Consider the following 72,089-nt stretch of genomic DNA (forward strand, 5'->3'; position numbering starts at 1 on the left):
AGAGGGTTACCACACTCTTTGTTCTCACCGCCGGTGGTCACGTGGTTCATGTGGGGCGTGAGTAGTTTCAAGTACAAGCAGCACTGTAGTGGTTTGCAATGGAACTGACAGCGGTAATTGCAAAAAAATTGGATAAAATCACGTATCTAAGTACTTGTTTGATTATGTCATTGCATTATGACATATATGTACAGTGGGGCAAATAAGTATTTAGTCAAACACCAATTGTGCAAGTTCTCCTATTTGAAAAGATTAGAGAGGCCTGTAATTGTCAACATGGGTAAACCTCAACCATGAGAGACAGAATGTGGGAAAAAAACAGAAAATCACATTGTTTGATTTTTAAAGAATTTATTTCCAAATTACAGTGGAAAATAAGTGTTTGGTCACCTACAAACAAGCAAGATTTCTGGCTGTCAAAGAGGTCTAACTTCTCCTAACGAGGTCTAATGAGGCTCCACTCGTCACCTGTATTAATGGCACCTGTTTTAACTCATTATCGGTATAAAAGACACCTGTCCACAAACTCAGTCAGTCACACTCCAAACTCAACTATGGCCAAGACCAAAGAGCTGTCGAAGGACACTAGAGACAAAATTGTAGACCTGCACCAGGCTGGGAAGACTGAATCTGCAATAGGTAAAACGCTTGGTGTAAAGAAATCTACTGTGGGAGCAATTATTCGAAAATAATGATAATCCACTGATAATCTCCCTCGATCTGGGGCTCCATGCAAAATCTCACCCCGTGGCGTCAAAATGATAACAAGAACGGTGATCAAAAATCCCAGAACTACACGGAGGGACCTAGTGAATGACTTACAGAGAGCTGGGACCACAGTAACAAAGGCTACTATCGCTGCTTTGGGAAACAGGAAAATGCGTAATCCGAGGCAAGATTATCTCATATCCATCATATAAAAAAAAAACAAGAACAGAAGTTGGAAAACAAGTTAGAAATAAAAATCAAACAACTGACAGAGGAATTCGCCAATAATCCCACGGACAATACCACAAAAGAACTTTTCAGCGCCAAAGAACAACTCAATAGTATTCTGTCTAAAAAAACTCAGTTTCTGTTACAACAACTACGATATACCAACTTTGAGCATAATAACAAATCCGGGAAATATTTAGCAAACCAACTCGAACGTAACAAAGAAAAAACATTAATTACAACAATACAAGATTCAGCCGGCATAATAACACAATCACCAGAAAAAATTAACGAAACTTTCTACAGCTACTACAAAAACTTATACTCGGTGACAAACGATCATAATGAAGACATTGACCTATTCATTAATAATCTTGACATCCCCCAAATAACTTTAGAAAGCCAACAATTGCTAGATACCCCACTTACCCTCGCTGAATTATGGAATGCCGTAAAGGACATGCCAACAGGTCGCGCACCGGGGCCCGACGGGTTCTCGACATCATATTTTAAACACTTTTGGAATATGCTGGCACCACTTTTCTATAGAATGGTTCAAGAAATCAGTGCCAAGGGTCAAATTAGAGACAATATGAACACTGCAGTAATCAAACTACTGCCAAAAGAAGGGAAAGACCTAACCCAACCAGCAAACTATAGACCAATATCCTTAATGAATACAGATATTAAAATTATTGCAAAGGCTTTAGCTACTAGATTAGAACAATCTCTTCCCACTATAATTCATAAAGACCAGACCGGCTTTATTAAAGGACGTAACTCTACAAACAATATAAGACGCTTGTTAAATCTTATTAATATTGCACAGAATTATAAACAGAAAGCAATTATCCTCTCTTTGGACGCAGAAAAAGCATTTGACAAAGTCAACTGGATTTTTCTCTTCAAAGTTTTGGAAAAATTTGGCTTCGGTGAGCCATTTATCCGCTGGATAAAAATATTCTACAACGCCCCAAAAGCCACTGTAAACACAAACGGGGTCATTTCACAAAGTTTCTGTCTTCAAAGGGGAACTCGACAAGGCTGTCCACTCTCACCCCTATTATTCGCTCTATTTATTGAACCATTAGCAATTGCAATAAGACAAAACGCTAATATCAAAGGGATTTGCTCGCACACATCAGAACACAAAATTAACTTATACGCAGACGATATACTATTATATCTAGAAAAACCAGAATCCTCCCTACATGAGACTTTTGAACTAATAAAGACATTTTCACAAATATCAGATTATGCTATAAATTGGTCAAAATCAATTATAATGCCCTTATCAACAAACTCATGGAATCCTGCAAATCAAAATCACAATATTCCAATAGGGAATATAAAGTATCTTGGAATCAACATTTCACCAAAACTTACAGAATTAACTAAACTAAACCATACACCTCTCTTAGCAAAAATATGTAAAGATTTGACACACTGGAATAATCTACCCATCTCACTTTTGGTCAGTCAAAATGAAAGTATTACCACAAATAAACTATTTGTTCTCAATGATCCCCTTTAAACCCACTCAAAAATGGTTTCAAGACCTAGACTCAGCCGTCACAAAATTCTACTTTAAAAACAAGAAAAACAGAATTAGCCTTGCCAAATTGCAAAGAAATAAACCAGAGGGGGGTCTAGAGGCCCCTAATTTCCAACACTATTATATAGCAAATCAAATACAATATCTTATTAGGTGGTTATATCTTAACACTGAACAACAGTCATGGCTAGAATTAGAGCAAACAGACTGCAATGCAACCAAATACAATTGGCAAACCTCCCCTTTATTAGCTCTAGTATTAAGCACCATAGCTGCTTCAAAAACCCAATGATAGCATGTACCTTGAAAGCCTGGTGGAGAGGTATGGAAATTACGCAATCACAACAAGCCCCGTGTAAATTCTCACCAATCTGGCACAACCCAGACTTTGGAGTTAATAAAATTCCTATTTATTTCAGCGCATGGGATGATACGGGAATAAACCAGTTACAGCATTTGTTTAAAGATAATACATTCATGTCATATGAAAAAATAATGCAAGATTTCCAGATCAAAGGGGTCAATTTCCTGCAATACAATAAAATCAGGGCAGCCATCAGAAGCAAATTTCCATCACTAACGGGTACGTTAGACCCACCACCTTTCGTAAATAAAATAATAAATATACATCCTCAACAAAAAAAAATACTTTCAAAAGTATATAAAGCCCTCTCATGTAACAACTCTACTTGCCTACCAATCGAAAAATGGAATAACGAACTTTCGGTAACATTAGATAATAACTATTGGTCCAACATCTGTAAAAATACATTTATAATGACAAAGAATAAGAACCTTCAGCTTATACAGTTCAAAATACTGCACAGATGGCATATTACTCAATCTAAAATGCACAAAATGGGGTTCTCCCAATCCGATAAATGTACAAACTGCAACGAAGATACTTCAGATACATACTTTCATGCTCTTTGGCAATGTAAACCAATACAAGATTTCTGGGCACAGGTAACGAAGAAACTCTCTTTCCTATTGAACTGCAGGATTCCATTGTCTCCAACTCTTTGTCTGCTTGGCGATCTGAATACAGTGAATATCTCTATCCATCAAACCCGTCCACTACTAGCAAGTCTAACGATAGCCAAAAAAACAATATTGTTGAATTGGAAAAACAAACAAAACATTAGCATTAACCAATGGCTAAATCTAATCATTGAATATATAACATTAGAGAAAATATCTGCCAAACAGACAAATAAAATGGACAAATACGAACAACAGTGGGAAACGGTCGCAAGAATGATGAACATAGAATAAGGATTCTCTCTCACCTGCGAAGGAATGCCACAAAAATAATAAAAATGTACACATAAATGCGGGGTGTCCAGGGAAGTTGTATGCATCCTTCTGCAGCTGGAAACAGGACATGTTTAAATCCAAACTGTTTTGTACACTCCCAACAGCATGTAATAAATACACTTTCTTCCTTCACAGTTTAGTCGGTCAATGGGCTTATTTTACAAGGATACTCATAGACAATTTGGTTTCCAGCTGCTGGGGAACATATGCAACTTTTTTTTGGAACACCCTATATATTATCAGACTTGGAACAATTAAGGGACTATGCGTAAATAATACACTTCACCGGTCCTTGGCATACATCTAATGGTGTTTGATAAACCTCTTCTTCTGTCAGCTTTACAGGTGGAGTTTGTTGGCGTCCTGCCCTGGGCCGTCCCGTCGCCGGTCTTGGCCCCCGGGATTTTCGGCCGGGGCTTGTTTGGTTGCGTCTGGCTGTGCGGGGGTCCCGTCGGGCGTGCGCTGGTGTCGTGGGCGGGTGGGGGGGCCGCGCGGGTGCCGGTCCGGGGCCGCGGCCCTTCCCCGGCCGGCCGGGGTGGGGTGGGGTGGAGTTGGGGTGGGGTGGGGGCCGGGGGGTGCATGCGGCAGCCATGGTTCCCTCCCAGGTCCGCCCGGCCGGAGCCGCGTCTCCCTGTACCGGGTGCCGGAGAGGTGCCCCTGGTGTCATGCAGCGCGCCCCTCCTGGCCCGGGGGTGGGTTGTGGGGGGCGCGCTTCCGTCCCCTTGGTCTGCTTCCGGCCCTGTCCGCCTCCCTGGGCCGCGGCGGCCGCTGCTGCCCCCCGGCCGGCGGGGTCGTTGGCGGGGCCTCTTGGGGCCCGCGGGGCCTTGGGTGAGGCTTGCTGTCCCTTGCCGGTGGGGTGGACGTCCCCTGGTCGCCGGCGCTTGGTGTGGCGCCTGCTCGGAGTGCGGGGTGGGTGCTCGGTGGGTGGGGGGGGGGGGCGGTCGCGGAGGCGCCCTGGGTGGTCTGGGGCGGAGATTGATCGGGGCCCTGACGCCTCTTCTGCCCTGCGGCCGGTGGTTCTGGTGGACGGGGCCACGCCCGCGGGAGCCTGCCTCTTAACTCACGCACTTCTCACTTCGGCACTGTAAATATTTTTCACCTTGGCACTTACATGCTCATACATTTCTCCGGGGAGAGTTGGGACGGGGCTTTACAGTCCCGGCCCGGCTCCCCCCTGTTTTTAATGCACCACACACCAAGGTTGTGGGATGGTTGGGACCTGTTGGGGGTGGGGGTACCTCACGGCTGCCTCCTCACCACAGGCCCCGCCATCTCTGCACCTTTTTTAAATGCACCACACATCATACTCCACAGGAGAGCTCTGGCAAAGGGCGGTGGGACGGGCGGCTGGGCAGAAGCTCCATGCTGCGGTCCCACTGCCCCAAGCCAAGCTCTCCTATTTTAATGCATACATTGCACTACCCTCCCCTCACACCCCCATCACGGTGCTGGGTGATGGCTGCCAGTCGGGAACCTGGCAGCCACAGTAATAGGGTGGTAGGTGGGTCCCACACTTTTTTATATGGCGTGGCTCCTGGGGTGTGGCCTCCCCTCTGCCTCGGCTGCCGGCCGCGGGAGTAGGTTGGGGGGTCGGGTTTCCGATCTTGCATCGCCCCGTGGCAGTTCCTGGGCGTTCTCCTGCCTCCGCCTTCCCCTCTCTTCTCTGGCTGGGCATCCGCCCTGCGCTCCGTCGCGGGTCGCTGACTGGGCGCCGGTGTATCAGCGGGGTGTCGCCTGCGCCGGCGGGGGACCCTTTCAAGTCACCTGAGTGTTTTCCGCCATATAGTTTTTTAAGTTTATAATAGTTTATTTTTATTGTCTTAAGTCTATTCTTCCAAGTCTTGATCTTGTCTTGGTGAAGTCCAGTCTTGCTCAAGTCTTGGTATTGGATACTGTGGTCTTGAGCACAAGACTATGAGAGACAAAGAGGATTGATTGAAGTATATGTAGGTAAATCTGTTGGAACTTTGTTTTTGGACTGGAAGGAAGTAGGTATGAAATGTGGAATTGTGAAATGGAAATCTAAGTTAGTTCTTTCCACAAGCCCTATTGTGTTATCCATGAGTGACACACCAAAACCCTGACTGCTTGGGCCTTACATTTCTATTTACATTCCTCTGAGGTAACTGTAGCAGCATATTTTAGATTAGAGAGAAAGTTAGAAGGTCCTGAGCTGCAGTTTTGTTCTGGATAATCCTTTAAGATTTTGTTCCTGCTCTCCCTGCTACATAGATCAATGAGAAACAGATGTACAGAATATAGAGACAGTCGCATCCTGATACAAAAAGAAACAGAGTGCATGGAGTCTTATGATGACTTTTCCAATGCGAGGTATAAAAATTTACTATTTGCCCCAAGACATGTTGCACTGTGAATGCATTTTCACGGCAACCTGCCGAGACAGCGGACCACACCTGGATACATCTGGACCCGAGAGGGTTACTTTGTTCTTGGCCCGTAACATCTGCAGCTATAGGACACACAAGGAGACCTATAAATAAAACTTAAGGTCTATGATAAGGCGCTCACAATCAACCCCATGTCTTGTGTTTACAGTGAAAGGCTCACCAAAAGTCAGCTGCTTGTGATCTGCACGGGTTGAAGCCTGGCGTTTTTTTGTTTGTTTAGTTCAGATGACAAATTGGTCTACTAAGATTGTGTCAACATGAAAGGTCAGTTTCCTGCTATTACTCAACACACACACGCACATTTGCATTTACAAAGATGTTATTTACAGGAAAGGGAACATACAAACTGATACAGTGGGGAAAAATAGGGTGAAAGGCATGTTCTCACGAGTCAGAATTCATACTGTAATAAGCAGAGAACTAGCATTAGTGCTTACGTTTTGGCACAGTTTCCTTTATCTTTTTGTTTTAAGTGTGTGGTTAGCTTGACTGTTTCACAGCTTGTTGGTTCTGGGTTCAAGTCTATCGTTTAGCTTCCCTGTTTTTATCTGCCTTTGGCTTTCTACATAATTTTAGAATTAATTTAGAATAGTACCGGAACAGTATGTTAGATTAATTGAAAATTCTTAATTCTCCACTACTCTGAATGTGAATGTGCTGTATAAAAAGTACATAAAAACTGAACACAATGATTTACAAATCCTTTTAAACTTACATATACACGCCATCACAGAAGCTGACTTTTTAACTTTGCGCCAATAACAATCCAGATGGTCCCTTTCCTCTTTGGCCCAGATGATACAACATCCATGAATTCCAACAACAATTAGAAAAAATATATATATAGGCTATATTGTATTTTTTTAAATTAGTTTATTACACAACATCTTAACTTTATTGGAATTAATGATGGCTGTTCCAATTGGCGTTAAAGGGATCCACAGATAGAAAGACTTGTAGCTCTTAAAAGATAAACATTATTATGATTTAACATAATTATATTAAATATATTATGTATAATAATATATTTATATACAATAATATTAAATATTTACACCCCTTTTGATGTTTTCGTTTTTATACAATTTTTAAAATTTGTTTGACTAGTAGGTCGCCATTGTTGTTGATATCGCAGGGCGGTGGCGTCAAATGATTACGCTGCCGGGCTTCCAGAGTATGACTCTAGCGATATAAATATGTCAGCCCTTTCAATTTGAACCCGAGAGGAACATTTTTGAGCATGACAGCACTGTCGATATTTCACAAAACGAGCAGCAAAAGCAAAATGAACAGGAAAGACGGGATGAGACGTGACGAGAGTAGGAAAAAAAATGGTGATCTGCCTAAATGTGCTACATCGGCGAAACGTCCGACAAGAGGCGAATTTGAAATCAAGAGTACTACCGTGCGCTTTCAGCTTGTTTTGTTTATATACATACAGACAGAACATACTAAAGTTGCCTTAAAAATACTTAAATGTAGTCATATCAAATAAGGATGGTTTAAATATGCTATGTGACTAATGTGGTCAACAATCTGCTTTAACACTAGAAAACCCAGCAGAGGCCGACTCGGCCTTTCTCAAGACAAATACCCCCAATACTCCCAAGCAATGGCCGCTTTGGCCTCTCCTCCGGAAAAACCCAGAGGTGGCCAAAATGACCCAAGTGCTTTTGAATTAGCAAGTCGTTGTCCGACAGACAGCAACCATTCATATGTAAATGCAACCACTACACATAAATTGTGCTAGTACGCGGTTCAAATGGAAGGGAACACACCACGGTTGCACTATTCATGTGATAGTTTTTGTAAGTTCAAGTGAAGCCACATTTATTCATGGAGTTGTACACTTTTTACACATTTTTAACTCACTTCTCCTATACTCCACGCACACAAAAAAACTTGAAAAAAAAAATGGCCCAAATGTGTACATTGTTTTGAAAAAAAATAAAAAGTGTTTTAGAACTGCAATTTGAATGTAAAGCAGGAGTTGTGTCTATAGTTTAGAAGGACTGAATCAAGGGCATGGATCATGAATTTAAGATACACATTTGGGCCAATTTTTTCTGTTTTTGTGTGCGGAGTATAAGAGAAGTGAGTTTAAAAAATGTGTAAAAAGTGTAAAACTCCATAAATAAATATAGCCTGACTTGAACTGACACAAACTATCACATGTATAGTTCAACCGTGGTGTGTTCCCCTCCGTTTGGGCCGCATACCAACACAATGTATGTCTAGTGGTTGCATTTCTATATCAACGGCTGTTGTCTGTTGGACAACGATGCACCAATTCAAAAGCACTTGGTTGATTTTGACCACCTCTAGGCTTTTCTGGAGGAGAGGCCATAGAATTCTCCAGGACTTCTAGTGTTAAAGCTACCACAATAAAACACTATGCTTAAAAGTATGAATGGGAAACACATGCAAACAGTATTTTGAGGCAATGAAAAGGTAATAAAAGACTTAGTAAAACCACAAATAGTAAGTATTCGCATCTTTTAACCGGATGAGCGCATGTGTTGGGTGTCTTGCCGCGTAGAAGGAAATACAGTAACCCGGTAGTATTTGTCGAGTGACAGTGACAATCTGCGTCACCGCCCCGAGCGTCCATAAAACATGGTGCCCTCCGTAGGTCAAAACATGAGCTAAATAGTATAGATTTTTAAATCAACGGCAGTGTTTTATGTGTTTCTAATAACATATTATAGTAAAAGAGAACAATTTTGGCTTATTAGTGTTGTTCCCTTTGAAGAGAATGATAATACTAAGGGGCTGTGAGATATCAATAGAACCGTTATGTGGCAAGATAACAAATATTAATAAAGTTAACAAAAAAATAAATCACATTCATGAGCAATTATCGAAAATAGAAAATTACGAACATTTCCGAAAGTATTCCGGAAACAGCCGAATGGGGCTTTGACGTCACAGCCAGGAAACAAAAGGTCAAGGCAGGTGCCCTCGTTGTTTATTGACGAGAGAGTTGCGTTCGTATTTTATCAAAAAATCGCTAAAATGGTTCAAACCTGTCATGCTATGTGGTGTACAAATAGCCATTTGTCGCAATGTAGTACCCATGAGTTCCCGAACGCGAGAAAAAGAGCTAGACTACGCAGACAATGAGTAAAGTTCATCCGTGCAAAGAGGGCTAATTTTGTAGACCCAGCATCCAGCACGGTTTTGTGTGGTGCGCATTTTATACCTGAAAGCTATTCGAACTATGGACAAATGAAATCAGGTTTTGCTAAGAAATTGCTGCTGAAAGCAGATGCGGTGCCCACCATACACGCGCAGCCACATATTTGTCCCGAGATATCAAGAAAGAGGACGATGACTGGCAATGATGAGACCATCCCACCACCCCAGGCAAAGCAAAGGAGGGGAGCAGCCAAGCTCGAAATGGCCAGAGTGAGTACTCTTTTATAATAGAAAACATTGTATATAGGACTGAACACATGTACGTATATATTATCGTTCGTAAAATATATGCGACAAATCCTCTAATCCCATTCATATTTGTGTCTGTTGGCAGAGAGAAAACCTATGATAGCACAATAAATGATAATTATTCTATACATTACTTGATTTTGCGGTCACGGTGTATCAGCTTCACAAAAACAAATGCAAAACAAACCATTCGGTGTTTCCCACACGATCTGTTGCCGGTGTTTCATGAGTGTGATTGCTCCCCTCAATGATCGTTTCATTAGGCTGCATTGGCTTTCGTTTGGGCTCAAATTGATAACCCAAAACACCAAAGAAAGGTTCATAACTCTCCTCGTCACCATTAGAAGAATGTTCGTTACGATTCGTCGCTGCAACTAGAAACAAATTGTCCACCATCATCGCCGCCATTCAGTACTAAGCACTGAGCCGGGTGTTTCCTAGTTGTGACGTCACGCGCAAAATATGCTAGAGTTCCGGGATCTCAGGCACCGGTCGTTTTAGCTTGACAATCGATCCAAATTTCTAGCATTTTCTTGGTGTTGCGATGTGTGTAATTACACGATGTGGCATGATATGAATCCAAAAGGCATGCGTTTATGGATAACTGATGGAATATTAGCATTTCCCCAGGTGTTTTCATACTCTTTAAAGGAGCTCAAATTGAAAGAGAAACCATTAAGTGTTTGTTCTCTATTTTACTAAGCATCTAAATATAGGTAGTAATTCTAATGAATTTAACCATCTCTGTGGTAAATTATAATTCAAGTTCAGCTTCCTGCACAGAATTAAATTGGCTTCCATTGATGCTGATATACGTTAGCGAATGATCACGATCACTGACAGTCAGTCAAATGAATTAGACGTTTATCACTGTCAGCTGCTGAAAAATGATCATTTGCTGCTGATGTGCATTTTTCTATAATGGTCTTTATCATTATTTCTTTCAAAATCCACTTTACTTTGACATATTTTGTAATATACTGGTAACGTGTTTGATATTTTTTCCCAAAATGCATTTGTGTAAGTAAATGCAGTTTTCCGCAAATATGGTTTTTGATCCCTGATTATGCTAACCATTACCACCACTTATCCTTGTCTACAGACATTAAGTTCAGGACAAAGATATGGCGTCTTTTCAGCATAAAAACTCACTCTGGAGTTTGTCAGTAGTGAATGAAAAAAAACGTCAGACTTTGTTTATGTGCGTGTATGTCTGCCTTTGTACATAATTCCACCGGAGCACATCCCTGTATGTGAACATTAATACAATTTTGTCTTTGTCTCCTTCTCTACTTTCAGACATCCATTTGTCCTTCCTGGCCAAAACCCTCACAAATCATCCACTTCAATTATTATTATTTTGTTGCAAAGTCATTCCTAAAATGTAGGCTTTGAAATATTCTCTAAAAATAGTGGAAAACATGAAGTATTTACTGGAAGTAGCGAAAAAACGAAAACAGACACCTTATCTATAATCACGGTATTAATGTATATTCGGGACCGTCTGCCTGTATTTACAAACATTTTGTGTACCATGTAGTTTGGAATTTTGGTGAGTGCATTTGTGCATTCAAGTCAATCATTTTGTCCTGTTTTGACAAGAAGATATACGCAGAAACAATAGTTAGCAATGTTAGGTTCTTGCGCTAGCTGCTAACTCTTTAATTATATCATTGTCATGTTATAAAAAATATGGCGGAAAACACAGACAAGACTGAAAAAGCAGTTTTTGCTCTTGCACCCCTCTTTAAAATAAACTGGTGTATTTTAAGCCAAAAGAACTGTTGTGTTTGATAGAACAATATGTCTATATGCTGCCATAGCTGATTCATGGCGCATTAATCCCCCAAACTATTTTTAATTTGTCCGTCTTACCCCGGAAACCCACGTTTACAGACATCGCACAACCGCTTTTGTTTCAACCCAGCCATAAAAAGAAGGGAAGTAATTATATTTATTTTTCGAAATATCTGTCATTTTTAGCTTAGAATCATAAATTGATGTCTAATATTTCGTGAAAAAAAAAAAAAAAACTTCAAAAAAATTATTCACTCACATATTTTAAACTTTTAAACAAATGACGTCATAATGAAAAAAATGGCGTCTGTAAAAAAGTCACGGATATCTACCTCATAACTATCGATTAATTGTATTTTTTTTGTTATTGTCGCATTTCCCCCAATATGTTAGATGATAAATAATCGATCCAAACAAAGAAAATTTGAAGAAAAAAAAACTTTTAAAAGGGTAAATATATGAAAAAGAACATCTCGACCACTCCTTGATGTCTGCAATTTCTGCATCTTGTTATATTACCATGTTTCACACATAAAATCCCCCAAAAATCCGGCTGTGGCCATTCACATCTGTGTTTTGAAACTCGACGGTACATGCTACATGGAGTTTTTGGATCGAAACGAGGTAACTACGCAATAATATCTTGTGAAAATCATGGCGTCTTTAATTCTGCTCTCACGTGCTCTCGTCTCCAGTTAGGGTTTTGCTGTTTAAAATTTGTTTTCAAATGTTTTCTTCCCCCAGAAAATAGAGATTTTAAGCCTTCCAATGATGTATCACATATATACATCGCCATATATACATAATAATAGCTAAATGACCAAAAATTCAAATTCGCAGAGGTTACCCAACAGGCTTTGTTATTCCTACAATAATATCGCAAAAAAACACTGGAATTAAATAGTGATATTTAAAAAATGCCTCTTCTGTATTGGCGACTCCTTGAACAAAATAATATCTGTCTTTTCAATTCTTATTGTAAAAATAAATAATCTGAAACTGTTCTAAATAATATCTCTTCTCTAGAAAATCCAGCTTTAACAAAAAGCTCATTTCTCTTTCTTTCCTTAAAATAATGAAAATTAAACCGTAGCCTCAAGACTACCACGACACTTGTCATTGACAAATTGTTATTCCCACTCAATTATTATTCTCATTCAATGTTCTAGATTACATGCAAACAATAACCAAAATAAACAGAAAATCAATTCAACCAGCATGTTTCCAAACACTGCTCTTCAAAACCACATATCCCATAATACCTAGCACGGCTTACCTCATTGACAGCTACCACCAGTAGCCGAAGCAAAAAAAACCAAACATTGCTATAAAAGTTTACAATCATCGGCAGCGCAAAGATGCAACACCAAACAGGATTTTACAGATCAGACCAGTACAAAGCTCCGACAGAAGCCAACAGTTGCCAAAACGTGGGTTTAGCACGTGTACATACCGATATCCTTTGAGCTTCTGTCGTGACGAAGGTTTGTTTGTGAATGAGAATTTACAGTTGACGCCATGATAAAGCCGGTCTGTGACTGTGCGCAAATTTGTATCCAAAGTAGAATAAAGGTATTTTCGACTTAATTACTCTTTTGGGTACATGACCATTTGATAAGATACGTATTTGTCGGAATAAAAGTCCTAACAACTTGGCAGGCTGTTTGGGAACATGTCACAGGCTCGAAAGTACCGAAGTAATCTGTGCAAATCGTAAGTCAAAAAACAGACATTTTCATGAATTTATATAACTCCGCCGGACGCCCAGAACAGGATGTAAAAAGTGGACATGTCCGGGCAAAAGAGGATGTTTGGTCACCCTATGTAAAGTTACTGTTAAATTTACTTAAAACATAGCTTGGGCAGTTCTGTAAATGTATGTATTTTTACATGAAAAGTTTTATCATATTTGTTTACCAGATTCCTGACATTTTTATCCATAATTTTATTTAAGAAACTATGATTTGGTGGAACATTACGTTGCTCTCCATGTTCTTTAATCACCTTAAGTGTTGTGACATCAATCTTAGCTTAATTTGTGGCTATTGGGGTGCTTTGTTTTCATGACTCACCCTGCTTCATGATGCATTTCTCTGGGGGGACAATTGGATTTTGGTTAATCGCAACAAATGAGCTAGTCGTTAATCTTCGTTCATATCTGTACATTGCTCAGACAAGGGCTTGCATGACGTCCACCTGAATCATGCTCATTTTTCCAAATTTGTGTGCTGGGAGATGGATTAAAAGTTCTCAAAACAACCTGTCGGGGGCGATATCTTGGTGGGGGGGGCAGCTAAATTGGCTCAGGAAGAGGAAGAAGCTGTGTGCCTCACAGCAAGGAATAACAAGGTGCAATGACAAGAGCTTTAACCTTGCTGCATTTTCTGCGTGTATGTCACAAGGGGGTTGGATTTGTAGGTTCGCTGAGGGCGTAGCCATGTTTGCATGCATTTCTCTTTGAATTCAAGTAGTTCAAACATGTAGGGCAGTGCTTCCCATTCCCAACCAATATGCCATAAACTCATTAACTGTGAAATAGCAACAATAGTGGAACGGCTCCAGTTGTTGTGCAGCATAAAGTGACAGTAGTATGGATTCAACTACGGTTGTTCCGATTATGTCTTTTTACTCCCGATCCGATCCCGATCGTTTTAGTTTGAGTATCTGCCGATCCCGATATTTCCCGATCCGATAGCTTTTTTTTTTTTTTGCTCCTGATTCAATTCCAATCATTCCCGATAATTTTTCCCGTACATAGACATTTTGGCAATGCATTAAGAAAAAAATGAATAAAACTCGGACGAATATATACATTCAACATACAGTACTGTTGAAATTCGCCCCCCCAGCCCAGACGCACCCGGGGACAGCACCAGCCAAAACAAGTGCCGCTCAGCCGACACTGCTTCCGCGCGCGCCGACCGGGAAGGCAGAACTCCGCGCGTCCTCTTATTTTAACCCTTTGTACTGACTCCATGTTTCAAAAGCTTGAAGAACACTCACCGAAAACAGGTTGACAATTTATTCGTCGACAATGGTAAAAACAAGGCAAAAACAGACGACGGAGGGACAATTCTGGATCCAAAACAAGGCTACATGTTTCCGAGCAGCAAAAATCTGTGTTATCTCAGTGTCCAGTCTTTTTAAAGTCTTTGCTAAAGCGGGCCGTGTCAAAGGTGTGTCCGAAGGTGTGTCTGGGCGTTGCTTTTGGGTCTTCCCCTCTGTAGCCGGTTTTGGGCGGCTTAGGTTCGTGCACGTATTGGGACGCCCGCTATCAACTTTGCTGTCCGGGCTGGTTGTACTTGTTTTAGGACAAAGCGCTTTGTCCTTGGAGTTTGCTGGGAGAGCTGATTGCAAGAGTTGGTGCGTCAATCTTGTGATAAGACGGCATTGTGTATCTCTTTTATTTCTTCTCATTAAACTATGGTGTGCTATTTATTTTATATCAGTAGTGTAGTCCTACCGTAAATATGAAAATGATACTATTTCCTGATAAATTATATTACGTGTGTTAGAGTAATGCAAACAGTTAGACGGTGCCTGTACCATATGTATGTGTTAGACTATATATGTGTTAGACTAATGCAAACAATTATAATGTGTGTGCGATGACGGTACCTTTTTCCTTCAGTACATACAGTAAGTACTGTATTTGTTTATTATGACAATAAATCCTCAAGATGGCATTTACATTAGTAACATTCTTTCTGTGAGAGGGATCCACGGATAGAAAGACTTGTAATTCTTAAAGGATAAATGTGACTTTGTATATTGTGACTGAATATTGCCATCTAGTGTATTTGTTGAGCTTTCAGTAAATGATACTGTAGCCATTTAACTGTTCTGCCAAATGCATGATGGGAAGTGCAACCCTGACTGTGCGTAGTGACACCAATCTTCTCTGCGTTGAGAAAAAACATATGGTGTTAAGGAAAAGATCAATTACTACCTTTCTTCCCCACATTGCTTCTCACGAATATTTCTAATTGTTGAGAGAGGGATTGTAAGGCTTTAGCCAATTAAAAAAAAGGCTCCAAAGACTGCCAAAATTCACTCTACTCATTTTACGCTGCCTTTTAGCTCCATATACGGGTAAAACGGCGCCTTTATAGATTGAACGCGACAATGCGTGAGTGGGTTGTGCAGCGCATGCGTTAATTGCATTAAATATTTTAACGTGATTAATTTTTTAGAAATTTATTACCGCCGTTAACGCGATAAATTTAACAGTCCTACTTTAAGCCAAAACTAAAGACTCTGGATGAGTGTAAGACATTTTGTCTGTAACGTGAAATACAATTAGAAAACGATTTAATTAAAAATGTATATATATTAAAAAAGGCATGTCCGATATTTTTTTGCCGATTCCGATACTTTGAAAATGACGTGATCGGACAGATCGGGACATCTTTACAATTAAATAAATAATTAAAATGAATAAATAGTAAATATCGGTGGAAACGGTTTACGCTACACGAGCACTTTATTATAGGGCTGCAGCAATCGATTACTTTAGCAGTCAATTAATCTATTAACTAGTTGGTTCGAATAATGGAGTCATCGGATTAGAAACATTTAATGTGTTAAAGTGCCTGTGACACGAATGTTTATTTCATAATACACGTTGTATTTTATGCGCCCGAATTGAATGGACCGCTTGGATGTGTGTGGAAGCGATCACTATATTTATTTAGTTTTTTGAATACTGCGCCATGAAAATGAGTGACTTCCGGCAACAGTCTCGGGTTGAGAAAGCAGGCGCTCTGACGTGTACGGAGGAAGAAGTCCTCTTCACTATACAGCCGTACTGTTTTATGAGAAGGACTAAGGATTCAGCTGATTTTGCAGATTAATACGTTCATTTTTCGCATCACGCCAGCCAAACGGCTGCAGGAAAATCTTGCTGTATGAGGGAGAGGCGTCTGCGCCTTTTTGGAGTTTCAAAAGGTTCCCATTCACCGGAGATATTTGTCAAAACAGGCCCTACTACTGTGGGACCATGGGACTTACGAGGAAGTGAGTAAACATCATATTTCGTATTATGTCAAACACTGGGATCATTTTAATACGGAGGTGGCTTGCATTTTGTGGCTGACATGCTCCTTGTCGCATATCCCACAACCGGGCGAGCACTATATTTTGCCCTCTTGGTGTGCTCGGTGTTCTGTCAAATTTTCCACCCGATCAGAAATTGCAACTTTGTGTTAAAAATTGCCCTAAATACAGCAATTACAAAGTAAACCCTACAAACTTTCTTTAAATAAAGGACTACTTACGTTTGATCATGGATAGGCATGTAAAAAGCTCTCCTCATACACATTAGCTGCACGTTAGCTGCACAACAACTGCAGCCGCCCTCCTCCGGGGAACGAGCTGTAAATTGCTCTCCGCCGGGCGGTTTGTCATTCGGCGAAGACAATCGACAACCCAGTTGTCAGTGAAATGATCCGGGCTAGTTATGTGTGATTTTCCGCTTCGAAGACTTTGAAACATCACTCGGTTCGGGTTAGCATGTCGGCTAGCTGTCACGCCTCTTGGTTTGTTTATATTCTCCGAAGCCGGGGAAGGGAAATGACATAAGCCCGATTTAGGTGGCATAAAATATTGTTCGGGAGGTGCAACAGTAAAGGTAAGGTCGACAGTTTTGACCATTATGGAGTAATTTTGCCATGTCGTCCTGAATAAATGCATTTTTATTATTTCATATTCCATTTAGCACAAAACAGTAAAAGCATGATAACACATGACTTTTCAAAGATTTTTTAATGACAAAGTTATACATTCCATTAAAAATTATTTCACAAAATTAAAGAAATCACATAAGAACACTTCATTTACTGGTATTAATTCATAATTTTAACATACAAGAACAGATTCATAAAAGTCATGCAATTAAAAGAAAAGTAAAAATACGAAAAGAAAACATTTCAATCGAAGGAGTCCTTTTCAAAGAATAGTCTTGAGTTAAAATGATTTAAAAAAGGATAATAACAGAAGGCTAATACAGTCCTAATATTAGCAGGAAATAGCACAAAAGTGGTATTTTTATCAGTAAAAAAGTAATCAAATACAGTCCCATAGCCAAACCTTTTTTCTGGAAAAAGCTTACAAGTACAACACAAATGCCTCCATCTTTTAGAACGGTTTGTTTTCAAGCATGTACAGTGTATCACAAAAGTGAGTACACCCCTCGGATTTCTGCAGATATTTAAGTTTATCTTTTCATGGGACAGCACTGACAAAATGAGACTTTGACACAATGAAAAGTAGTCTGTGTGCAGCTTATATAATAGAATTAATTTATTTTCCCCTCAAAATAATATAAAATATAGCCATTAATATCTAAACCCCTGGCAACAAAAGTGACTACACCCCTTAGAAACTACGTACATCCCTAAATGTCCAAATTGAGTACTGCTTGTCATTTTCCCTCCAAAATGTCATGTGACTCAATACAGGAGTGCTGTCAGCATTGCTGCAGAGATTGAAGAGGTGGGCGGTCAGCCTGTTTGTGCTCAGACCATACGCCGCACTCTACATCAAAGTAGTGTGCATGGGTATCACCCCAGGAGGAAGCTTTTTCTGAAGACGGTGCACAAGAAAGCCCGCAAACAGTTTGCTGAAGACATGTCAACAAAGTACATGGATTACTGGAACCATGTCCTATGGTCTGATGAGACGGGCTGGCTTTTTTGTGTACCGTCTTCAAAAGAGGCTTCCTCCTGGGGTGACAGCCATGCACACCAATTTGATGTAGAGTGCGGCGTATGGTCTGAGCACTAAATGGCTGACTCCCCACCTCTTCAATCTCTGCAGCAATGCTGACAGCACTCCTGTAACGAGTCACATGACAATTTGGAGTAAAAAATGAAAAGCAGCACTCAGTTTGGACATTTATGTATGTTTTTTCTTAGGGTTAGGGTTAGGGTTACTGAACACTTTTGTTGCAAGGGGTTTAGATATTAATGGGCTATATTTTCAGTTATTTTGAGGGGAAAACAAATTAACTCTATTACCCTAATTTTCGCACTATAAGGCTCACCTGACTATAAGCTGCCACCCACCAAATTTGGCACGAAAAGGGCATTTGTTCAGAGATAAGCCGCACTGGACTATAAGCCGCGGCTGTCCTCACGGTGTTATGGGATATTTACACCAAAAGATATTAACCGGTAACACTTCGATTGACAGCGGCATCATACGACTGTCATAAAACCAAATGAACCACCATGAAACTATGAACCAATTGGCTGCAAAGCTTCTTTGCTTCAAGAACCTTCATTTGGCCATTGCTGCTCCCTTGGGATAGACAGTCAACCCCTGCTGCCACCTGCTGTCAACACTGTTGTTGTTCAACATGCCTCCTAGCATGCATTGCACCGCTACAGATGCAAATAACAATCAAAATTCATGTTCTGTGCTAATTATTTTTTCTGTTACTTTTCGAGTTGTTTCATTAATTGCTGGTTACGGTATTTGTTAACACTTTATTTGACAGTGGCGCCATAAGGCTGTCATTAGATAAAATAATTATGACATTACACTGTCATGAGCATTAGTGAATGCTTTAACCAGATGTCATTTAGTGTTATCTGGCAAATTATTTCACTTTTAAATGGATGTAAAAGATCCAAGAATGACATAAATGGAGTTAGTGACACAATTTGCCAGATGACACTTAATGACCTAAGCATTCAGCATTCATGATAGTGTCATGTCATAATTATGACGGTCTTACGACAGTTTTATGACGCCGCTGTCAAATAAAGTGCTACCTATTAACCCATATAAATCAATAAATAAGCCGCACTGGACTATAAACCGCAGGATTCAAAATGACGGAAAAAAGTAGCGGCTTATAGTCCGAAATTTACGATAAATGAGCTGCACGCAGACTACTTTTAATTGTGTCAAAGTGTCATTTTGTCAATGTTGTCCCATGAAAAGATATACTTAAATATCTGCAGAAATGCGAGGGGTTTACTCACTTTTGTGATACATTTTATATCAGGGGAGCCAAAACCGGTCCTCAAGGGCCACTGTGGGTCCTGGTTTATATTCCTACCGATCGAGCACAGGCCGTTTAATCAATGAGGTGTCTGCCAAAACAAGCAGCACATGACTACAATCAACTGATAACACTTGTAAGACACCAGAATGGTGCAAAGGTGTCGTCCTGTTTTAATGGAAAGAAATTCAGCAACCATTGAAGCCCAATGTGGAATAGTTTGGGGGCCCTTGATTTATTAGGAAGAGATGCTCTTTAGTGGGAGAAAAAAAATGTCAAGTTTAGACCGATCTTTGTGGAAGCCAACCAGAATCTTGGCTGCGATGATTCCATCCATTAGGATGGCAGACCAAACTAATCACCGCTTTCTGATTTGCTTGGCACCTTGCTCCTTGGCTCCTCCATTAGTGTGACAAAGCTGGTGCTGAATGTCCATACAATGCAATGCTGTAATCCGTTTTAGACAAAATAGCTGCCAAAAATTATAAGTTATAGTATATAGTCGCCAAAAGAGTCTCGCCAGCAAAACATGACCAAAAAATATTCTGAAATGCCTTAAACAGGCCACAGCTGTGGTTTGACACATATTTACTTCACCAAAGCACTTTTTCAAAATATTTTATTTTCCAAAACAACGTTAATTTTACCATTTGATTTAAGATCAATATTGATTTGGCTAAATTCTAGGATCCAACAAGGATGAATGACCTGCTAAGAGGGCGCTGAAAGGTTTCTCTCCACCCCCGTTGGCGGAAATCAGCGGGACAAGGCCGCAGACTTCTTTTCCAGAGGATGGGAAACCTGGAGGCTGGAATCGTGTCTCATTTGGAAGGAGGAGGAGGCAGCGGTTAGTCAAGCCGCAGATTGCATGTGAAAGAATGTCTAGGGGCTATTAATGCCTTTATATATTTGACCCACATTGTTCATCTTGCAGCACGTTTTGTCCATTGTCGTATCAACTGATACTGTTTTAAAGATAATAACATGATGTGTGCACTTGCTGAAGGTATCTCTATCTATTAAGGTTAAAGGGGTCGTGAATGGATGATTAACTCGTTCACTGGCAGGGAAAGGCAAATGAGCATTTTAGACCAGGTTTGGTCATTTGGATGGTGTGAACTTTACCGACTCCTTCCATATCAATCCACAGGTTATTACTTTCCCTTTAATGGTAACCTGTATGATAGCGTCTCGTCTAGCGTCTCATCTTCTAGGAGGTGAAACATGTTTGCACGGTGGAAGGTAGACAAACACTTGGTTGAAGGAAGGTCAGCAAACATAACAGGCGGATCACATGGATTTGACAAGGGCAGTGAATGTGAAATTTGGATACCGCCTTTCTTCCCAGTTTTTGGTTTCCATGTGAAAATTAATCAAATAAGATTGCTAAGTACAGTGGTACCTCGACATAAGATCGCTTTGGCACACGATCTTTTCGACATCCGACGTAAAATTTGACTCGCCAATTGTTTCTACATCCGACGACATGCTCAAAATACGACGATTTCTGACAGCGCCACAGTTTCTTTGTTTTCCCGCAAGAAAGATGGACGCACGGCGGATTTTCTTGTGAGAGAAATCAACATGGGTTCCAAGAATGTTAGTGCAGGTGGTGAAAAAAAGAAAAAGGTGAAGCTTACCATTGAAATGAAGATGGAAATGATAGAAAAATATGAGCTTGGTTTGCGTGCCCGACAATACGGCCATAGAACCTCTACGACAGGGGTCGGGAACCTATGGTTCGCGAGCCAAATATGGCTCTTTTGACTGCTGCATCTGGCTCGCAGACAAATCTTCAATTATTTGAAAATAAACCCAAAAAAAGTTTCGCTATGTACCATAATTTTCGGACTATAAGCCGCTACTTTTTTCCTTCATTTTGATACCTGTGGCCTATAGTCCAGTGCGGCTTATTTGTTGATTTTTTAGGTAACACTTTATTTGACAGCGGTGTCATAAGACTGTCATGAGATCATCAAAATTATGACATGACACTATCATGGACATTACTGAATGCTTATGTCATTAATTGTCATTTGGCAAATTATGTCACTCATTTTTTGTCCATCTTGGATCTTTTGCATCCATTCAAAAGTGAGATCATTTGCCGGATAGCACTGAATGGCATCTGTTATAAGCATTCATGAATGCTGAGGACAGAGACATGTCATAATTATGATTGTGTAATGACAGTCTTATGGCACCAGTGTCAAATAAAGTGTTAGCAAATACCAATTGATGAATTGATGAAAAAATTGGAACAGTAACTGAAGAAATATTTAGCACAGAACATGATTTTTGATTGTTATTTACATCTGTAGCGCTGCAATGCATGCTAAGAGGCATGTTGGATGACAACAGTCAACAGCAGGTGGCAGCAGAGGTTGACTGTCTCCCCCAAGGGAGCAGTGATGGCTAAATGAAGCTTCTTGAAGCAATAAAGCTTTGTAGTAATTGGTTCAAAGTTTAATGATAGTTCATTTGGTCTTATGACAGTCGGTCGTATGATGCCGCTGTCAAATAAGGTTGTACCGGTTAATATATTTTGGTGTAAATATCCCATGATACAGTGAGGACAGCTGCGGCTTATAGTCCAGTGCGGCTTATCTATGAACAAATGCCATTTTCGTGCCAAATTTAGTGGGCTGCGGCTTATAGTCAGTTGCGCCTTGTAGTGCGAAAATTAGGGTTATTGGAAGGGGGCTAGGATCTCGGGGAAAACTTGGCGGGCGCAAGGGCCACAGGGGACGCATTAAAAAGATTAACCAGTAAGGGGCGCTCACATTTTTTCCATTGGCAAGCCAGTGATCAGGCGACATTCAGGACAGGTGTGGCAGAGGACAGTCTGATGATGCGTGTGGCAGTCGGTTGAAATAATAGCTATGCATCTGTAGCGTGGTGCAGACAGAGATTAAATGGTTCAGTCTGTTGCTACACATTTAATTTTATTTTCATTTTTCTTGTACAGCTAAAACATCCGTCTCGCATTGCTGCACAAAGACGGCTCATTTCTTATTCGCTCTCAATTGCGAATTCTTATGTAATTATATTCATAAACAAATACAAGTTTTTGTGACAAAACATTTAACTTCTGCATTTTAGACACTACTGGCATTCACTCGTCGTCCGCTCGTCATTACGAACACATCTGCAGTCATGCATAAACATACTTAATGATTAACATATTTCTGAATTATATTAACACACAGTACACATCACAATCATCCTAAAATAAAGCAGCCTGCTAAAATACACAGTAAAATTATACTTTTTTTTTTTCTCACCTGAAACAAGAAAAAAAAATACTAGTTCACAATGTCCGACTCGCATTGATGCAAAGACGGCTAATTTCATATTCGCTCTAAAATGTGAACATTTATTGCCCATGCACGCCAAGAAGTGAACGCTGCCCCCTGCGGGTTTTAAACCATAAGAACAACAGTCTTTTCAGGCTGAAATTTGTGTGTTTATTTTCCACAAACACAACGAAATAAGATGAAACATTTTAAACATAGGGTGAATCTATCTGTGGACACGAAAAAAAATATTAAAATAACTATATATTATTATTTATTATTTAATTAAAATATTATTATTTATATAAGTTATTGAAAAGAATTCAGAGACTTATTGTATTTTAAAAGTGTTGAAATTACATAATGCACATATTACTTGTATTTTTAGTAGAGATGACCCGATCGATCGGGATGCTGATCGATCGGGTCCGATCAGGTCATTTTCAAAGTATAGGAATCGGCAAAAAAATATCGGACATGCCTTTTTTTTTATATATATACTGTATATATTTTTTTTTAATTAAATAATTTTCTAATTGTATTTAACGTTACAGACATAATATGTTACACTCATCCAGAGTCTTTAGTTTAGGTTTAAGGTAGGGTTATCAAATTTATCCCGTTAAAAAATTTATCATGTTAAAATATTTAACGCAATTAACGCATGCGCTGCACGACCCACTCACGCATTGTCGCGTTCAATCTGTAATGGCGCCGATGAACACCACATATTTTTAAATGTAATTCTGTGAGAGCCATACAATATGTTTAAAACTAAAAATTAGGGTTGTTCCGATCATGTTTTTTTGCTCCCGATCCGATCCCGATCGTTTTAGTTTGAGTATCTGCCGATCCCGATATTTTGCGATCCGATTGGTTTTTTTTTTTTGCTCCCGATTCAATTCCAATCATTCCCGATAATTTTTCCCGATCATATACATTTTGGCAATGCATTAAGAAAAAAATGAATAATATATACATTCAACATACAGTACATAAGTACTGTATTTGTTTATTATGACAATAAATCCTCAAGATGGTATTTACATTATTAACATTCTTTCTGTGAGAGGGATCCACGGATAGAAAGACTTGTAATTCTTAAAGGATAAATGTGACTTTGTATATTGTGACTAAATATTGCCATCTAGTGTATTTGTTGAGCTTTCAGTAAATGATACTGTAGCCATTTAACTTCTGCCCAAATGCATGATGGGAAGTGCAACCATGACTGTGCATAGTGGCACCAATTGATATATCTTCTCTGCGTTGGGAAATAACATAGTGTGTTAAGAAAAAGATCAATTACTACCTCTCTTCCCCACATTGCTTCTCACGAATATTTATAATTGTTGAGAGAGGGATTGTAAGGCTTTAGCCAATTAAAAAAAGGCTCCAAAGAGTGCCAAAATTCACTCTTCTCTTTTTACGCTGCCTTTTAGCTCTATATACGGGTAAAACGGCGCCTTTATAGATTGAGCACAATAATGCGTGAGTGGGTCGTGCAGCGCATACGTTAATTGCATTAAACGTGATTAATTTTTTTATAAATTAATTACCGCCGTTAAAGCGATAAATTTGATAGCCCTACTTTAAGCCAAAACTAAAGACTCTGGATGAGTGTAAGACATTTTGTCTGTAACGTTAAATACAATTAGAAAACGATTTAATTAAAAAATATATATATTTTAAAAAAGGCATGTCCGATATTTTTTTGCCAATTCCGATACTTAGAAAATGACGTGATCGGACCCGATCTTTAATTATAACTAATATTATGTTATTATTCCGATTTGTATTGATTTGTTTTGCTATCTGTAATTGCTATTTGCAATAGTACCAGCAATATTTATTAAGGATTTAATGTAGGTTTTCAGGCTGTGGAACGAATTAATGGAATTATAATGTATTCTAATGGGAAAATACAACCATTTTGACTTACATGCAAGGTCCTGGAATGAATTTACTTTGTATGTAGAGGTAACACTGTATAAGTAAAAGGCTTCAAAATGGAGAAAAATAAGGCTGACCTGTCAGGTCTCAGACTGTGTTGTGACAATGCTCAAACTGTAACATTCTGTTGCTGGTCAGATTGGGTTTTGTTGTTGTTTTGTTCGCCTGGTGTGGGATACGTTTCTGACGTCCACCTGCATCCAATCCCAGCTCATCAGCAGTGTATTTTAGAGATTTAGATCGATCGGCATCCCGATCGATCGGGTCCAATCACGTCATTTTCAAAGTATCGGAATCGGCAAAAAATATCGGACATGCCTTTTGTTAATTTTTTTTTTTTTTTAATTAAATTGTTTTCTAATTGTATTTAACGTTACAGACATAATGTGTTACACTCTTCCAGAGTCTTTAGTTTAAGCTTAAGGTAAGGTTATCAAATTTATCGCGTTAACGGTGAGGATTAATATTTTTTACATTTATCACGTTACAATATTTAACTAAATTAACACATGCGCTGCACGACCCACTCACGCATTGTCGCGCTCAATCTATAATGGCGCCGTTTTACCCATACAGTATATACAGTAGAGCTAAAAGGCAGCGTAAAATGAGTAGAGTGAATTTTGGTAGCCTTTTTTTAAATGGCTAAAGCCTTACACCCTCTTCCAACAATTAGAATAATCGTGGGAAGCAATGTGGGGAAGAAAGATAGTAGTTGATCTTTTTCTTAACATCCTATGTTATTTCCCAACGCAGAGAAGATATATCCATTGGTACTACGACGCACAGTCACGGTTGCACTTCCTATCCTGCATTTGGGCAGAAGTTAAATGGCTACAGTATCATTTACTGAAAGCTCAACAAATACACTAGATGGCAATATTTAGTCACAATATACAAAGTCACATTTATCCTTTAAGATTTACAAGTCTTTCTATCCATGGATGGACAATGTTAATAATGTAAATGCCATCTTGAGGATTTATTGTCATAATAAACAAATACAGTACTTATTTTTTCTTAATGCATTGCCAAAATGTATATGATCGGGAAAAATTATCGGGAATGATTGGAATTGAATCGGGAGCAAAAAAAAAAAAGCAATCGGATCGGGAAATATCGGGATCGGCAGATACTCAAACTAAAACGATCGGGATCGGATCGGGAGCAAAAAAACATGATCAGAACAACCCTAGTGTATTTATATGCAGGCAATACTGGCCAAGGTGGCCGCAATATTAACTTGCTGGTCGCCATTTGACATTTTGTACTCTTGAGTCTCATTGCATTTTGCTAGTTTCGCCCCTGCCTTGGTTTTGTTTGTCTGCCAACTTCATTTTGGAATCCTTTACTTTGTGCAGGAGTTTGTTATATATTGCTTTGTTGGCCCACTGCCTACCAGCTTGGTTTACCTTCGGGTTAGTTTTATTGGCAACCTGCTGTCTCGAACCCTATTTCTCAATACCCCCCTTTTCACGATTCTTTGTGTATTTAATAAACCCTCGAATGCATTCCTCGGTTGATGTTGTCTGCTTTGGGGTCGAACCTTTGTTTCGACATTCGTGGACCATAACACAAACTGCACCACACTCAAGCGCCAAATGTAAATGAAGTCCCTCTACTTGTTACAACATGAAAAATAGATACTACCTTGAGAAGCTTGTTTCTCATTTGCAACGCAAGCAAGTCTTTGTGAGCACAGACGCAGACAAGATGCCTCTTTCTTGGTCACATTTTAGTCACACCTAAGGCCTACCACCATGTTAGCAAGGGTTTAGCAAACAAGGACAACGAGGTTTGTAGGCAGACCTGTAGCTCACTAATTGAGGGGTATAGTTGTTTCTGAATGTGCCTTATACAGTGAGGAAAAGAAGTATTTGAACACCCTGCGATTTTGCAAGTTCTCCCACTTAGAAATGATGGACGGGTTTGAAATTTTCAAGGTAGGTGCCTGTCCACCGTGAGAGACGTATCTAAAAAAAATTCAAAGAAATCACAGTGCATGATTTTTTAACTATTTATTTGTATTATACTGCTGCAAATAAGTATTAGAACACCTGAGAAAATCAATGTCAATATTTGATACGGTTGCCTTTGTTTACAATTACAGAGGTCTAACGTTTCCTGTAACTTTTCACCAGGTTTGCAAAAACTGCAGCAGAGATTTTGCAACACTGCTCCACACAGATCTACTCTAGATCAATAAGGTTTCTGGACTGTCACTGAGAAACACACTTTGAGCAATCTTTGAGCTTCCTCCAAAGATTTTATATTGAGTTTAGGTCTGGAGACTGGCTAGGCCCCTCCAGAACCTTAATATGCTATTTACAGAACCACTCTTTGGATATTCTGGCTGCCTGCTTCGGGCCATTGTCATTTTGGGAGACCCAGTCACGACCTGTTTTCAGTGCTCTAACTGAGGGAAGGAGGTTATTCTCCCAAATCTCACAGTACATCACCCTAGTCATCCTCTCCTTAATACAGTGCAGTCCCATGTGCAGAAAAGCACCCCCAAAGCATGATGCCACCACCCCCATGCTTCACAGTAGGGATGGTGTTCTTGGGATGGTACTCATCATTCTTCTTCCTCCAAACACTAGGAGTGGAATTAAGACCAAAAGGTTTTTTTTAATCATCTATGACCACATGACTTTCTCCCATGACTCCTCTGGATCATCCAAATGGTCAATGGCAAACCTAAAACAGGCCTGGACATGTGCTGGTTTAAGCAGGGGAACCTCCCGTGCATGATTTTAAACAATGATTTCTTTGTGTATTACCAACACTTACCTTAGAAACTAGCCGCAACTCCTTTCAGGTCATTGACCAGCTCCTCCTGTGTAGTTCTTGGCTCATTCCTCACCATTCTTAGGTTCATCGAGACCCTACAAGGTAGATCTTAAATTGAGCCCCAGTCTGAGGGAGATAAACAGTCATGTTTAACTCTCTTCCATTTTCTAATAATTGCTCAAATGGTGGATCTTATATCACCAAGCTGCTTGGCAATTTGTAACTCTTTCCAGCCTTGTAGAGGTCTACAATTCTGTCTCTGGTGTCTTTGGACAGCTCTTTGGGGTGTATGGGGTGGACAGGTGTTTATATGCAGCTAACCGCCTCAAACAGGTCAAAAAGTCAGACTCAAAAAGTCCACCTCCACTCCACCTGTTTTGGAGAAACCCAAAACACACTTCAAAAAGCTCTAGAAAACGGTTTGAGAAAGGGCACTGAAGATACTAAAGTGGCCAGCAATGATGTCCAGACCTGAATCCCATAGAAAACCAGTGGAGAGATCTGAAAATGGCAGTTTGGGCAAAGTATCCTTCAAATCTCAGAGACCTGGAGCAGTTGGCCAAAGAGGAATGGTCTAAAATTCCAGCAGAGCATTGTACGAAACTTAGTGATGGATACCGGAGGCGGTTGTTCGCAGTTATTTTGTCTAAAGGTTATGCTACCAAGTATTAGGCTGAGGGTGCCAATACTTTTGTCTGGCCCATTTTTTGAGTTTTGTGTAAAATGATAATGATTTAATATTTTTTTGTCATTCTCTTCTGTGTTTTTTCATTACAAGCAACATAAATGAAGATATTACTACCAAAGCATTTGTAATTCCAGTCATTTTCAGGGAGAAATTGAGCATTATCTGACAGAATTGCAGGGGTGCCAATACTTTTGGCCAGCCCTGTACTATACTTTAGGATCAAAACCTCTGAGGGCAGAAAATGTGACCGTGTTTTAATTGTATAACTGTCTATTGTTCAAATTTTGCATGAATGGGACATGAAATGGCAACGATTTATAGTCGAGCCATGAAAATTCTAATCTTATTTCTTAATTACTCATCCCTGAAATTAATGGACTGGTAGACAACATTTGGTCTTCTCAGAAAAAAAAAATCTGGCTGTGTGATAAGTGTGTTTTCTCGTGTGCTTTGATGAATGAGGAGGGTTTTGCGTCCGTGTGCGAGCGGTAATATGTGAGACCATGCATCCTAAAGAGACGTTTGCTCATGGGCCAACTCCATGAATACAAATTCCAGGAAAGGACGAGTGCACCTTGCTTCTCCCATCTAATAGTGAACGAGCACTGCCTACCTTTTTTTCCACCCTTCTTCCATCCAATCACAAACGCAAACTGCGCTGACTTCACGGGCCGCTGACTCATCCATTCATACATTTGTTTTTATTATTTATTAAAACCGAATCCCATTCAGAGTTATGGGGGCCGCATATTTATAATGAAGGAGCCATTGTCCCATTACAATGGCGCGACTGAAACCCACCAGGTAAGTTTGTTACAGAGAGAGAAGGGGAAAAAGCTAAACATTTTTTTCTTTATTTGCTGTCATGTGATTGTTTTATTTGTTGGATTAATTTGTTAGAGGAAGTCACTGGTAAGATATTGACTTTTTACGTAGAAAAGACAGCAAAGAGCAAGTGTTTGTATTTGTGTGTGTGATAGAGAGAGAGAGAATGAGAGAGGGAGAGAGAGAAAAGGGGTGGAGACAGAAAAGGAAGGGAGCGGGACAATATAGTGAGAGGGTTGAGGTCCAACAGGGAGTTGATTCATTCACTCATTCTCGTGCTGACTCTTTGCATACACGCACATTAGCACCTGCACAGTGTTTTAAAGCAGTACACTCAGGTGGAAAGTGTATCTTTGGATACAACATGGATGGAGCATTACACAACATAGTGGGAGAGGATTCAAATCCCAATAGACACTTGCTTTAGTTAAGAGAAGCAAAAAAAAAAGTCCTACATAAGACGTGACACAATCCAATCTGTCCAAAGGAGCAGCAGGGAGAGCCAAGGGATCGGAACACTGGAGCTCAAGGATAAGCCATGGACACTGCGTACATCCCAACACACCTGGAGGTGAGTACTTCATACACGCATACTGTATGTGTATATACAAATGTTCAGGGAGAATTCCAGTTTCTAAAATCAATTAGTATACTGTACAGCATTTGTAATTAAGAATATTATCAAAATGAATACATTGATTTTGGGGGGAAAATAAATAAAGTTCACTCAAATATATTGTTGACAATTAAATACAACTATATTCCAAGAAACTGAACTGTGACATTTTGTTTTATTGAATTTTTTTCCCCCAAATTGGAATTTTTCAAGTAAATTAGTGACACTACAGTATTCATTTCAAATCAACTTTATCAATCAAGTGCACTTCACCACATTCAAACATAGTGAGAAAGTACGTTTTTTTTTTTTTTTTTCCCTAATCAATTCAAACTTTGGATCGTCCATAAAATAGAAATTAACTAAAAAAAAAAAAAAAAAAAAAAAAAGGTTTTAAGATGTATACGATATAAATTCAGAATAACTTTTCATTTCTATTAGAGATCGGGTCCGATCACGTCATTTTCAAAGTATCGGAATCGGCAAAAAAATATCGGCCATGCCAATTTTAATTAAATCGTTTTCTAATTGTATTTAACGTTACAGACATAATATGTTACACTCATCCAGAGTCTTTAGTTTAGGCTTAAGGTAGGGTTATCAAATGAATCCCAATAACAGCGGTAATTAATTTTTTTAAAAATGTATCACGTTAAAATATTTAACACAATTAATGCATGCGCTGCACGATCCACTTACGCATTGTCGCGCTCAATCTGTAATGACGCCGTTTTTCCTATACAGAGAGATAAAAGGCAAAGTAAAATGAGTAGAGTGAATTATGGCAGCCTATGAGCCTTTTTTTAATTGGCTAAAGCCTTACAATCCCTCTTCCCACGATTAGAAATATCATGGGAAGCAATGTGGGGAAGCAAGGTAGCAATTGATCTTTTTCTTAACACCATATGTTATTTCCCAACGCAGAGAAGATATATGAATTGGTAGCACTACGCACAGTACTGGTTCCACTTCCCATCATGCATTTGGGTTGAATGGCTGCAGTATCATTTACTGAAAGCTCAACAAATGCACTCAATGGCAATATTTAGTCACAATATACAAAGTCACATGTCTTTCTATCCGTGGATCCCTCTCACAGAAAGAATGTTAATAATGTAAATGCCATTTTGAGGATTTATTGTCATAATAAACAAATACAGTACTTATGTACTGTATGTTGAATGTATATATTCGTCCGAGTTTTATTCATTTTTTTCTTAATGCATTGCCAAAATGTATATGATCGGGAAAAATTATCGGGAATGACTGCAATTGAATCAGGAGCAAAAAAAAGCAATCGGATCGGGAACTATCGGGATCGGCAGATACTCAAACTAATACGATCGGGATCGGATCGGGAGCAAAAAAACATGATCGGAACATCCCTAATTTCTATGTTTCAAATTATTTGGATCTTATCTGGTGTATGACTGTCAGTTCTTGAGACGCTGAATTTTGAATCCAGAAGGAAAAATACAAACTGGGATTAGAAAAAAACCAAAAAGTTTAGCGCAACAGTAGTCTTAAATCCAAACATCTGTCAAATCCATCAATATTTCATGAATGACTGAAAATGATATTCACTTACAGTATTCTAAAATTTAGAAGCACTGGCATCCAAACTACTTACGACTACTTACTTTTATTTACTTTTACTTTTAACTACACTCTATGGAGTAAATTTATATATAACCCATTGTACTTATATAATTTAATTACAACACTGAAATAAACGTTTCCCTGCTAAATACAGAATATATTCACGATTATAAAATAGCCACATTTTGCATACGTGTGGATGACGGAAGCTACAGTACAACTGTATATATCAATACATCAGCCATTGTAGTGCATTGTGGGACTCTGAGTATCAGTGGTGCGTTCTACTGACTGCTCTCACAGGTGGTTTATTTAGATGTCATCAGATGACATTTTAGGGTGCTTGAGCACTCCAAACACACACGTTGGTTTGGAATTGCACTGTTTAAGACATTAGTCGCACAGGGGAAAGACACACACATACACACGCATGAATACAATCACAGCAGTTGCTCAATCCCAGCTCCTGTGCGTGAAAAGCTACCTGTTCCCGTGTTCCCATTATGAGTTCAAGGAGCGGCAGGTAATGCAGCCAGCACATCATGAGGCTGCCGCCACGATCGTTATTAATGCGAAAAGCAGGCAGTCTGTGTTTTTCGCATAGCTGTCAGACGCTAGCGTGACGCTCACAGCCACCAGTGAGATATGTCAATATTTCCACCCATGCTTGACGTATGAGGAGGAGGGAGAGGGAGTGCTTTAACCACACCACCACAGTGTTTAACCACAATGCACCTTTATACTGTACGGCACAGGTTTATGTATCACTTTAATTTGTGATGTAGTATTATATTATATTATACCATATATTTAAATATATATATGGCGGAAAACAGGTGACTTGAAGTTCCGCTCTGAGACCCCCAATTTAGCCAACTTTCAAAATTGTCCGATATGCATGTGTGATACATCCTTGGAAAATTTTTGAACAGAAGGGCATTTTTAATGAAAAAAAAAAAGTTTTTTAAACAGCAAAACCCTATCTGGAGGTGAGAGCACACGAGAGCAGAATTATATACGCCATGACTTTAACGAGATATTATCGCGTTCTTACCTTGTTTCGATCCAAAAACTCCATGTAGCATGTATCACCGAGTGTCAAGACACAGCTGTGAATGGCCAGAGCCGCATTTTGGGGGGATTTTATGGGTTAAACATGGTTATATAACAAGGGACGCGATGTAGAAATTTCTTTTCTTTTTCATATATTTACACTTTTAAACGTTTTTTTGTTTGGGTGTTTTTTTTCAACTTGTCTTTGTTTGGATCAATTATTTATCATCCAAATTAATGGGGAAAATGCGATATTAACCAAAAAAATACAATTAAGTGATAGTTATGAGGTAGATATCTGTGACTTTTTTACAGACGCCAATTTTTTCATTGTGACGTAATTTGTTTAAAAGTTTTTGTTTGTTTGTTTGTTTGTTTGTTTGTTTGTTTTTTTAAGCAATAGTTATGAGGTCGGGATCCTGACTTTTTTACAGATGTCATTTTTTTTTCATTGTAACATAATTTTTTTTAAAGTTTAAAATATGTGAGTGAATAATTTTTTAAAGGTTTTTTTTTTTTTTTTTTTTAACAATTAAATGAGACTTCAATTAATGATTCTAAGCTTTAAATGACAGACATTTTGAATAATAAATATAATCAATTACCTTCGTTTTATGGCTGGGTTGAACTAAAAGCGGTTGCGCGACGTCTGTAAATGGGGGTTTTCAGGTTAAAACGGACAAATTAATAATAGTTCGGGGTCTTAATCCGCCATGAATCTGCTATGGCAGCATATAGACATATTGTTCTATCAAACACAACAGTTGTTTTGGCTTAAAATACAGCAGTTTCTTTTCAAAATGAGTGCAAGAGCATAAACTGCTTTTTCAGCCTTGTCTGTGTTTTCCGCCATTTATATATTTCTTTAAATGTATATGGCAGAAAACAATCAGGTGACTTGAAGTTCCGCTCTGAGACTCCCAATTTGGCCAAATTTCAAAATTGTGATTAAAAAAAAAAAAATGTGTGATACATCAAAAATCTCAATTTTCTGGGGGAAGAAAAATTTGGAACAGCAGGGCATTTAAAAAATATAAAAAATTGAACAGCAAAACCCTAACTGGAGATGAGAGTACGCGAGACCAGAATTAAAGACGCCATGACTTTTACGAGATATTATCGCGTACTTACCATGTTTCGATCCAAAAACTCCATGTAGCACGTATCACTGAGTGTCAAGACACAGCTGTAAATGGCCAGAGTTGGATTTTTGGAGGATTTTATGGGTGAAACACGATAATATAACAAGGGTCGCGATGGAGAAATCGCAGACATCAATGAGTGGTGGAGATGTTCTTTTTCATATATTTACCCTTTTGAACGTTTTTTTTTCCCAATTTTTCTTTGTTTAGATCAATTATTTATCATCTAAAACATTGGGGAAAATGCAACAGTAACGAAAAAAACACAATTAAGTGATAGTTATGAGATAGATATCCGTGACTTTTTTATAGACGCCAATTTTTCATTGTGACGTAATTTGTTTAAAAGTTGAAAATATACAAGTGAATCATTTTTTAAAGTCGTTTTTTTTTTTTTGTAACTAAATATTAGATATCAATTAATGATTCTAAGCTAAAAATGACAGACATTTTGAATAATAAATATGATTTCTTACCTTCTTTTTATGGCTAGGTTGAAACAAAAGTGGTTGCGCGACGTCTGTAAACAGCGGTTTCCAGGGTAAACGGAAAAATAAAAATAGTTCGGGGGCTTATTGCGCCATGAATCTGCTATGTCAGCATATAGATATATTGTTCTATCAAATACAACAGTTGTTTTGGCTTAAAATACAGCAGTTTCTTTTAAAAAGGAGTGCTAGAGTAGAAACTGCTTTTTTAAGTCTTGTCTGTGTTTTCTGCCATATATTCTGTGAGGAGCAGAAGCATTTGCCCCCCTGTGATTTTGCAAGTTCACCCACTTAGAAAATAGGTAGAGGTCTGAAATTTCAATCATAGATGCATTTCCAGTCATAGAGACATAATCTGAAAAAAAAAATCCAGAAATCACATTGAACAATTTTTTAAGAATACTATAAGTATGACACTCAAAGAGTCTACCTTAAAAAAAAAAGTCCAGCTGTACACCATGATTATCCACCCAGCACCCGTTTTAGCTCCACACCTGTGCACCCCACAGTCAGTCATAATCTAACTGCTAGCATGGCAAGACCAGAAAGCTTTTGAAAGACACCAGAGAAAAAATTGTTGAGCTCTACAAAGTTGGAAAGGCTAGAGGACAATTGGAAAGCAGCTAAGTGAGAATAAATCAGCTGTTGCAGCAATTGTTAGAAAATGGAAAAGGCTAAACATGACTGATAATCTACCTCGAACTGGGGCTCCATGTAAAATCTCTCCTCGTGGGGCATTACTCATGATGAGAAAAGTGAGGGCTCAGCCTATAACTGTACGGCAGTAGCTGGTCAATGACCTTAAGAAAGCAAGATGCATAGTTTCAAAGGCTACTTTCAGGAAAACACTACGGTGCAATGGTTTAAAATCATGCATTGCTCAGAAAGTTCCCCTGCTGAAGCCAGTACATGTGAAGGCCCGTCTGAAGTTTGCGGGGGACCATCTGAATGATGCAGAGGGGTCGTGGGAGAAAGCCATGTGGTCAGATGAGACCAAAGTAGAACTTTTTGGTGCAAACTTTACTCGTCGTGCGTGGAGGAAAAATAAGGATGAGTACAATCCCAAGAACACCATCCCTACTGTGAAGTATGGAGTGGAAACCCCATGCTTTGGGGCTGCTTTTCGGCACTGTGTAAAGCAGAGGTTGAACGGGGAAATGTATCGTCAGATTTTGAGCCACAACCTCCTTCCCTCAGTCAGAGACTTGAAGATGAGTCATGGCTGGATCTCCCAACATGACTACGATCCGAAGTTGCGCAAAAAGCATATCAGGGTTCTGCCTTGTGTGGAGGAATGGTTGTTTCCAAATATAAACACCTGGTGAAGACCTACAGAAAGTGTCTGACCTCTGTAATTGCAAACAAAGGCTTCTGCACTAAATATTGGCACTGATTTTCTCAGGAATGCTTATGAACCCCAGTAAATTACAAATAAATTATTGAAAAATTCTTTTTTTAGATTATGTCTCTATAAGTGGAAATGGATCTATGATTGAAATTTCATACCTCTACGTTTTTTCTAAAAGGGTGAACTTGCAAAATCACAAGGAGTGCAAATACTTCTGCTCCTCACTGTGTATATGTGTATATATATATACATATATCCTCACTGCATCCTCATCTACCAACTGGTGATGCAGCACCAGGAGCAACGTGGGGTTTAGTATACCATATACGTATGTATATACTAGTATATTGTCTAGTATAGTGTCCAATCCATTTCTACTGATCTACAGCTGAAATAGAATGGACAGCTATTAAACAACAAACTGCAATTAAAGGAAACATGTTTGTGCAATAGTGTTCCAAATAATATAATATAATATAATATAATATAATATAATATAATATAATATAATATAATAAGGGCTGTGAAAATTATCGTGTTAACGGGCGGTAATTATTTTTTTAAATTATTAACGTTCAAATATTTGACGCATTTAACGCACATGCCCCGCTCAAACAGATTAAAATGACAGTGTCAATTCCATTTGTTGCTTGTGTTTTGGTGTTTCGTCGCCCTCTGCTGGCGCTTGGGTGCGACTGATTTTATGGCACCTTCCACGAGCCAATAATTATTGACGTCAACAATGGCGAGCTACTAGTTTAGTTTTTGTTTGAAAAATTTACAAATTTTATTAAAACAAAAACATAAAGAGGGGTTTTAATATAAAATTTCTATAACTTGTACTAATATTTATCTTTTAAGAATTACAAGTCTTTCTAGCCAACAAATACAGTACTTATGTACAGTATGTTGAATGTATATACCCGTCTTGTGTTTTATCTTTCCATTCCAACAATAATTTACAGAAAAATATGGCATTTTTTATAGATGGTTTGAATTGCAATTAATTACGATTAATTAATTTTTAAGCTGTAATTAACTCGATTAAAAATTTTAATCATTTGACAGCGCTAAATATAATATAATATAATATAATATAATATAATTTTTTTTTTAACTTAAATCTGATTTAAAATTTACTGTTTTGTTTTTTTCGTCTTAAGCAAAGAAATACAGTAAACTGGAATATGTAACAAAAAGTAGTGCAATAATGGACTAAGTCCAAAGTTTCTTAAGGAGGGAAAATAACATTTACTTTTTTGTCTGTTGCATCCATCTGAAGAAAAGAAACAAAGTGGGTTAGGAAAAAAAAAAGTAAGAAAATAGTGGTCTAAGTCTAAAATACATGAAAGATGGAAAATAACATTTACTTTTTTGTTTGTTTCTTCTAAAAAAAAGAGGAAGAAAAAATTTAGAAAAAAAATAATCGTGCGGGTTTAATCTAATAATAAATTCATGAAAGATGGAAAAACATTTAAACTCTTTGGATTATGCGTTCCATCTGTAGGAAAGAAACAAACTGGGATTGATAAAAATAGTAGTGTAATGGTGGTCTAAATCCAAATTCACAAAAGACTAAAATTTACTTATCCCTCTAAAATGCAGCTGCAGTAGCTACCAGACAAAACATTACATGTATTCTGAATTTTCTATCCACCTCTCAATTAAACGTTGGAATGTTTTGAGTAGGGGGTGGAGCCTGGTGTCATGGGCGTGGCCAAGCCCAGTTTTGCACTGAGAGATCAGGAAAGTTGTTGAGTGCAACGAAGGTGTTCCCCATACATCAAAATTGGAATAAAACCATGATTTTAACCACTATTCATCTGAAACTCAATTTGAAGGAGGTGACTCTTGTGTTTTCTTGCAAAATGTTCAAGAGTGCAACAGAGAGCAAGCTAGGGAGGAGACTAAATACTCAGAAAGAGTACGAGAGAGGGAGCGAGGAGGAATTTGGGAAAAGAACACGGGAAGAGCAACAGGAAGGGAAAGTTGAGGACCAGGCGTAACATGAAGACAGCGGCGGCGGATAAATCAGCCAGCTGTGGTGACACTCGGGGGCCGTCTGTGTGCCGTACTCTTCCGCAAAAACACCATTCATATAAGGCTTTGGAAAAATAGAATAAAATGGAGGGTGAAAAAGACTCCATTGAGGTAAAAGGGACATGTTTGTAGTGAAGGAGGAAGGGGAAATGGCATGTTGAAATAAACAGATAAAAAGAGAGGATGAGAGTTTATCACCGCACTGTCTGCTGCTTGGGGAGGTCAGGTCACATGCAATATGTCTTGTGGTGGACACGACCTTAAAACCTTCATCCCACCTCAGTCCGAAAACATTCATCATGCTATTTTTTCTCTTAATCCCACAGGAATGTTAGGCAGCAAATACAATTATCAAAACCATTTTAGTCATGGGGTAGTGGTAGGTCATTATTAAAATTTCAACATAGTGGTGGGTGGAGCCAATGGAAACCATAGGGTAAAGTCTAATCTGCTTTGGAGATCTACAAAACAGTGTTAGAAATCAATGACACGAAAGGCAAAATTCATGCCAAAATTCCCTATAACACAAGGGCTTAGTTTTAGTCTCAACATTGGTGGGGACCATATAACAGCATGACCTGCTGGGGATGGGACATTAATAAGACCAAACAGATTGGGTGAACAGGTGTCAGGGCTACATTTCTCACAAATATGAACCTAATTAATTGGTAGGCTAAATAATCAATGCAAAATAAATCTGTATTGATTTACAGTGCCTTGCAAAAGTATTCGGCCCCCTTGAATCTTGCAACCTTATGCCACATTTCAGGCTTCAAACATAAAGATATGAAATTTAATTTTTTTGTCAAGAATCAACAACAAGTGGGACACAATCGTGAAGTGGAACAACATTTATTGGATAATTTAAACTTTTTTAACAAATAAAAAACTGAAAAGTGGGGCGTGCAATATTATTCGGCCCCTTTACTTTCAGTGCAGCAAACTCACTCCAGAAGTTCAGTGAAGATCTCTGAATGATCCAATGTTGTCCTAAATGACCGATGATGATAAATAGAATCCACCTGTGTGTAATCAAGTCTCCGTATAAATGCACCTGCTCTGTGATAGTCTCAGGGTTCTGTTTAAAGTGCAGAGAGCATTATGAAAACCAAGGAACACACCAGGCAGGTCTGAGATACTGTTGTGTAGAAGTTTAAAGCCGGATTTGGATACAAAAAGATTTCACAAGCTTTAAACATCTCAAGGAGCACTGTGCAAGCCATCATATTGAAATGGAAGGAGCATCAGACTACTGCAAATCTACCAAGACCCGGCCGTCCTTCCAAACTTTCTTCTCAAACAAGGAGAAAACTGATCAGAGATGCAGCCAAGAGGCCAATGATCACTCTGGATGAACTGCAGAGATCTACAGCTGAGGTGGGAGAGTCTGTCCATAGGACAACAATCAGTCGTACACTGCACAAATCTGGCCTTTATGGAAGAGTAGCAAGAAGAAAGCCATTTCTCAAAGATATCCATAAAAAGTCTCGTTTAAAGTTTGCCACAAGCCACCTGGGAGACACACCAAACATGTGGAAGAAGGTGCTCTGGTCAGATGAAACCCAAATTGAACTTTTTGTCCACAATGCAAAACGATATGTTTGGTGTAAAAGCAACACAGCTCATAACCCTGAACACACCATCCCCACTGTCAAACATGGTGGTGGCAGCATCATGGTTTGGGCCTGCTTTTCTTTAGCAGGGACAGGGAAGATGGTTAAAATTGACGGGAAGATGGATGCAGCCAAATACAGGAACATTCTGGAAGAAAACCTGTTGGTATCTGCACAAGACCTGAGACTGGGACGGAGATTTATCTTCCAACAGGACAATGATCCAAAACATAAAGCCAAATCTACAATGGAATGGTTCAAAAATAAACGTATCCAGGTGTTAGAATGGCCAAGTCAAAGTCCAGACCTGAATCCAATCGAGAATCTGTGGAAAGAGCTGAAGACTGCTGTTCACAAACACTCTCCATCGAACCTCACTGAGCTCGAGCTGTTTTGCAAGGAAGAATGGGCAAGAATGTCAGTCTCTCGATGTGAAAAACTGATAGAAACATACCCCAAGCGACATGCAGCTGTAATTGGAGCAAAAGGTGGCGCTACAAAGTATTAACGCAAGGGTGCCGAATAATATTGCACGCCCCACTTTTCAGTTTTTTATTTGTTAAAAAAGTTTAAATTATCCAATAAATTTTGTTCCACTTCACGATTGTGTCCCACTTGTTGTTGATTCTTGACAAAAAATTAAAATTTTATATCTTTATGTTTGAAGCCTGAAATGTGGCGAAAGGTTGCAAGGTTCAAGGGGGCCGAATACTTTTGCAAGGCACTGTACATACTACATACATAGTACTATACCAACTTTCATATGTATTAGTTCAGGTGATACACCGTTTGATTTAAACATTTTTTAAACTACTAAAGAAACATTTTGAAAACTTCCAGAATAAATGTGTGGATTTTGTTAGCACATTTAAATTTTCAATATTTGAACAAAACCTAAATTACATTACATTACAATACACATAAAAAAATAAACTTGTTAACTAGCCCTGCAAGCAGGACTCAACTGGCCCTCGGGAGTCCTGTGTTGATTTCTCCAATTTCTTTTTGGTGATTTTTTGGGGGGTCATTAGGTTTTTTTCCCTTCGAGGAGGAGTCGGTCTCGTAAAAAAAGCCATTTCCTGTTCCCAGCAGGAGGCGCCAGGCCTAATGGTTGATATTTCAATGAAGTCGAGTTCAGGCTGGGATACATCACGTACATGCCAAATATGAAAAAGATTGAACGTTGTATGGGGGAGTTATTAGTCATTTTCTGAATTTGGTGTTTTGTCAAAAAAATGTCCAACTTTGGCACCCCATCGACTTTGGCACGATTAAAAATACATTGTATCGTTTTTTTCTCCTAGCAGAGTGTGAAGCAACAGCCTTAATGAGTCAAAGCAGTTCTTCACTGCTGTCATCAGATGAACCAATTTATCCCTAATATATTTCATTGAAAAGTACATAGTATTTTTTCTCCCACAGAAGAAGTAGTTTTATCCCTAATAGATGTCATTGAAAAGTACATAGTATTTTATTTCTCCCACAGAAGAAGTAGCAGAGTGTGAACCCTAAACCCTAACCCTAAACCCTAACCCTAACACCAAAAAAAAAACAAAAAACGCCACGCACAGGTCAGCCCGTGAATGAAAACTCACCCTTTTGATATGTGTAAATTTTAGTGAATTTTCGAGCATGTTCAGAACTTCAAATTGGCCATTTTCGTTTGCCCTGACGAAGCCCTAACCCTAAACCCAAACCCTAATCCCCAAATAAGATGGTACTCCGCCCAGGTCAGGCCTGTGAATGAAACCTCACCATTTTGATAACTTAACATCTCATATGTCTAATGAAGAGTCTCACCAATTTTGAGGAGGATCCAACTGCCTCGGCGCAATGGTCTCAAACGTGCACCCTGGTTTTCGACAAAAAAGGCATGTTTTTCAATATTCAATCCAAAATACCCGATTTCCTGTTGGGTTTGGAATATGGGTGCAAGAGACTTTTTGAAGCATTTTGGCCCAAGGTATCGACTCCCTAAATTTCATCGCTCTACATTGAAAAAACCTAAATGGAGAGGCCTTTAAAAAAAATACAGGGGGCGCCACTGAGCCATTTTTTGACATTTTCTCACAACGTTGCCAAATTATTGAAATTTTCGCAAATCGAATCCACATGTTTGTGCAAATTTTGGTGAGTTTTTGAGCATGTTAAGACCTCCAAATGGGCCATTTTCATTTGCCATGAAAGAATAATAATAATCCTTTGCAGAACAATAGGGCCTTCGCACCATGTTAGTGCTCGGGCCCTAATAATCTCTATCAAGGAATGAAAAAAAAAAAACATTTGTTTTAAGACCACTCAACATTGTATGTCTAAACAAAGAAATTAAATACAACTGAACAAACTGCTTATTCTAAGAAAAAAAAAAGGGAGCCTTCTTTCAGGTAAAACACTACTGCTTTTGTCCAAAGCACAGCCAAACTCAACAAGAAAATGAACGCTACTTTGGGCTGCTTTAAGATCACATAAATAAAATAAAAAATACAAATCAGGGAGAAGGGGGTTAACCTCAAATCACTACATTTTTCGCAGTTTAATTAACGTTAACGTACAAAACACATATACGAGGACACTTATCTCTAAGCAGCTTCCTACTCGATTTTTGCACGTTAGCAAATTCACACAGTTTCATGTTATGCTAACTCTGATGCAGGTCAGATTTTCAGTAGCAAACTTTGTGGTGTGTTCCCCACCTCCACATGATTGACATCTTTTTACATTATTGTATTTGTTGTAATTATTGTTTTGCATTGTATTTCTGTCAGGGCTGTGAGTGCGTGCATGTGTAAGCAGGTGGGGGGGGGGTCAAGTCATCAGCTAATCAAACGTGCGTTTGAGGAACAAAAATGGACTTGCACATTTAGCAAGTGAAAAGGGGTAAATGTAAGTCTGAACATAATGAAAATAATTCACTTAATAAGGGTAGGTTCAATTCTATCCGTACAACATATGGGAAGATGATCTAAATTAGTTATATAACTGAATTCATCATATAATGCAAATAAGGTTGCTTAAAAGTTGGTGGGGACAGTTTGAGCATCCTGAAAAGTTGGTAGTGTTATGTCCCTACCGTCATTTTCGTCGTAGTCTTAGTCTTTTGGACGGGAATACTTATTAGTCTTAGTCACGTTTTAGTAATTTCAAAATGTGTTCGTCTTTGTCTAGTTTAGTCAATGAAAACTCAGACAAATTTCATCTCGTTTTGGTCGACAACTCTCAAAATGTTTTTCCCTATAAACTTCAGTAGTTATAGTCAATGAATAAATAAATACGTTTCCAACAATTTCGAATAAACATGACAGACGAGCACATAACTGTAGAGTCTACAACGGGTGCCCATTACGTCGATCGCGATCGACCAGCCGATCGCAACGCTAGTGTGGGTAGCTCGCGGCATCAAAAAAAAAAAAAAAAATTTATTTTTTTTTTTTTAAATGTACATAGTTAATTATGTTATGTGAGCAAACATAATTTACCGTCCATTTTTATTTATATTTTTTAAAATGTATACAGTTATTTGTGTTTTGTGAGCAACATAGCCTCATATGTTGCTCACAAAGCGTAATTACTGTAACTGTACATTTAAATTTTTTTCTTTTTTTAGTTCACCCTCCTCTCGTAAGGTAGATCGCGGGAGGTTGTCTCATTTAAAAGTAGATCTTGGAGCAAAAAACATTGAGCACCCCTGGTCTACAAGGACATCACCATTTTCATGATAATAATACACACTCAGCAGGAAAATAGAGCATTATTTGCAATTAATTACTCTCCTGGATATGGGGCGCTGTTTGTAAAGCAGTACATGCTCAAAATTACGACAACATTTTCTCACATTTAGCACTACACAGTGTTTAAAATGGTGTGAAATTTTTAGTCACTTTTTTTTTTGCACATTTACAACGTTATTTAGCAACTTAAATATTTATTTTTAAATAAGAAGTTTTAAATATTTTATTTAAATCTTAAACTTATATCCTCTATTCTAAATGTTAAATCAGGAAATGGTCGGAACTAAATATTTAGCTTAATATGCAAATTCACATGACTGGAGGCCGGACGTAACAAAATAAAAGCTGGCGGAGCAGCACAGACTGTCTGTTTACGTTGCTTGAAAATGAATAAAACCTACTCAACGGTGGCAGTCTGCTCTTGGACATGACTCATTGTGATAATAACAATATATAGGTAAAATACATATTTAGGAAAAACTATTTAAAGAGTATTTTGTGTGCTCCAGCTTTTATTTTGTTACTTCCGGTCTCAAGTCTTGTGAATTTGCATATTAAGCTAAATATTTAGTTCCAACCGTTTCCAGATTTAGCATTTAGGATATAGGATATAAATTTAGGATTTAAATTAAATATTTAGTTCTGGATTTAAACAGTCAGGTCCAAAACTTCTTATTTAAAAATAAATATTAAGTTGCTATATAATGCTGTAAATATGCAAAAAAAAAAAGTGACTCTAAAAATTTCACACCACGTTTTAAACACTGTGTGGCGCTAAATGTGAGAAAATGTTGTCGTAATTTTGAGCATGTGCTGCTTTACCAACGGCGCCCCATCCCTGGACGCCACGAACTGTATGTAAAATATTTTCCAAGAGTTTAAGAAGACACCGAGTCACCGTGCTAAATGCTAACGCAAACGCTATGCCAACGTGAATGCTATGCTACACGTTAGTTTAGTGTGTGATGATCACTCGGCACAGACCTGGAAATGCTAAAGCAACATGGCCTATCTAGCCAAGATAAGAAAGCAAAACTTACCAAGCAGCACCTGGCACATGTTACATAAAAGGTCCCTGAAATGGGCACAGGCTTACTCAACGCTAAGCATGTGTGTGGGGGGCGATGGGGTCGGTAGGGGAGGCGCAGCACGTCACATGAGTGACACGACCAAACACTGCTTAATGTGTGCTAACTACACAAACAATAAGAAAATATAACACATTGTGAATTTTTGACGGAAACTATGGCAAATTTTCATCTCGTTCTGGCATCCATCTCGTTATGTTTTAGTCTCCCAAGACACATTTTCAGCGCGTCACCGCGACGTCATCACCATGAAAACAAATGTTCGTTGACGAAATATTTTCGTTGTCGTCATCGTTGATGAAAACTACACTCCTGGGAGGGCTGGCTGCGAATGCTCATCTTTAAGTGTCATTAACGAACGTTCATTTGCCCATCCCAGTCAAAATGGTTTTGGACATCTTTGGCAGCCAATGAGTTAACAAGGAACTGACCCTAAAATGCCCCAAAATTAATAGAAAGTGGCTGAAAATCCACATGAAATAACCCATAGGAGAGCGAAGCATCCCAAATGTCTCCATGAATTGCATTTTTTGTCACTGTATTTTTGACTCTATACCTCAAAGTCTGCCTTGTATAAACTGTAAGTACCCTGCACCTGCTGTGTGAACCTTTGAACCTCTGAGTCTTTTAGTAGGTGAGGAAAGTACAGACGTGATGTTCCTCTGCTTGTCCTCATTCCACTTTTTACTAACCAGGGAGTGGAACCTCGTCTGTAATTGTCTTGCTCTGCCTTCGCCTCAGGTGAAACAAACTACCCCGGGTGGGGCCGGTTATCGCACTGTAATGGATGGTTCGAGACAATCCCACGCTGCTTTTCTCGTGACCTTTGAACCACGGCCCGGCGTACGCAATCACGTATGCATAAAAGCATAAACAGATACGGTCACACCTGCAGCCTCGCTCTAACCTCTTTTCTGTAAGTATGGCCAGATTAGCGGGCCATTATAGCATCATTATGTGTTGACTCTGGCCATAAACGCCTCGCTTATCTGGATGTTAATCGATTCTGCGTCTCGTAAAGAGATAAAGGAGGGCAGCCAAGGAAATATGTTTTTCCTTTAAAGAAATGAGAGCTCTTCGGTGTGACTTTTTTATTTGACCCCAATTTTCACTTCAGGTGGGCTGTTAGGTCTTTAATGACCAGTTGACTTATTAACATCTACGTCATGGTGGTATGTGGTTAGTCGTTATTGTGTGACCTCCCATTTTGTGGTCATGTTCCCGCACTGAAACACAGAACATAAAGTACGCGGGAAGGGAAGCTCATTTTCGACTATCAGTAACATATGTTTATGAAATAACTTTAAAGCAGTCACAACAGTAGGAAGGTTGTTGATCTGTTTCCTTAGTTTAAGTGTTGTGAGTGGTAATATGCCAAAGTTACTGTGTGGTCAAAGCAAAAACAGTTCATTTTTCAGAGTAATTCTGGTTTATCCATCAATGTCGATGACAGCCAATGTGTTAAGTATACTTAAGAAAAAAAAAGGTCGAAAAAATTAATTTCCGGTAATACACTGGTTGCCTGAATTATACTTTTTTTTTTTTTTTTAATGGGGAAATTTTGAAAAGTTTACTGTCAAATTAACGGCACCAAACAATAAAAATAACAATTTCATTGAAATCAAACAACTGTAAATAGTACATATACAGTGGAGCACATAAGAATTTAGTCAACCACTAATTGCGCAAGTTCTCCCACTTGAAAATATTAGAGAGGCCTGTAATTGTCAACATGGGTAAACCTCAACCATGAGAGACGGAATGTGGAAAACAAAAAACAGAAAATCACATTGTTTGGTTTTTAAAGAATTTATTTGCAAATCATGGTGGAAAATAAGTATTTGGTCAATACCAAAAGTTCATCTCAATACTTTGTTATGTACCCTTTGTTGGCAATAATGGAGGCCAAACGTTTTCTGTAACTCATCACAAGCTTTTCACACATTGTTGCTGGTATTTTAGCCCATTCCTCCATGCAGATCTCCTCTAGAGCAGTGATGTTTTGGGACTGTCGTTTGGCAACACGGATTTTCAACTCCCTCCACAGATTTTCTATGGGGTTGAGATCTGGAGACTGGCTAGACCCCTCCAGGACCTTGAAATGCTTCTCGCGAAGCCACTCCTTTTTTGCCCTGGCTGTGTGTTTGGCATCATTGTCATGCTGAAAGACCCAGCCACGTTTCATCTTCAATGCTCTTGCTGATGGAAGGAGATTTTCACTCAAAATCTCTCGATACATGGCCACATTTATTCTTTTCTTTACACAGATCAGTCGTCCTGGTCCCTTTGCAGAAAAACAGCCCCAAAGCATGATGTTTCCACCCCATGCTTCACAGTGGGTATGGTGTTCTTCGGATGCAATCCAGTATTCTTTCTCCTCCAAACACGACAACAGGTGTTTCTACCAAAAAGTTCTATTTTGGTTTCATCTGACCATAACACATTCTCCCAGTCCTCTTCTGGATCATCCAAATGCTCTCTAGCGAACCGCAGACGGGCCTGGACGTGTACTTTCTTCAGCAGGGGGACACGTCTGGCAGTGCAGGATTTGAGTCCCTGGCGGCGCATTGTGTTACTGATAGTAGCCTTTGTTACTGTGGTCCCAGCTCTCTGTAGGTCATTCACTAGGTCCCCCCGTGTGGTTCTGGGATTTTTGCTCACCGTTCTTGCTATCATTTTGACGCCACGTGGTGAGATCTTGCACGGAGCCCCAGATCGAGGTAGATTATCAGTGGTCTTGTATGTCTTCCATTTTCTAACAATTGCTCCCACAGTTGATTTCTTTACACCAAGTGTTTTACCTGTTGCAGATTCAGTCTTCGCAGCCTGGTGCAGGTCTACAATTTTGTCTCTGGTGTCCTTTGACAGCTCTTTGGTCTTGGCCATAGTGGAGTTTGGAGTGTGACTGACTGAAGTTGTGGACAGGTGTCTTTTATACCGATAATGAGTTAAAACAGGTCCAATTAATACAGGTAACGAGTGGCGCCTCGTTACACCTCGTTAGAAGAAGTTAGACCCCTTTGACAGCCAGAAATCGTGCTTGTTTGTGGGTGACCAAATACTTATTTTTCACTCTAATTTGGAAATTAATTCTTTAAAAATCAAACAATGTGATTTTCTGTTTTTTTTTTTTAACTTTCTGTCTCTCATGGTTGAGGTTTACCCATGTTGACAATTATATGCCTCTCTAATCTTTTCAAGTAGGAGAACTTGCACAATTGGTGGTTGACTAAATAATTATTTGCCCCACTGTACGTAACCAACTGAAGTTTGAATCTACACTGTGGAAGTCAGGCATGCTGACTGCCGAGCCGATAGCACACTTTAGCTTTAGCCACCAGTGCACTTTGTTAGCTTCTCAGGGAGTAATGTTTTCCTAACCTTCTACATGCAAAGCACCAGCCAACCGGTCAACAGTAGCGCAGTAGTTAGCACGTTAGTCTGCTAAGCTAATGGTGTGAGTTCAAATTCTGGTTAGAAAGAGGGAAGAAAGAGAATAGGTGCGAGATTTCGAGGTTTGGGGCAATAATTACAAAACTGCTATATTCATCAGATGTACTACAGAAAAGGGCATTATGGATTATTCACAAAGCTAGTTATCGGGATCATACAAACACATTATGTATTTTTTTCTAAGTTTCCTGATATCGTACAATACCAAACAGCACAAATAATGTAGAAAAAATGTATTACCTCAGAATATTCGGCAGTTGTTTACAAACAATGAAAAGTGTTACAATTTACGGGGATATTGGGACTTCAAAGAATCCAGATATTGCACAACAAGAAAAAGTTTTTGCTTATCAGTATGTGGGGTGCGACGAGTGAAGAAATTTAGTGTGGATTTAAAAGAATCTACAAATATGGGTCAGTTTAAGAAACTGTTTAAAGGTATGATTTTCAAAAAATATGACGATGAGGGAGATGTGGATAATAACTAGGTGTTTTGTGAAAATTATGACACATACTGTGTATAGGTAACATATAGAGTTATATATTGGGATTGTATATGTGTTTAATAAGAATGTACATGTTTAAATGTATGGATGGGAACTTATACGTCAGAACCGAAGGACAAGGGGTAGGAGTAAATAAGTTTTACTTCTTCTCACTCCTCTTCGAATACTTGTTTTGTTTTCTTTTTCCTTATATTTCATTATTGTTGTTACTGATTATTGGTAATTATGTATTGAATATAATAATATAACAAAATCAAACATGTTCAAACAAACAAACAAACATCACCATAAAGCATGGTTACATATTGATCACAGTACTAAAAAATAACATCAATTTTTTACTATCGATAAATAAATCTGTAAAATTTACCATTTAATTACATACAACTTATTTGTATGTATTTAAATATGTATGTATTTATGATTTATTCAATTTAAATTACCATTGCAATTTACCAAATCTCTACCAATTTTACATGCATTTTTCAGTTTTCACTTTTTTTTTTTTTTTTTTAAATGCTGGCACCCATCTTTTTTTTGGGGGGGGGGGGGGTTGACAAGATGCATGCAGTCATCCTTGGATTTTTGTTTGAAGATGGACTTCCATGTGTTTACATTTTTCATACATACAGTATATTTTGGAATATTGTCTAAAAATGTCAACTTGGTTTTATTATTTGAAAAAAAAACTCGAGAAAACGTGGGAAAATGTGTTCCGGCCGAAAGAAGCAGTGGTTAAACTTTGTAGCCGGTAATAGTCATAAAAGTTACAGTATATCGACGCAAACACAACACTGGTCACCGCCCAAAAAAACAATTGAGTGTGGGGGCAACATCATGTTTTGAGGCTGTTTTTCATCAGCTTCAACTGGGCGGTAGTCAATGTGAATGTCAGGAAAAGTCTACTACAACATCTGAACTTTATTGGGGTTCATGAGAGACATTTTAAATGATGTGACTGGTCAACACAACCACATCCCAGATACTGGTATAAGGGGTGTGCACACTTTTGCAACCATAATTTCATTTGATAATTATTTCACTTACCTTCTCGAAGGTGTTAAATGTCACTTAACTGTTTTTTTAAGTCATTATTTTTGGTTGAACTTTTTCACGAAAAATCCAGAAATGCCTGGCCAGATGTATAGACTTATCCAGGCATATATGCCAAGGTTAGGTGTGATATGCTTGCTTAAGTTTTTTCATGATAGTAATTTAAAGAAATAATGTTTCTTGTTTAAACATGCTCCTCCTGTTAGGTCCACCATGCTCCCTGCTAACATCCTGCTCCTCATGGTCCTGCTGCTACCCCAAGCCTCGTCCAGTGGTCAGGGTAACACCGGCGAGGTTGACAATGGTGGGCTAACCGGCGTGCAGCCCGCCAACTCAGAACCCTCCCGGACCGAGTCCCTGGCTCAGACAATCCAGAGTCTGCTACTCAGTCGCCTGGGTCTGCAGTCGCAACCCAACCCTCAGCCTGGCGTGGCGGTTCCTCAGTACCTCATGGATCTTTATCGCTTCCACCAGCAGCAGTACCACCTGCTAGAGGACCCCTCCTTCAGATTCCCCAGCCAGCACGTGCAGCAGGCCAACACCATACGCAGCTTTCACCACAGTGGTAAGACCGACGCTTCACGATGTGAGCTCACCTTAGCATTAAAATGAGTGCAAGAAAAAGACCTTTAGAATGCCCCAATTGTTTTGTTTGTATACTCTCTTATCGGCCTATAGTGATGTCCAAATGTACTTTATGACTGGTGCAGTTATCTTTGACAAGTCTCATTTAACACAACATGGCATACTGTTTGAGCACGCGCACAGTAGATTAGATGGGTTGCTCCAGTACGTGTATATACACACGCTCATATATGCGCTGAGTCTGGCCCATATCATTTAAATGATAATAGTAAGTGAATGTGCTACATGTACAGTGGGGCAAATAAGTATTTAGTCAACCGCCAATTGTGCAAGTTCTCCTCCTTGAAAAGATTAGAGAGGCCTGTAATTGTCAACAAGGGTAAACCTCAACCATGAGAGACAGAATGTGGAAAAAAAAAAAACAGAAAATCAGATTGTTTGATTTTTAAAGAATTTATTTCCAAATTAGAGTGAAAAATAAGTATTTGATCACCTACAAACAAGCAAGATTTCTGGCTGTCAAAGAGGTCTAACTTCTTCTAACGAGGTCTAACAAGGCTCCATTCGTTGCCTGTATTAATAGCACCTGTTTTAACTCATTATCAGTATAAAAGACACCTGTCCACAACCTCAGTCTGTCACACTCCATACTCCACTATGGCCAAGACCAAACAGCTGTCGAAGGACACCAGAGACAAAATTGTAGACCTGCACCAGGCTGGGAAGACTGAATCTGCAATAGGTAAAACGTTTGGTGTAAAGACATCAACTGTGGGAGCAATTATTAGAAAATGGAAGACATACAAGGCCACTGCTAATCTCTCTCGATCTGGGGCTACATGCTCACCCCGTGGTGTCAAAATGATAACAAGAACGGGGAGCAAAAATCCCAGAACCACACGGGGGAACCTAGTGAATGACCTACAGAGAGCTGGGACCTCAGTAACAAAGGCTACTATCAGTAACACAATGCGCCGTCAGGAACTCAAATCCTGCACTGCCAGACGTATCCCCCTGATGAAGCCAGTACACGTCCAGGCCTGTCTGCGGTTCGCTAGAGAGCATTTGGATGATTCAGAAGAGGACTGGGAGAGTGTGTTATGGTCAGATGAAACCAAAATACAACTTTTTGGTAGAAACACAGGTTCTCGTGTTTGGAGGAGAAAGAAAACTGAATTGCATCCGAAGAACACTATACCCACTGTGAAGCATGGGGGTGGAAACATCTTGCTTTGGGGCTGTTTTTCTGCAAAGGGACCAGGACGACTGATCTGTGTAAAGAAAAGAATGAATGGGGCCATGTATCGGGAGATTTTGAGTGAAAATCTCCTTCCATCAGCAAGGGAATTTAAGATGAGACGTGAGTGGATCTTTCAGCATGACAATGATCCTAAACACACAGCCAGGGCAACAAAGGAGTGGCTTCGTAAGAAGCATTTCATTTCAAGGTCCTGTAGTGGCCTTGCCAGTTTCCAGATCTCAACCCCATAGAAAATCTGTGGAGAGAGTTGAAAGTCCGTGTTGCCCAACGACAGCCCCAAAACATCAATGCTCTAGAGGAGATCTACATGGAGGAATGGGCCAAAATAACAGCAATAGTGCGCGAAAAGCTTGTGAAGAGTTACAGAAAACGTTTGGCTTCCGTTACTGCCAACAAAGTTTACATAACAAAGTATTGAGATGAACTTTTGGTATTAACCAAATACTTATTTTCCACCCTGATTTGCAAATAAATTCTTTAAAAATCAAACAATGTGATTTGGGGGGGGGGGGGTTTCCACATTCTGTCTCTCATGGTTAAGGTTTACCCATGTTGACACTTACAGGCCTCTCTAATATTTTCAAGTGGTAGAACTTGCACAGTTAGTGATTGACTAAATACTTATTTGTCCCACTGTATGTACGTAGACTACTTTTGCATTTATTATTGGTTTCTGTGGATGACAATGCAGTAAATCAGTTTTTTCCTTGTAATTTTAAACAAGCGTTGTTGTTCTCGTAGAGCCTCTTACGGCGGAGGACCACAAATGGGCACACATCTCCTTCAACATATCCTCCATCCCCTTGGATGAGAAGGTGCTCTCGGCTGAGCTCCGCCTCCTGCGCACTGCCAGGACCACTTCCCTCAGTGCTGGACCCCACAGATTGAACCTGTACCTCTCTGGGCGCGGAGAAGACACCCGTCCTACACTGCTAGGAACGAGACTCCTTGTCGCTGAGCCCCAAAATCATCCATCTGGTGGCCTTTGGGAAGCATTCAGCCTGAACGCAGAACTCTTTGATTTGGCACTGAACGGAGATGACCACCTGGGCTTCCTCTTGGAGGTGGTGCCGGAGAACAGTACCGGTCAAGGGGAGGGGGAGGGACACAAGGGAGGCCATTTGAGGGTGTGCAGGTCTGTTGGGCAGGATGAGAAAATCTGGGCCCAGGAAAGGCCCCTCCTGGTCACATATAGTCACGACGGACGTGGAGAGCCGTTAGTAAAACACAGCAGGAGGAACCTGAGCAGCATGCCCAGGAATAGAGACCAAAAGCGGCGCCGAGTTAAAACGTATAAAACGCCGAGTTTGGGGGAGCAAACGGGCAGGGTGAAACGAAATGGTGGTCGCGCTGCCAAGCTCAAGCGCCTTTCTCGCAACCGCTGCCGCCGCCATCCCCTCTACGTGGATTTTAATGACGTGGGTTGGCACAAGTGGATCATCGCGCCCAGCGGGTACGACGCCTTCTTCTGCCTGGGCGAGTGCCGTTTCCCCCTGGCTGACCACATGAATTCCTCCAGCCACGCCATGGTGCAGACGCTGGTCAACTCGGTCAACGGGGCCGTGCCGCGGGCTTGCTGTGTGCCCACTTCACTCAGCCCCATCGCCCTGCTCTACCTGGATCCCCAGGACCGTGTAGTGCTGAAGAACTACCAGGACATGGTGGTGGAGGGCTGCGGCTGCCGGTAGCGCACTGGAGAAATGAAGACGATCAACCACGGCGGGGTAGTGACTAGCGTAAACTTCAACAACAGGAAATATCACGTCACATTTCCACTACGCGGTACCAGAAGCTTTGAGAAAACATGCAGAATAGAAAGGATTAGACAGAACAAGACTCATCTGAGGCTCTTGCAGCCAAATTGAGATTATGCAGTGTAAGAGCTAATGTAGGGTACACACATATTCTTAATCAACTAAAGTATGAGCATAATTTCCCGCTCCGATCAAAGTTAGCCAAGAATTTAGCGATTAGTTTGTGTTGTGCGGTCTGTTAGAATAGCATGACCATGTTCTGATTTCCAAAAAAGAGGACACTCGTTCCGGCCTCGAGATACCTGAATTTAACTCAAAGTTCACTCAAAGACGCCTATATCAATTTAATATACTTTAAAGTGTGCCTCCTCCGTCGGGGTATGTGCCAACATTTTTATAAATTTCTATCACGACAATTGTCGTTTACAAATTGTTATTCCTGCTCAATTGTTATTCTCATTCAATGTTCTAAATTGCATGCAAACAATGATCGAAATAAACAGACGAACGATTCAACCAGTATGTTTCCAAACGCATCGGTTCAAAACTTCATTCTCATAATGCCTAGCGCGGCTTAGCTCACTGACAGCTACCAACAAACATATCAATAAAGGTTTACAATAATCGGCAGCACAACGATGCGACACCAAACGGGATTTTACAGATCACACCAGTACAAAGCTCCAAAAGAAATCAACAGTTGCCAAAAACTAAGTTTAGCAAGTGTACATACCGATAGCCTGTGAGCTCCTGTCGTGACGAGGGTTTGTTTGTTGAATGAGAATTGACAGTTGACGCCATGATAAAGCCAGTCTGTGACTGCGCGCGCATGCGCAAATTTGTATCCAAAGTAGAATAAAGGTATTTTCGACTTAATTACTCTTTTGGGTACATGAGTATTTGATAATATACGTATTGATCGGAATAAAAGTCTTAACTCTCTGGGAACACGTCATAGACAGCACAGTAACGTAGTATTCTGTGGAAAGCTTCAGTCAATTTCAACACATGCTAATTGGTCCCATGAAAAATAATGAAAAACGGACATTTTCATATCCCGTACAGGATATGAAAAGTGGACATGTCCTGGCAAAAGAGGACGTTCGGTCACCCTATGTTAGAATAGCTTAATCTTACTGGATATGTACACACTGTTCCAAAAAATAGGTCGTATTTGTACATTTTAGGCCCCATCATTACAGTACGCAAAGATCACATCGCTGCGAGATTATCCTACAGGTTATCCGATGGTGCACCACAGAACACATGCAAACAATCGGGCCAGATTTGAGCATTTTACCCGCTTGCAATCACACCGAGTAAAAATCATATCAGAAATCTTTGCAGATTATCCTGAATGATTATTTTATGTTGTGTGATATGTCCAGATTGATCTGTCCTCACTGATCTGACAGATCATCGTAAATGTCAAATTGTTCAATATATGGCGGAAAACACTCAGGTGACTTGAAGTTCCACTCTGAGACCCCCAATTTGGCCAGATTTCAAAATTGTCCGATATGCATGTGTGATACATCATTGGAAAGCTTAAAATCTCAATTTTCTGGGGGAAAGAATTTTTTTTAACAGGAGGGCATTTAAAAAAAAAAAAAATTAAACAGCAAAACCCTAACTGGAGGTGAGAGCATGCAAGAGCATAATTAAAGACGCCGTGATTTTAACAATATATTATAGTGTTCTTACCTCTTTTCGATCCAAAAACTCCATGTAGCATGTATCACTGAGTGTCAAAACAAAGCTGTGAATGGCTACAGCTGGATTTTTGGGGGATTTTATGCGTTAAATATGGTAACATAACAAGTGTCGCGAAGCAGAAATCGCAGACATCATGGAGTGGTCGAGATTTTCATATATTTACCCTTTTAAATGTTTTTTTTTTTTTTTTTCAAAAAATATTTGAAATTAAAAAATTTGCATTTGAACACTTCCATCCAATCCTTTTTGTGTTTGGGCCATCTTAGACATGTGTCTAAATCATTCAATCCCCGAAAAGTTGCTTCAATCAAAAAAATATATATTTTCATTCAAGGAAAAAACATTTTTGAAAATATTTTTTTTCTCTAGTATATATATATGGCGGAAAACACACAGGTGACTTGAAGTTCCGCTCTGAGACCCCCAATTTAGCCAATTTTCAAAATTGTCCGATATGCATGTGTGATACATCATTGGCTTAAAACCTCAATTTTCTGGGGGAAGAAAATTTTTGAACAGGAGAGCATTTAAAAAAAAAAAAAAATGTTTTTTTAAACAGCAAAACCCTATCTGGAGGTGAGAGCGCGCGAGAACAGAATTACAGACGCTACGACTTTTACGAGATATTATTGCGTACATACCATGTTTCGATCCAAAAACTCCATGTAGCACGTATCACTGAGTGTCAAGACACAGCTGTAAATGGCCACAGCTGGATTTTTGGGGGATTTTATGGGTGAAACACGATAATATAACAAGGGTCGCGATGGAGAAATAGCAGACATCAATGAGTAGTGATGTTCTTTTTCATATATTTATCCTTTTAAACGTTTTTTTTTTTTCCAATTTTTCTATGTTTGGATCGATTATTTATCATCTAAAATATTGGGGAAAATGCGACTGTAACGAAAAAAATACAATTAAGTGATAGTTATGAGATAGATATCCGTGACTTTTTTACAGACGCCAATTTTTTCATTGTGAAGTAATTTGTTTAAAAGTTTAAAATATGCAAGTGAATAATTTTTTTAAGTCGTTTTTTTTTTAACTAAGTATTGGATATCAATTAATGATTCTAAACTAAAAATGACAGACATTTCGAATAATAAATACGATTACTTACCTTTTTATTGTTAGGTTGAAACAAAAGCAGTTGCGCGGCGTCTGTAAACGGGGGTTTCCAGGGTAAAATAGATGAATTTTAAAAATAGTTCGGGGGCTTATTGTGCCATGAATCTGCTATGGCAGCATATAGACATATCGTTCTATCAAACACAACAGTTCTTTTGGCCTAAAATACAGCAGTTTATTTTAAAGAGGCGTGCAAAAGCAGAAACTGCTTTTTCAGCCCTGTCTGTGTTTTCCGCCATATCTTATTGTCAATTCTTGTTTAATCAACACCGAGTTGGGCCGAGCCCCACATATCTTGAGTAGACCACACACGATAAGACTCTTATCATCACATTTTGAAAATTGGTTACAATGTAAAAAAAAAAAAAAAAAAAAAACTGTGTATCCCATAGGTTCCGTCATTTTTGAATAATTGGATTAAAAGATGATTTTAAAAAATCGGTATGTGTGTACCCTGCTTAAAGCTAAAAGTGAGTGGGTACCGGGCAGTAGGGAAAGACTCACCTTTTTTTTTGTTTGTTTGTTTGTTGACATTGTTTTGCAACAACAATAAACAGCAGCCATCAAAACATCTTAATGGAACTACCAAAAGGTAGGCTGAGACTGAACGAATGAACAATGTCGTCAGCTATTTCATAAACACAACAATGCTGAGTGAAAAACAGCGCTTTTGTTTTGAATGTAAGCCATTATTTAAAAGAAAACTTTTCTTTACAAACGTGAAGATGATACATAAATCTGCCGCCGTGCCATTCTCTAACTTAAAAATGTATTTAAAGGGTGCGGGTTTGCGGTGTATTTAGTCTTGGTGATATTTAAGAAAAACTCACACTCATGAAGTAAGTTATGGCTTTATATGTTTGTGCGTCATGTCAGCTGAGCAACGTTCACAACTTAAGTGGTGTTCACTAACAAAGCTTTGCGTGTTTGTGTGTGCGCATGTGACTTAGGGGTTGCACAGACTAGTGGACTTTCCGATTCCACAATGATATTTTGCAAGTCTTGTCGCTAATAAATTTTTAATCTACTAATTAATCCACTAGTCAACTTGTTGACATTACTCCTCTGGAATTATATTCAGAGAGTGACATCAACTAGTCACTGATTGAAACTTGAACCAACTGTGCCAAAGGTGTCAAACTCAAGGCTTCAGGGTCCACAACCGGCCCGTGAAATTAATTTGTGTGACCCGCAAAGGCAAATTATGTGCATTGACATTTTATGTAAGATACAAAGATATCACATATTTGTCACTTTTAAACACGATGGGATAGTTCCAGCATATTTGTTACCGCCCAGAAAAAAATAATCCCAAAAAAAAAAAAGTGAATAATTGTTTCCGAAATATTTTTAGTGGCTCCAGATTTCAAAACCAGGTATTATGAAACTTGTTCTGTACATGTAATAATATGGGTCAATCCTCAGTGGCGTTGCCAAGGCAAGATATCACTGAGGGTCCCACCCCAAACGTGCATGCTGCAAAAAAAATCGATTTTTGCACACATAAATGCACAATAAATAGGTTAACAATGTCTAAGGCCATATCAAAAGAAATATAAAGTTGGCAGACAATATATATGAAGTTTTATTAGAAAAATATTTTACATTACAATTAAAAATAACGGAAACTGGAATAAACTTACACACTTGAAATGAGTTGGTCACTTACAAAGGGCGTTTGCTACGGTGGTGTCATTTCAAAACGCCAATTCTTGTCGTTTCTCAGGAGTATATATTTTGGCAGCCCTTGGGAGTCCCGTAATTGATGGGGCCCAAAGCAACTGCCTGGCTTGCCTGTCCGCTTGCCCCTCCTCTGCCAGTCATACATATAAGGGTTCACAGTCATAATAGCACCTCTATAACTACACTGTGGCCTGGGAAAAAAATGAGTGACACCCTTAATTTGGGTGACAAGTTAGCAAGTCAACTTTAGCATGACTTCGACAGGGAGTCTTACTGATTAGTCGACTACTTGATTTATCGATTTTACCCTTCCTCATTATTGTTAAACTCTTTATAGAGCTATGTAGAGCAAATGACTATTTTTGGTAATTTAAAAAAATAATTTAACCACAGAAAGACCTGGCATCCAAATATATAGACATCATATTTTGGGTCATGTAGGCCACAAAGATTGATAGCTTTACATGCAAAGCTACCATCTATCTATCTACAGTGCCTTGCAAAAGTATTCGGCCCCCTTGAATCTTGCAACCTTTCGCCACATTTCAGGCTTCAAACATAAAGATATGAAATTTAATTTTTTTGTCAAGAATCAACAACAAGTGGGACACAATCGTGAAGTGGAACAACATTTATTGGATAATTTAAACTTTTTTAACAAATAAAAAATTGAAAAGTGGGGCGTGCAATATTATTCGGCCCCTTTACTTTCAGTGCAGCAAACTCACTCCAGAAGTTCAGTGAGGATCTCTGAATGATCCAATGTTGTCCTAAATGACCGATGATGATAAATAGAATCCACCTGTGTGTAATCAAGTCTCCGTATAAATGCACCTGCTCTGTGATAGTCTCAGGGTTCTGTTTAAAGTGCAGAGAGCATTATGAAAACCAAGGAACACACCAGGCAAGTCCGAGATACTGTTGTGAAGAAGTTTAAATCCGGATTTGGATACAAAAATATTTCCCAAGCTTTAAACATCTCAAGGAGCACTGTGCAAGCCATCATATTGAAATGGAAGGAGCATCAGACCACTGCAAATCTACCAAGACCCGGCCGTCCTTCCAAACTTTCTTCTCAAACAAGGAGAAAACTGATCAGAGATGCAGCCAAGAGGCCCATGATCACTCTGGATGAACTGCAGAGATCTACAGCTGAGGTGGGAGAGTCTGTCCATAGGACAACAATCAGTCGTACACTGCACAAATCTGGCCTTTATGGAAGAGTGGCAAGAAGAAAGCCATTTCTCAAAGATATCCATAAAAAGTCTCGTTTAAAGTTTGCCACAAGCCACCTGGGAGACACACCAAACATGTGCAAGGGGGCCGAATAATATTGCACGCCCCACTTTTCAGTTTTTGATTTGTTAAAAAAGTTTGAATTATCCAATCAATTTTGTTGCACTTCATGATTGTGTCCCACTTGTTGTTGATTCTTGACAAAAAATTAAAGTTTTATATCTTCATGTTTGAAGCCTGAAATGTGGCGAAAGGTTGCAAGGTTCTAGGGGGCCGAATACTTTTGCAAGGCACTGTATCTATCCGCTTTTTCAATGGCGTTTCTTTGGCGCGCTGATCAACAAAAACCGTTTGACACACCAACCCGTTCTTACACCAAAATGACCAGAACTGGAGCGATGCAGGCTCTTTTGTTTAAAAAATAACCAATCACCCAAAATGTGGGTTTTTGGAAGGAAAAAGTGGCATTTCAAAAGGCTGTTTGTCTACTTGCTCATCTTTTCACCAATCTGAGCTCCTACAAGTGTAATCAGTTGATTGCAGTCAGGTGCTGCTTCTTTCAGCATAAAATTTATTGGTAAATCTGTTTGCACAGTCTTTGTTAAAATGAAATCCAGGACCCTCTTGGCCCTTTGTGGAGTTGGTTTGACACCCCTGTCCTACAGTTTTTGTTCACATCTTTTAAACAGCAACCATTTTAGGACATTGAAGCACACCAGGCTATTGTTTTTCCGGTCCCGCCAAAATTTGCCAAAAAGTTTCTCATTCATTTCTAATGAACAAAATTTCCCATTCATTTCCAATGGCCCTATTCGCCATTGTTATCAACCGGAAACACCCTGAAATGCCACCAAACCAATAGAAAGTGACCCTAAAATGTCCTTAAAGTCAACAGGAAGTGACCTAATATCTACAGGAAGTAACCCTAAAATCAACAGGAAGTTACTTAATATACCAACCATCACAGCGAAGCTACTATCGCAATTTCTCCAGAAATCGCTTTTTCGAGTAACATTTGGTAAACAGGTTTTACCTCCATGACCCAAAATTTTATGTCCACATAATTTGACTCCGTGACTCCATTCTACAGTGGTACCTCGACATACGATCGTTTCAACACACAATCTTTTTTCACATCCGACGTAAAATATGACTCGCCAATTGTTTCTACATCCGACGACATGTTTGAAATACGACGATTTATGACAGCACCGCAGTTTTCCCGCAAGACCCATGCACAGTGGATTTACTTGAGAGAAATCAACATGGGTTCCCAGGATGTTAGTGCAGGTGGTGAAAAAAAGGGAAAAGGTGACACTTACCAATGAAATGAAGATGGAAATGATAGAAAAATATGAGCGTGGTGAGCACGTCCGTGAACTGGCTCGACAGTACCGCCGTAGAATGTCTACGATCTCGAGATCCTCCTCCAACCTCCGTTAGCAAGTCTTTATAAGTCAAGGTGACGATTATTATTATTGTAACATCGCCAAAGAAATCGCCAGCTTCATCACGTTTTTATAATTTATTTCAGAACTTGTGCAACACAACACCCCTACTGTCCGCCGCAGTTGACGCCAACAACAACAGAACATTAAAAGAGAAAGTAAAATCTCGACCGCACTAGGGATGGGATTAGAAATCCGATTCCAATTCCAAACCGGGTCCTTGTGTTTCCAGGCATCGACATCACAAGGAAAAAGCCTTAACGATCCCTTTAACGATTCCTAAAGACGCGTATTGCGTCATCACGTGACGAACCACTCCCTCCAAAGTTCCGCTACACTTCACCAGGAAAGAGGGTGAAAATGAAAGGTTACGATGGTTTAGCACGAGCATTGCAGCCGTAAACATAACAATGACAGCACGTAGGTTCAAACACTCGAAAGTGTGTCTTCACTTCAAGAGGAAAAATTACAACAAAGCGACTTGCAGTCATTGCAAGGTGGCGATAACTGCAGCGGGAGGGAATACGACTGTACTGTCCTCACCGAGACGCTAAGGCTAACCCTGGCTATACAGCGAGCTAAACTTCCAAATGACGATGCAGAAGACGTTGGTATAATATGCTGATTTTATTCAGCCGTCGTTATGACACCATCACTTGAAGAGTGAAACTAAAACTAGAAATGAAACATCAATTTCGTCCCCAATAACAAACAGGCTCGCATCAACGTAAATCAGCGATGATTAGCTGCTAATACAGTAATAACACAAACGGTTAGCATGCATTCGCTAGAATTAGCACTTCGTTCAAACAACTACACAACTGGATTTAAGTGTCCAATCGCGAGTGGAAACACACAACAACAACACAAAAGATTATTTTTACAGGCGTTGCCTCTGTACATATTTTACAAACATGAACAAAGAACGTAGGCTCGTAGCAGTGATTCCCTCTCTCACTAACTCGCTCACTCGCTTGGATGCGGCATTTCTTCTTCACGTGTAAGCGCGCTCTTCTTCACGTGAGCGCGTTCTTCTTCGCATGAGGAAGCGCAAGGGCGCCCCCACTTGAACGTGAAAGCACACTAAAAACTAAAAGGCATGCATTTCAATATAATGGTAAATAATACACTTTAACACATATTGCCAAAGGCAGAACAAGGACCTATATGCCAATAGATTTTTTTTTTTTTTTTCTATTAGAAAAATGTTTTAGTAAAATGTTAAACATTCTTGTGTATTTGGGCCTCTTTTGACCTCATTTTGAGTTTGTAAGGTTGTGACTTCTGATTAAACAAACTCGATGCCAATCAAAACGTTTGTTCTTTTTCCCCAAATTAGAATCGATAAAAGAATCGATGAATAATCGAATCGTTAAGCAATATCGATAATGGAATCGTAAAAATCGTATCAATTCACATCCCTAGACCGCACCTATCTCACTGTCATGTCAGCCACGCGGTGCATTCAGGTACACCGCGCAAAACACGTTAGCCACATTAGAACCCGATTCGTTACATTATTACAGGTATTATTATTATTATTCAGATATTTTTATGTATAATTTATGTTTTGCTCTGTGTAAGTGCTGGATTTAGTGAAGGTTTTTGGGCTGTAGAACGAATTAATGGTATTACAATGTATTCTTATGGAAAAATCCTGCTCGACCTGTGACCATTTTGACTTACAAACAAGGTCTGGGAAGGAATTAACTCTGTGTGTAGAGGTACCACTGTAATTGTATTAATTTTGTTTTATTATTAATGATGTGACATAGACTACTTTCTATCAGGGCGTTAACTGAGTAGACGTTATCATCCAGCTTCACTGTTTAATATTTGAAGCTGAGTGATTGCTAATCGTGTGTTTTTGACATCTTGTATTTTACCATGAGACCAGTCGACTTGGCAAAAAATATTAAGTCGTGCAACCCCTGCCTTGTTTGTTTGCGTGCGTGTCGTCGCTGCTACCTAAGTGAAGTCTCGTTCACCGTGTCTGCATGTGCCAAGAGCAAAGAAAAACTATGACGACACATGTTTGTGCCTTTCAAAACGACGTGTTCCCTGCTCATTGTTTTTCCAGTGTTGCATTCTCTCTCCTCTTTGTGAAAACACCGACGCAGCAGCTTGTAAAATGTTCAGAATATGACTCCCAATAAAGAAAACAAACACAAAATTTGCTTGTGAGTTTTCTCTTTGTGCACTTGGGATTGTCACCTAGACCTAGTGGTGAAGCCACCAAACTCATCTATTAAAATGATACATTTGGATAAAAATAAGTTCAGCTAAATGAAAGAAAAATGAAAAAAAAATAAAAACTGAACTAAAATACTGAAACTTTATTTGTGCAGAAAACAAAACAGAGTTGAAATTTAACGCCACCTAAAATTACAACCAATTTAATTGAAATTAATTCATTAATATAAATATTAAGCATCCATGAGATGTAAGTTTGTCTAGAACAGTTTTTAAAAAATCAAATAGATGAATAAAATTCTTGAAATAAATAAAACAAAAAGAAACTGTTCCAAAACAAAAAGGTTTTCAAAATTTAAAAAGCAATATTTGGAAAAATGGTAGTTATGTTAGTATATGAGATATCTATCAATGACAAATACAAATTTCAAATTTAAAAACTACGATATAAAAATACTTCAAAGTAAAATAAAAGCATAAGCGGAGTTTAAGGGGGGTGCAGGGGGGCCAGGCCCCCCCTGGTGGCCAAAATGTTTCATTGCATGTAATTGACTTTCCTATATATATATAAGAGTTGTAAAGCAATAAAGTAAACAACAAAAATGAATGAAATGAACAAAAAATTATATTTTTATAACGGGTCAAAATTATTTTTTGAACAGATCATATGACTAGCACATGGGGGTGGCGTGGCTCAGTGGTAGAGTAGTCGTCCCCCAACCCAGAGTTTGTGGGTTCGATTCTTCGCCCTGATGAACTCACCTAAGTATCCTTGAGCAAGATACTGAACCCCATGTTGCTCCTGGTGCTGCGTCACCAGTCGGTGAATGGCGAGATAGTGTAAAGCGCCTTGAAAGGTGGAAAAGTGCTATATAAGTGTAACACCATTTACTAGCACCTTAGTCATTTGCTTTGCATATTATTAAGAAAAAATAAAATAAAAAATAGGGGAGGGCGATTTCATTTTTCAAATGATTTTTTTCTTTGTTTGAAAATATTTTTTGGGGGATTGAATTTAAGGATTGAATGATTTAGACGCAAATGTCCTACCAATAATAAGGCCCAAACACAAAAAGGATTGGTAAAATAAAATAAAACTTTTTAAATTAAAAATTGTGTTCAAATGCAAATATCTCAAATATTTTTTCGCATTCTTTTTTTCTACGATTGAAATTTTTCTTTTTTTGATTGAAGTAATTTTTCATTTGAAAATATAGATTTTGTTGTTTGAAGCGACTTATTTTTTGATTGAATAATAAAGAGACAAATGTCCGAGCCAAAATGTGGCCGAAACGCAAAACACCATTACTTCAATTTAAAAAGTTGCTTCAATCATAAAAAAATTGACTTCAATCCAAAAAAACATTTTTTTTTAAATAGCTTTCAAATGCATTTTTTTTTGTTTCAATTTTATTTTTGAATTCAAACACATATTTTTTTTTGATCGAATAATGAAGACACAAATTTACTTCCATATGAATCCGCCCGGGGGATACAATTTTTGACTGGGGTAACAACATTGGCGCCACACCGGCGGGCATACCATATTCAATGGATGACGATCTTGGCGAAAAGCATATGTGTTCTAAGCAGCCTGATTTAGAATTCCCCTCAAGAATGATGGGAAACTAAAAACGTACATTTTTAACTTGTTATTATAAATATTCTGGTAAGTTAATTTAATTGCTGGCACTGCGTTTTGGGGTCATCAACGTGTTGTGCCCTCCCTGGCCCAAAAGTCAAACTCCGCCTATGAATAAAAGGTGTTATTCAATCAAGTGGATAAAATAGTTATTAAAAAAATACAAGATACCTGTAGCTACAATAGGGGGGAAATGATAATATAAATTTATCAATGAATTAGTAAGAAATATTTAAGAGATATAAATATGCTATGATTAATACTAAATTAATTACTTAGAGATAAATGACAATAAACATTCAGGGAAAATATTAATATTGAGGAACAAGAAATGGAAAATACAATAGAATCATATATGTATTTATATAAATAAAAACCCAAAGTAATTACTTTGTTAATAGATTATGGTTCAATCTGAAAGTGGTTCACAAATATACAAAATAAGTTAAATAACAAAAAAAAATTTACCCCGGACTCCTTAATTTTTATATACTGTATAGGAAATATATACAGTATATACATGACCAGGCCCTGAAGGAATATCCACATGATTTTGCCAGTGCATTTTTTTCCGACAGTGCACATGGTCATAAAACACATTTGACCGCTGTCCAATTTACAGTGAAATGTGGATGTGTGACAGTACATATCACGTCATAGGCTGTAACGCACAAGAGCTCACTCACTGGTAACCTTTGGCCTTCCTCCTCCATTATCTAACCCTTCCACCATCCAGAAGCTGTCACTCACTTCCTCCTCTTCGAACAAGTCATCCCTCGCTCTCTCTCTTGTTCTCTCTCTCCTCTCATCTCCGTCCCTCCCTCTCAACCTATTGCGACATCGTCCCTAAACATTAACTTAGAATGAAACTGTTACTACACAGATTATAGTTCATTTTTATCATGTATTTATGTTCATTTAATCTTATTACATAACAAGTGATATTTTTTGTCACTTGTTGTTGAGCAGAATTCATCTGGCTCAATCATCTCTGCCCCTACTGCCCAAAAATGTCATGAAATGTTCAAAATGTACCCTTTTTTTTCATAGTACAGTTTTCATAGTTCTATTTTGGTTTCATCTGACCATAACACATTCTCCCAGTCCTCTTCTGGATCATCCAAATGCTCTATAGAGAACTGCAGACGGGCCTGGACGTGTACTTTCTTCAGCAGGGGGACACGTCTGGCAGTGCAGGATCTGAGTCCCTGGCGGCGCATTGTTTTACTGATAGTAGCCTTTGTTACTGTGGTCCCAGCTCTCTGTAGGTCATTCACTAGGTCCCCCCGTGTGGTTCTGGAATTTTTGCTCACCATTCTTGTTATCATTTTGACGCCACGGGGTGAGATCTTGCATGGAGCCCCAGATCGAGGGAGATTATCAGTGGTCTTGTATGTCTTCCATTTTCTAATAATTGCTCCCACAGTTGATTTCTCTAGACCAAGCGTTTTACCTATTGCAGATTCAGTCTTCCCAGCCTGGGGTAGGTCCACAATTTTGTCTCCGGTGTCCTTCGACAACTCTTTGGTCTTGGCCATGGTGGAGTTTGGAGTGTGACTGACTGAAGTTGTGGACAGGTGTCTTTTATACCGATAATGAGTCAAAACAGGTGCCATTAAAACAGGTAATGAGTGGAGCCTCGTTAGAAGAAGTTAGACCTCTTTGACAGGTAGAAATCTTGCTTGTTTGTAGGTGACCAAATACTTATTTTCCACTCTTATTTGGAAATAAATTCTTTAAAAATCAGACAATGTGATTTTCTGCTTTTTTTTTCCACATTCTATCTCTCATGGTTGAGGTTTACCCATGTTGACAATTACAGGCCTCTCTAATCTTTTCAAGTAGGAGAACTTGCACAATTGGTGGTTGACTAAATACTTATTTGCCCTATTGTATATTTATTTTTATTATTATTATATTATTTATCATTATATAGTTCTTTTTCCAGACATGTTTTTGTCCTTCTCTGAAATCATAGAAGGCCTACAAGTTATTTATGATTTGAGACCCACTGAAACATCTTCACAAGTTGTGTCTTTTGCTAAGCAACACTATCAACACTCAAACCAGGACACATCTTAGTACTGGTGGCAAAAAGCTTCCTTTTTGGACGCGGGACATTGTAACTAACCCCTTAAGTACACTAAATTGCAGTTTGATACGTGTGTGTGTCACACTATAAAATGAGGGGGTCCCTGATGACCAGGCGGATGTCAATGACTCCACCAGTTGCACGCTGCCGTGGAGCCCAGTTCCATAAAATAAACCAAAGAGAACAAGAACAAGCGGACAGAGGCAGGTGTAGTGAGTCAGGCCGTCAATCAGGTCCCGCCGCGTGCCAGGAAGCCTCTTCAGTCCATCCAAGAAGGCTTGGACGGTGAACGCGAGTAGCAGACAAAGATCGCGACCAACATTCCTCATGAAAGCAGCCTTTCCTATCCAGCTTCCCTTCATCCTATTCTTGTAAAAGTTCGGCGATGAAAAATGATGTTTTTGCAGGTGGCTCTCAATTTGTTACATTCCACCTTTCCAGCTGTATTTTGCAAGGAAGCCGAGAAGAGGGTCGATGGATTTAGCCTTAGTTCTTATTAGCTGCTAGAAGCTGTTTATCACTCGGAGATGAAAAATCTTAGCTAAAAGCCAACTTCGCGCAGACACAGTGATTCAATATTTTTTGTGTGAGTATTTTCTTCGTTGAAAGTACAGGGTGCAGGTGTCAAACTCTAGGCCCAGAGGGCCAGCTCTGGCACACCACATAATTTTGGGTGGCCCGCAGAAGTAAATCATGTTTCATGTTTCCTGCTACAGAAATCAAAGAATATTTTGGGATTTTTACCCCTCTGTACAAAATACAATATTTACAATTTCCCACTATTTCTTGTTTTAAAAATTAAATAAACAGGGGAAAAAATACAATTGGATAGAAATCAAATTAAAAGAATATTTACAGTGGTTCCTTTTTAAAAAAAAAAAAAAAAAAAAAAAAGAAAACAAAATATATAAGAACTTTTCCTAATTTCTCCATACAAAAATTATGACAAAGTCAACGGTGTTTATAAACGATGAATTGATGATCAAAATAGTTGTTGATTCATTTGATAATTGATTAACTTTCAATTTGTCACTTGTGGCAGCCCTAGTAGACAGGCATAGTGGCTGATATTATATATATATGTATATATATATATATACATATATATATATATACATACATATATATATATATATATATATACATATATATATATATACATACATATATATATATATATATATATATATATATATATATATATATATATATATATATATATATATATACATATATATATATATATATATACATATATATATATAATTGGTCATTTGCTTTGCATGTTATTTTCAAAAGAAAAATAAAAAATAGCAGAGGGCAATTTTATTTTTATAATGATTTTTTTTTACTTTGATTGAAATTTTTTTTTTTTTTTTTTTTTTTGATTGAAGCAACTTTTTGGGGGATTAAAAATTTAGACAAAAAAAGGATCTCTTCAATCAAAGAAAACTTTTTCGATGAAAAATTAATTCAAATGCAAATTTTTTTCACAACTTTTTCCATGGTTGAAATTTTTCCTTTTTTTTTTGATTGAAGTTATATATCTTTTTGAAAATATATAAAATATAAATATATATGTATGTATATTTTTGAAGCAACTTTTTTTTAAATTGAATAATAAAGACAAAAATGTCCCAGCCAAAATGTGGCCCGAACACGAATCAACATTACTTCAACCAAAAAAGTTGCTTCAATCGAGAAAAAACTTGACTTCAATGAAAAAAAAAAAATTTAAAAACAAATAAAAATAGCTTTTACATGCATTTTTTTTTAGTTTCAAATTTATTTTTGCATATAAACACTTTTTTTTTTTTTTTTGTGATTAAAGCGACCTTGTTTTGGTTGAAAATATATATTTTGATTGAAGCAACTTTTTTTTTTATTGAAGCAACTTTTTTTGATTGAAAAATTAGGACACAAATCTACTTCCATATGGTTCTGCCCAAGGGATACAATTTTTGACTGGGGTAACTACATTGGCATTACACCGGCGGGCATACCATAATCAATGGATGACGATATTTGCAAAAAGTATTGCCTAAGTTGCTGATTTAGAATTCCCCTCAAGAATGAAGGAACCAAAAAAACGCTCATTGTCAACTTATTATTATAAATATTCTTGTAAGTTAATTTTATTGCTGACACTGTGTTTCGGGGTCATCAACATGTTGTGCCCCCCCCGCCCCAAAAGTCAAACTCCGCCTATGATTTTGCGTAGCGTACCTGAACACACAGCGGGGCTGACGGCAGAGTGAGAGAGTGCAGTTGACTTTCTCTTTTCACGCCTTGTTGTTGCAATCAATTGGCGATGCGTGTTTTGTTGCACAAGTTCTGAATGAAATGATTACAAACCTGACGAAGCTGGTGATCTCTTTGGCGATGGTAACATAATAATATTTGTCACCTTAACTTATAAAGACTTGTGAACAGAGATCGTTGGAGTATTGTCAAGCAGTTAATGGATGTGCACCCCACGCTCATATTTTTCCATCATTCCTTCTTCATTTCAATGGTAAGCCTCACCTTTTTTTCTTTTCTCATTACCTGCTTTAACATACTTGGAACCCATGTCATGTTGATTTCTCTCACAAGAAAATCCGCCGTGCATCAGTCTTGCGGGAAAACAATGAAATTGCGACGCTGTCACGAATCGTCGTATTTCGAGCATTTCGTCGGATGTAGAAACAAATAGCGTGTCAAATTTTACGTCGGATGTCGAAAAAATCGCGTGTCGAAGCGATCGTATGTCGAGGTACCACTGTATGCTAAAGTAATTGATAAAGGAAAACTGAGCTTAGATTTGCACCCAAAAATTCGTTAAGAACAGCTGTCAGACCTAACGGAACAAAAAACGGTTACCCATTGTGATGTTACTGTGTTGGCCCGAATATAAGACGACCCTGATTATAAGACAACCCCCTCTTTTTCAAGACTCAAGTTTGAAAAAAGACTTTTTGAACACCAAAATAATTTTTATACAGAAAATAATTACAGTACAGCCGAAACAAATGATTATAACAATATATTTGTGAGAAAAAGCATGTTATTTTGCCTCATTCAAATCTTAATATCTGAACATTTAAATATGTAAACTAAAGTGCAATCACATTTTTTAATGAATGGCTTCTGGTTTTTGAAATGTAAATAAACCAATCTATTGTGATAAAACAACAAAATTGCAATAACTGCATTAACCATCAAAGTGAAGTCTAACTGTAACTGTAGTATTGAAACAAATCTGAATAAGGAAAAACATTGCAATAAAATAATGCAAACTGGTTAAACTTGTGAGTAGCTGAGATCTGTCATGACAGAACATCGCTTCAATGATATCTGGCGCCATCTAGCGTCGTGAATGGGTATAATGTCTAGCCCGCTGAGATCTGTCATGACAGAACATCACTTTTATGATATCATGGCGCCATCTAGCGTCGTGAATGGGTGTAATGTCTAGACCGCGAATATAAGACGACCTCCTCTTTTTCAGGCATATTTCAATGCAAAAAACACCGTCTTATATTCGGGCAAATATGGTACTATGAATGTATCAATTACTGACTTCCAGTATTATTCAGTCCAAGATCTCGGTCATACTTTGTCACGACCACTACACATACATCTGCTAACTACCATGACACATTACTGAAAACTAATTTGACAAAAACAAAGTCGAGGTGACTGGTATAGCGGTGTGATGACATCATGTTTCAGGCTCCCCCCAAAATATCGAACCACGCCCACCGCTGAGATGGAGAATCAAAACAGCCTGGATTGCTCGCTTGCATAAGGCAATATGTGCTCCTTGACAAATGTCTTTTCAACATCTGGCCAAAGTTCCGATTGGTTTTCAGTGCACACCTGAGACTTCTTGCTTCCCCATTTGTAGCTAAGTAGCCCGGGTGTTGCTAACGGTGAGCACAACTTTCCATATTAAGCAATGTTTTCATCCCGATGTGTGTTTTCTCACTACATTCTACCGTCTATCTGTCATTGATAGTTGTTAAGTCAATAAGACAAGAGATGAAGCGAAAGGGACCAAATGACTTCTTCAGCAGATGTTTACCACCATGAGGCTTGGAATCTCTGTTAATTTGCGAGTGGTTGCCAGGTCTCTTCTCAAAGGACAGCTTCCATCAAAGGATTTACGGCCACTGTCTCGCATCTAATCAGACAAGTAAGCAAAGCAGGAAACATCGAAAGGGAGATGTTTGACACGGTGGCTATGATTTACAGCTAAAACGTCATTCCTGGTTCATCTAGGATGATTTGAGATGTTAGAAATGGACGGCTGGGAGTTGCACTTTCGGTAAATTCTCCGAAAGGTAATGGCTTGTTCCTCATCTCCAAAATGTTTTTGGGTTAGTCAAGAGGCGGCTGGTAGGGTCATTGTATTGAAGACATGAACGAGGAAATACAGAACGCTGCAGCAAACTGGAGAATGTGGAACCAACACACCGAGAAAAAAAAAAAAAAGACTGGAGACAAAATGCCGGACGAGACTCCAGCGTTGTAAAGTCGAAATTGTGTAAGTCCAGTACGTCGTAACCCGGGTACTACCTGTATTGACTTTTTTGTGACTGTTGGTCAGGTTACACTTTTTATTCTAAGGTGGTACTAAGGACAGCAAGAAAATGGGCCACTGCAGCAAAGTGGAGACTGTGGAGCCAAAACACTAATAGGTTCCTTAAAGAGCATACGACAGGAGAAAAAAAGTCTTAAATAGCATTATTATGTGAATTAGAATCATATTTTGAGACGATTCGACTATATACAACAATTTAGCAAAGCGTAGATGACGGGAAATTAGTCTTTTAACCTGTCGGTTAGCCAAGCCTACCATTATAGGGCTCTAGCGTACCCAACAGGTGGATGACGTCAGCGGGAGACTGGGCTCATCGGTTTTACTATTCAGCCCATTGAGGGGGAATTATTCAGAACAAGGAAAACGCGACGAAGAGAGGCGCAAAATGTCATTGTTTCAGTCTCTCTACTCCAATATTTTTACAGGATATTCCTTTTATCCAAGTATTTTTCCCCAATAGCTAAATAAATGGCTTGAGAAGGACCAGTCAGCCCGCCAAGGGGGAACTATTCACAACAAGGAAAACGCGACGAAGAGAGCTGCAAAATGTCATTGTTTCAGTCTCTTTACATCAATATTTTTATAGGATATTCTTTTTATCCAAGTATTTTCCCCAATTGCTAAATAAATGGCATGTTCATGACAAATAACAGTCTTGTGCTAAATGGAATATGAAATAATAAAAATGCATTTATTCAGGACGACATGGCAAAATTACTCCATAATGGTCTATACTGTCGACTTCACCTTTACTGTCGCACCTCCCGAACGATATTTTATGACACCTAAATCGGACATATGTCATTTCCCTTCCCCGGCTTCGGAGAATGTAAACAAACCAAGAGGCATGACAGCTAGCCGACATGCTAACCTGAACCGAGTGATGTTTCATAGCCTTCGAATTGGAAAATCACACTTAACTAGCCCGGATTATTTGACATGATAACTGGATTGTCGATTGTCTTCGCGGACCGGCAAACCGCCCGGCGGAGAGCAATTTACAGCTCGTTCCCCGGAGGAGGGCGGCTGCAGTTGTTGTGCAGCTAACGTGCAGCTAATGTGCATGAGGAGAGCTTTTTACATGCCTATCAATGACCAAACGTAAGTAGTCCTTTGTTTAAAGAAAGTTTGTAGTGTTTACTTTGTAATCGCTGTATTCGTATTTGACATAATACAAAACAAGATGTTTACTCACTTCCTCGTAAGTCCAATGGTCCCACAGTAGTCAGGCTTGTTTTGGCAAATATCCACGGTGAATGGGAACCTTTTGAAACTCCAAAAAGGTGCACACGCCTTTCCCTCATAAAGCAAGATTTTTCTGCAGCCATTTGGCTGGCGTGATGCGAAAAATAAACGTATTAATCCGCAAAATCAGCTGAATCCTTAGTCCTCATTCACAACAGTACGGCTGGAAAGTGAATAGGACGCCTTCAACCGTACACGTCACAGCGCCCTCCTCCTCAATGCAAGACCGAAGGCGGAAGTCACTCAATTTCATGGCGCGGGATTCAAAAAACTAAATAAATATAGCGATCCCTTCCACACACATCCAAGCGGTCCATATCATGCAGGAGCATAAAGTACCGCGTGTATTATGAAATAGAATGCGTTTTCGTGTCACATGCACTTTAATACAAGTGATGTGTTATGAAATTATATTATTAGCTTATCAGCTTGCTATTGCTATTGTTGTATTTTATTCAAGATGAGAAGGTAGAAAAAAATGGATCGCGGTAGCAAAGTGGAAACTTACAGATGAATCCATAATTAAAAAGTGTTGTAAGACAAAAACTCTTTCTCTCTCTCTCTCTCTCTCTCTCTCTCTCTCTCTCTCTCTCTCTCTCTCTCTCTCTCTCTTTCTCTCTCTCTCTTTCTCTCTCGCTCGCTCTCTCTCTCTCTGTCTGACACTCACTCTTTCTCGTGTGACTGTTTTTAAGGCAACACACTCGAATAGAGACTCATGGGCGCGTGTAAACTGGGACGTTGCAGACAAATGGAGATAGTGGAGCCGTCACA

General features: G+C 38.9%; 1 protein-coding gene across 2 annotated transcripts; it reads left to right on the forward strand.

The window, feature by feature from the left end:
- The first annotated feature begins 19,578 nt into the window (after positions 1-19,578).
- bmp16 (bone morphogenetic protein 16) lies at positions 19,579-53,782 on the forward strand. Of its 2 annotated transcripts, XM_057839774.1 has the most exons (4): positions 19,579-20,315; positions 29,508-29,591; positions 48,954-49,312; positions 51,335-53,782. In XM_057839774.1, the coding sequence occupies exons 3-4, from the start codon at positions 48,961-48,963 to the stop codon at positions 52,279-52,281; spliced, it is 1,299 nt and encodes a 432-aa protein (XP_057695757.1). In that variant the 5' UTR covers positions 19,579-20,315; positions 29,508-29,591; positions 48,954-48,960; the 3' UTR covers positions 52,282-53,782. The 2 variants fall into 2 exon arrangements, with proteins under 2 accessions (XP_057695757.1, XP_057695756.1); XM_057839773.1 differs by lacking the exon at positions 19,579-20,315 and having other exon boundaries at positions 29,302-29,591.
- Positions 53,783-72,089: the final 18,307 nt, after the last annotated feature.

Source organism: Corythoichthys intestinalis, chromosome 6 (assembly GCF_030265065.1).
Source record: "Corythoichthys intestinalis isolate RoL2023-P3 chromosome 6, ASM3026506v1, whole genome shotgun sequence".
Classification (NCBI taxonomy): Eukaryota; Metazoa; Chordata; class Actinopteri; order Syngnathiformes; family Syngnathidae; genus Corythoichthys; species Corythoichthys intestinalis.

Bases quoted from the DNA above. Each gene is read 5' to 3' on its own strand.
- bmp16 (XM_057839774.1), top strand. From the start codon at position 48,961: ATGCTCCCTGCTAACATCCTGCTCCTCATGGTCCTGCTGCTACCCCAA. The intron at 49,313-51,334 runs GTAAGACCGACG...TTGTTCTCGTAG, and splicing joins ACGCAGCTTTCACCACAGTG to AGCCTCTTACGGCGGAGGAC.